Here is a 72089-nt window from a genome sequence, read left to right as displayed (position 1 = left end):
GGCCAAAACCAATCAATTTAGATGCAGTCAAGAGATACTATGCTTAGATTATTTACATTTCCTCATCTGATGTAATTGAACTATGCTTGAACCGATTCCCATCTAAGAGGGGATACGTAGGCAGCCTTATGGGTTTAGTCATATCATAATAAAATTTCCCTTTCCCCCAAGATTAGAAACTGGGGCAGAATTTTGAGGAAGACCCTCAAAATTCTAGAGCAAGTCTAGCTAACGCCAACATATGTCAGACAATCAATTGGGGCAGAATTTTGAGAAGGATTCTCAAAATTTCGAAGAAGGTTCAGCAAGGCCTATTACCCACAAACGGTCAAAGGATCGTCTACAAAATTATAACATAAGAGAGCTGCAATGCCTTTGAAATGTGTTACAGTCACTAGTTCATCTAAAAATCACTTGATATATCAATATGTTTCTAAAATGACACTATGTTTATCAATAATTGCATATTTTCGAAAACCCTATTTCTGGAACATTCAAGTGTTACCTAGGGAAACTTTAAAAGGCCTCCAGAACGAAGCAAAGCAAGGCCAGCAGACCAAAGCACGAACAAACCTCCCCATACGAAACTTACAAGTTTTCTTTGAGCGCGCAGGCATATGTGACGTAACGATAACATCCACAAATATATGCACGTAGCAAGATTACTATCAATCAAGCCATCAGACACCGAATGTATCTCCATCTAAGACATATGCTACTCTTATTTGCTTCCTGCTATTTGCATAGAACTAAGCGTTGTCCCACATATATGTATGAGGCTAATCCTTTCCTCCCTATCTGCATGAGGCTAATCCCTGCCTCTATAATTGCATGAGGATAATCCTTGCCTCCCCATTTGCATGAGGCTAATCTCGGCCTCCCCATTTGCATGAGGCTAATCCCTGCCTCCCTATCTGCATGAGGCTAATCCCTGCCTCCATACTTGCATGAGGCTAATCCTTGCCTCTCCATTTGCATGAGGTTAATCCCTGCCTCCCTATCTGCATGAGGCTAATTCTTGCCTCCCTATCTGCACGAGGCTAATCTCTGACTCCATACTTGCATGAGGCTAATCCTTGCCTCCCCATTTGCATGAGTCAAATCCTGACCTCCCTATTTGTATGAGGCTAATCCTTGCCTCCCTATCTGCATGAGGCTAATCCATGCCTCCATACTTGCATGAGGCTAATCCCTGCCTCCATATCTGCATAAGATTAATCCTTGCCTCCACACTTGCATGAGGCTAATCCTTGCCTCCCCATTTGCATGAGGCTAATCCTTGCCTCCCGTTATTTGCATGAGGCTAATCCTTGCCTCCTCATTTGCATGAGGCTAATACCTGCCTCCATATTTGCATGAGGCTAATCCTTGCCTCCATATCTTGCATGAGGCTAATCCCTGCCTTCATATTTGCATGAGGCTAATCCCTGCCTCCATATCTGCATGAGGCTAATCCTTGCATCCATACTTGTATGATGCTAATCCTTGCAACCCCATTTGCATGAGACCAATCCTTGCCTCTCATATTTGCCTGCCTCCTTACTTGCGTGAGGTTAATCTATTCTTCAATTCTTGCATGAGGCTAATCCATGCCTCCATATTTGCATGAGGCTAATCCTTGCCTCCATACCAGCATGAGGCTAATCCTTGCCTCCATACCTGCATGGGACTAAGCATTGTCCCTCTTTTCACAAATATTGCTTTACTTCTACTACTATTTATTTGCTTTTCAATAGGGCTAAACTCTGCCCTCCATTTCACAAGACTAAGCCTTGTCTTGTTAACATCATATTATCGCATATCATGGGCTGAAATAATATCGCCAATCTATCCAAAGGCATCATAGTCTAAAATGCATCATCCTCATAGCCGGAAGACACCATGTCATGGCCTGAGGATCCCTCAAATTTGCATTTCATTATTAAAAGGCATCATGGTTCGGAGGCACCATCTGCATGGCCCGAGAACACCATTTCATGGCCTGCAAATCCCTCACTAAACAATCCATGGCCCAGGACATCATGATCCAAGGACGTCATCCTTAACTGTCCAAAGACAACCTTCATGGTCCAAAGGGAATCTGCATCATGTTTAAATTTTTGCTTAAATACATGTCGGTAGCATCTTTTCATCTGCAGGTGAACAACAAGCAACCGCTATCCTAGAAGGAGTGACCTCGCTCCAGTTCTTTCAAACTATCTCAACTTAACTGCTCTTGCATCTCGTGTCCCTTCTTGCAATGATTTCATCGATATATTCTGCCAATGAATCCAAAACTACACATGGCCTGATTTCTATAAAACCAGGGATATATAGGCAGCTCAAACACCGGAGTCCGGCCTCTATCTTTTAAAATATCTCGTCCCATCAAAATTGGTCATCATTTCTTTATCCGAAAACTCTTTCATCCTTCCCGGATAAAGAGGGGCAGTTGTTGATACCTAATTTTTTCTCATATATTTTAATACATATATATACTTTTCAAATAGCACATATGCAGTTATAAGCATGCATAAATATTTTTTATAATTTTTCTATAATTAAAAGCTCCAAATAAATTTATTTCTTATCTTTTATTGATAAAATATCCAATAATTATCCTCCAAATTACTTTTGTAATGATTTAGTCATCTAAATTCTTTGTTTATGCCAGCATAGTGTTTAAATATTTTTAGTACATTTTTTGTAATTATATTTATATTTTTAGGCTAAATTGCACATCTTTGCAATAATAGCCAATACTAATGCATAATTACATTATTGATGCATAAAATAATCTTTTATATTTTTAAATATTAAATAACTTTTTAAAATCATTTTAGTACATGATAATATTTTTGGAACTCATTTATTATTTTTATAAAATACGTAGTTATTAAAAATGACTATTTAAAATCTTGCCTATTTGTATTTCAATTTTAGCCCTATTTCAACCCAATACCAGCCCAATTTCAATTTAAATTTACCCTACCCAAATCTTAATACCCGACCCGGCCCCAAAACCCTTTCAATCTCGGCCGTTTATCATAGAGATCAACGGCAACAAACAACCCTTATCTAAAATAAACCAAACGACCCCCCCCCCCCAAACCCTTTCATTTCACATCGTCTGCCGCCCTAAAATCCCTCTCCTCTCTCAAATGCTCTCAAACCTAACCCTAATCGAACCTCACTGTCACTCATCTATGGCTATCTATGGTGGTTTCTCACCACCCCCTGGGCCCCTAGTAGCCTCTCTCACGTTGGTATTGCCATTCCAGGGTCCTCAAGGGACCAGGGTTAGTTGGCTTGCATCTATGGCCCTTTTATTGCTTGTTTCAAGCTGTTCTATTGTGATTCCGAGTAAGATTGTCCTACATCGACTATGATCTATGGGTTTCTAAGCATGTTTCTTCACTTTTGTGTTGTTCTCCTCGAAACCCTAATTTCTTTCTTCTGAACCTCTTAGATTTGTACAGATCTGAGATGATTTAGACTTGTTTCATATTAGTTTTACAATAACCTTGTGATTCTTTACAAGAATCGTATGATTTTTGAGTGATTTTCAGAAATTTCTTTTTTTGAAAACATCTGGTAATCTTTAAGTGATTGATCTTTTACTTCTTACGTGTTTTGATTGATTTCCTAAGTTTTCTACAACCTTAACTCACTTGTACTGAAAGCCCTAATTTTTGACATTCTTCGTTTGGTTTCTGAGTACTGGTATATTAACTGTGTTCTTAATTTGGTTCTTGTGATTTCTCTTTTAGCCATTTGAATGTCTCGTGGATTTCTTACCTAATGTGCCTCTACTGAGTTTCTTAGTTCAACTTTTTACTGATTCTATATGTTTGTGTTCATTTCGACTATTCATTCTAACTTTTTACGTAATTTTCTCTTTGATTGAACCCTTAATTATTCTGAAGTCCTTATTTTCTGGCTTGATTTGAGCACTTTTCCTTAACGAAACTTTGATTCTTGAACAACTTACGTTAATTAATTTTTTTACTTGCCTTATTTGTTATTTTGTTGATTCTTACTGATTGTTTCCTTAATTGAAACCCATGTGCATTCACCCCTAATTACCTACTCTATATTTGATTTCCTTCCTTAAGTATATGTCCTGCTTTTACCATTGATTATCCCTTGATTAAAGGGAAGACTTACCGATTTTACATGTGATTGATTCCCTAAATTTCTCTAATTGTAACTTAATTGATCCCTTACCTTATTTTGCTAAGCTTTTGATTACTATATAAACTCCCTCTTATTCTCACTTCTAACGAACGAACATCAGTTCACAAAAGCACACTTACACTCCAAAGCTCTCTTTTTCTCCTCTGCTACTTGTGATATTCACTAGTCTAGCCGGCTGAAAGCCAAGGCTAGACATTGGAACTACATCTTCTTTAAACTCTGCACTCTTTTCTTTAACTGGTATGTCTCTAGTTAAATTTTGAAATCCAAACCCTATGTGTTTCATTCCTACACTAGTTCATCAGCTATGAATTCAACTTGTATTCCTGTTTACTTCTTTGCCTAGCATGTCTAAACTTTGCCCTGTTCAATGTATGATTAGCATATCTTCACTTTACCTAGTTATTTGATAATTAACCAGTATGTTTGTAAATATCTGTTCAATCCCCTAATTATGTGATCATGTTGGCTATTTGATGTATGTGATTGACCCTGCTGTATGTTTAATCATGTTCAAGACATGTCAGGCTTTCTGTATTGCAATTATGATCTACGCCTTAACTATTTACTGTCCATGACTAGCCTGCTAAGTCTCTAAGACCCTAAGTGTTTTATGCAGTTTATTGACAATATGCTTCCTCTATACCCTATCCATGTACCCCCAATGTGACTCTTATGTGCCCCAATCCCTTTATCCCCCATGTGAGATCTATTTGTTGAGTGTTTCTGAATCTGGATGTTTTATGAGCAATTGATTGTATGTTGTCTTCAAAAGAGTTTTGGTACTCTTCTCAAACTGTCTTTTACTACCAAACTATTTCCTGTTTCAGAAAACCTTTTCACTCCTAAAGTCATTTCTGTACTATTTTCAAAACCTTTTCAAAATTATGTTATGCAATTCCACTTACTCTTAGAATACTAGGTCCTGCCCCTCTGATATGTGTACTGCCTTGAGATCCTTGAGATCTCTCTGAACTCTGGCATGTCAAAGTTGGAATTTCCACACTACACCTAAATCGGTTATTATTTGAGAAAACATCTAGGTATGAGCACTGTCCGGAATCCTTGAGATCCTTAAGGAACTCTGACACACCTAGACACGAATTTGGCTATGGAACTTTGGGCATTTGAGGCTATTGGAGGCTTGGAAGTCATTTGGGCCTACTGCAGGCTCCCTATAGATTAATTTTCTATTTATGTAAATTTGTCATTTGATTCATTGGTCTGTAATAATTATTGTAAACAAATAGTGGGGTGATTAGTGAGAAAGGGAGGGTAGTTATATATATTGGGTAAATTGGGTAGATACCATGCCTATAGGGTCCATGTTGATTCAAATGTGTTTGTTATGTTTGTTATACTTCCACACAATTTGAATCCATGCTTATAGGATCTAAAAAGTGGCTTTAATAATAAAGATCATGCCTATGGGGTTAAAATCAGCTCTATAGATACCATGTCTACAGGGGTTTCACTTTGGTTAAATGAATGTTGTTTGTTTTACCTTATGCTTAATTAGAAGTCATGCCTATAAGACTTAAAACAGTTCAGTTTGTTCAATTCGTGTTTATATATTCTGAAGTGGTTTAATTAACTAAATCTGTCCGTTTCTTTAAAAGTTTTCAAACGTTGCCTCAATTAAACGCCACTAGAAAGCATGTCTATAGGATCTCAAGTTGTCTGTTTTTTCACTATTTTACTGCATTCCTAATCAATATAGATATCATGTTCTTATGACATCACTATTATGCGCTTAGGCAAGCCTATAGGGCAACTAAAAATCTTGCAACTATAAAAACTGCGCTTTGTTATTTAAGACTGCTCACATTCATAGGTCTAAAGTCAGTAGGCAAGCTTAATAGGTCTTTGACACTTTGTCTTAATTCAATGCTGTATAATCTCTACTCACCTAGATATCATGTTCTAGGGTTTTTCTCCTAAATACTTGAAACTATTGTTTGAGACGTGCACTTATTTGTCCTGTTTGTGGAGATAAATATGAGCCTTTAATTATTCCTTCTTTAAATGCAGTCCTAATTGTTTTTGATTGACACCTAGACTTTTCTCCTTTAAACACCTTAGGATAGTCTAGAACTACCTAAAACTAGATGTCTTAAATACCTCTAGGGCCATAAGGAAGGGACGGGTAGTGCACGCATAGGATATTTTTAAGGTTACTAGAACGCTTAAGGCTATTACCAAGGGGAGGGATATGGGTAGTAAGGATATGATGACTATGCGTTAATGTCACGTGTAGCCCCTCATCGAGGAGTGATTACCGGGCATTGTGTGAGGTGATCCTGTAGGCTAACCAACCTAGGACCCCTCTTTCCCAATTCCCGTTGTCTAAATTTTACTTTCCTTTATATATGTGCCACTTGTTCAAGTCTTTTACCTTTGTTTCATTACTTAAATCATACATGTGCTTTAAAATGTCAAAACATGCCTTTACTTGCAAGTATGTGTTAAAACTATTTATTTGTTAGAAGGACTAATTCACATAAGTATAAGTTCAGCCGGGACCCACCATTGTGGATCGAGAGGGGTGCCTAAAACCTTTCCCTCAAGGTTATTTTGAGCCCTTACCCTAAATCTCTGGCAATGCAAACTAGTCTAAGAGTTAAGCGCTCTAAGTTCCCTAACGCACCATAATCCGTTAGGTGGCGACTCTTCAAATACCCAAATCCCAAAAGAAAATGATTTATTACCCCATGAACGTCGAAACCCGGACTTCCCCGTCAAAAAAGGAAAAAAGAGGGTGCGATACCATGGATTTGTTGTTGGACTCCCAAGGACTCAGAGGAGGTTCGATGTAGTTTGAGTTATTATAGGTAGACTGACCAAGTCAGCGCATTTCATTTTTGTGGCAGTTACTTATTCTTCAGAGTGGTTGGCAGAGATTTATATCCGCGAGATCGTTCGTATTCACGGTATGCCAGTGTCTATCATTTCTAATCGAGGTATGCAGTTTACCTCGCATTTCCAAAGGGCAGTACAGCGTGAGTTCGGCACACAGGTTGAGCTAAGCATAGCATTTCATCCTCAGACGGACGGACAGTCCGAGCGCACTATTCAAATATTGGAGGATATGCTCCGCGCATGTGTTATTGACTTCGGAGGTTCATGGGATCAGTTCTTGCCACTAGCAAAGTTTGCCTACAACAACAACTATCAGTCGAGCATCCAGATGGCCCCCTATAAGGCATTATATGTAAAACAGTGTCGATCGCCAGTTGGATGGTTTGAGCCAGGGGAGCCTCGATTATTGGGTACAGATTTGGTACAGGATGCCTTGGATAAGGTTAAGATCATTCAGGATAGATTTCTTATAGCTCAGTCCAGGAAGAAGAGTTACGCCAACCGTAAGGTCCGTGATGTCACATTCATGGTCAGAGAGAGTGTTGCTCTGTGTGTCACCCATGAAGGGTGTAATGAGGTTTGGAAAGAAGGGAAAGTTGAGCCCTAGGTACATCGGGCCTTTTAAGATCCTTGTTCGAGTGGGAGAGATGGCCTACAGACTTGCGTTGCCACCAGGTTTATCAGCGGTACATCCAATGTTTTATGCGTCCATGATTCGGAAGTATCACGGCGATCCATCCCATGTGTTAGACTTCAGCACTATCCAACTAGATAAGGATTTGACCTACGAGGATGAGCCGGTAGCTATTCTAGACCGGCAGGTTTGACAGTTGAGATCAAAGAGTTATCCTTCAATTCGGGTGCAGTAAAGAGGTCAGTATGTTGAGGCAGCTACCTGGGAGTCTGAATCCAATATGCCGAGTAGTTATCCCCACCTTTTCACCAGCTCAGGTACTTTTCTATGTCCATTCGAGGACGAACTGTTGTTTTAGAGATGGAGAATGTGATGACCCAAAAGGTCATCTTATGCTTTAGAACTGATTCTGTGCTCTTAAGCCTTAAAAATCTCATTTTTATCCTCCTCGATTTGTGTGCAGTCCGGGCGTGTTTCTAGAAAACTTTTATGTTGAAAGTTGATAAAAATAAGAATTTTTGCCTTAAAAGTTGATTTTCGTTGACTTCGGTTAACGTTTTGAGTAAATAGACCTGGACCCATAATTGGACAGTCCCGGTGGGTCCGTGATGAAATATGGGATCTAGGCGCATGCCCGAAATCGAATTCCGAGGTCCCTAGCTCGAGTTATTAATTTTTGTTAAAAATCTAATAGTTTTAAAGAATTCATTTATGTTTGGCCTTGTTGATACCGGGTCCATATTTTTATTTTGAAGCCCATTACAGGTCCAATATAATATTTAAAACTTATCTATGAAATTTGATGAGAAACAGAGTTGGTTTGACGTGATTCGGACGTCCGATTGAGAAAATAGAAATTTTAAAGCTTTCTTGAAAATTTCATTCGAATTGGAGCTCAATTCGTAGTTCTAGGTGTTATTTCGGCAATTTGATCGCGCGAGCAAATTTGTATGATGTTTGAAAACTTTTGTGCATGTTTGGTTTGGAGTCCCGTAGGCTCGGGTGAGTTTCGGATAGGCTACAGAGTGAATTGAACTTAGGAATTTTTGCTGGTGTGCTTCAGGTCTGCAGACTTCGCATTTGCAAGGTCTGGCTAATAAATGCAAGCCTCACAATTGCAAAGAACACATCGCAATTACAAGCAGTTGGGTTGGGGGTGGACTTCACATTTGCGATCAACTCATGTCGCATTTACGAACAAACCTTCGCATTTGTGAAGGCAGCAGAACTGGGGGAAATTTCGCATTTGCGAAGTGTTTCTCACAATTGCGGGATTGCAAACCCTAGTCGCATTTGCGACATCTGCAGCTATGTAAAAGAGACTTAGACGGGGTTTTTCTCCCGTTCTTCAAATTTTCAAAACCTAAAACACAAGAGGCAATTTTCCAAAGACCATTTCTTCCCAAATGATAGGTAAGTGATTCTAAACTAGTTTATTTTAATCTTTCACTTTATTTTACAAGATTTCAACCTAGAATCTAAGGTTTTCATGGTGGAATTGGGGACTTTTGGGTAGAAACTTGGGATTTAGACCTCAAATTGAGGTCGGATTCCAAAACTAATTATATATCCGGGCTCGGGGGTGAATGATTAATCGAGTTTTGGTTTGAATTTCGGGTTTGGACCAAGCAGTCTCGAGTGTTGACTTTTTTTGAATTTTTCAAAAATGGCCTAAAATTGAATCCTTTACTATCGTGGGTAGTTCCTAAGGCTTAAATTGAATCGTTTGGTTGGTAATTTTCTATATTCTATTGGTTTGGAGGCTTGTGTGAAGGGAAAAGCGGTGGTTGAGCTTTGAGTTAGCCGTTAGAGCGAGGTAAGTGTCGTGGTTAACCTTGGCTTGAGGGATTAGGTCTTATTTGCCTATTTGTTACGTGTTTGAATGTTAGGTACAATGTATAGGTGAGGTGACGAGTATCTATGCGTTGTTTTCAAGTCATAGCATGCGAGTGGGTCCTATTCTTGAGATTATTTCTTTCTTTGATCATACTATCCGTCATTAGACTAGCTATTTGTTATGTTGAGTAATCTTATCTTGTTTACGGACCTTGGTATTGATTGAGTCTTGACTCAAAGTTGAGGTTGATGTAATGGAATCAAACGTTGAAGTAAAACTTGTTGTTATCATTTCTATCTCCCTATTACTATTGCTTCTTTTTTTGGTGAGGGAGAGTGTTAATGCACGAAGGGTGATGTCGTGCCATGTTTTGTGAGTGATAATGCATGGAGGGTGATGTTGTACCATATTTTGAGTGTTAATGCACGAAGGGTAATTTCGTGTCATGTTATGAGAGAGTTAATGCACGAAGTGTGATATCGTGCCATTTCTACTATTTTATAAGGCGAGATTGAGAGTAAAAGCACAAAGGGTGATGCCATGCGGTTTCCTTTACCACTTTTACTTGTTCTATCTATTTAAGGAATATTAATTGATCAAGTCTTTATCACTATTTGATTCCTTATATTGTGATCCCCACAGCATGTCCCTCTCCCAGTATTACCTTTCTTGTTTCTTTTACTACTATTATTGGTATATGTTTGGTTATACTGTACAGGTTCTTTATGGGTGTCTTGTCTTAGCCTCGTCACTACTTCGCTGAGGTTAGGCTTGAAACTTACCAGTACATGAGGTCGATTGTACTGATACTGCACTCTGTACTTCCTGTGTTGATTTTGGTGTCGTTCTGAGCTGATCTTGAGACTAGCTGCTGACTTCATTCCACAAAAGACCCAAGGTAGATCTGCCGACGTCCGCAGACCCTGGAGTCCCCTTCTAGCTGTTCCAGTTTACTGTTTCTTTAATTTCAAATAGTTGTACTTTCTTTCAACCAGTTACTTATAGTTAATCTTAGAAGAAGTTCGTGAATTGTGACACTAGATTCTAGGTAGTTGTGTATAAGTGTTAAGGTTATTATGGATTTCCGCACATTTATACCTTGCTATGGCTTAATTGTTGTTAATGATTGAATGGTTTAAGTATTTGGTTAATAATCTCTAATGTTGGCTTGACTAGCCAGTAAAGTATTAGGCGTTATCACGGCCCCGACGGTGGGAAATTTTGGATCGTGACAAGTTGTTATCAAAGTCATAGGTTGTCTAGGTCTCATAATTCGCGAACAGGCTTAGTAAAGTCTTAGGGACCGCTATAGAGACGTTTGTACTTATCAGCCGGGTGTTTCAGCACAGACCGAAGATGGATCGGTTATGTCTTATGAGGCTTTATGGAGATTGGATAGGTTTACCAAGCTTTTCCTGATTCACTTCAGCAGCGCATCTTCTGAGGATCCCCAGGACTATCTGGACAGTTGTCATGAGGTGTTACGGAACATGGGAATAGTGGAGACCAATGGGGTAGACTTTACTGCTTTTTATTTGTCAGGCTCCGCCAAGGAATGGTGGAGGAATTAAATGTTGGCCAAACTAACTGGGTTGCTGGCTCTGACTTGGGACCAGTTCTTTCAGCTATTTCTTGAGAAGTTCCTTTCTATCACTTAGAGAGAGGTCTATCGGAGGCAATTCGAGTATCTGTATCAGGTTCTATGACTATCACTTAGTACGAGACTCGATTTGTGGATCTGGCCAGCCATGTTATTCTTTTGTTTCCTACCGAGAGAGAGAGGGTGAGGAGGTTTATTGAGGGACTTGCTAAGCCTATCAGATTACAGATGGCTAAGGAGATTGGGAGTGAGATTTCTTTTCAGGCGGTAGCGAATGTTGCCAGGCGAGTCGAGTTGTACTAGCTCAGGGGAGTGGTTAGGGATTTGACAAAAGACCTCGTCATTCTGGTGGATTCAGTGGTGCCTCATCTAGAGGTAGGGGTACATTTGGTAAAGTCCATCCTCCCAAGCCGTTTCATTTAGCGCTCCAGGCTTCTCATGGTGCTTCAGGTGGTCGTGGCCCTCATATGCATTATTCCGATCAGCTAGCCTATAGTGCACCACCAGCTCCTATCAGTGCACCTCCACTCCAGAGTTTTCAGGTGGTTACTAGGGCTGACAGGGTCAGTTTCAGGGTCAACAATCACTACAACCGAGGTCTTGTTATACTTGTGGCGATCCGAGGCACATTGCTAGGTTTTGTCCTCGATCATCGAGCAGTTTTCAGCATTAGGGTTCTCGTGCCGTGTTCCAGCACAAGGTGCTTCATCGCTCGCTCAGCCAGCTAGAGGTATGGGTCAGACAGCTAGAGGTAGAGGTCGAGGCATTAGAGGTAGAGGTCAAGCCGCTAGAGGTGGAGGCCAGCTAGATAGGGCTCGTCCTCGAGATATAGTTCAAAGTGGTGGGGGCCAGCCTCGATGCTATGCTTTTCCTGCCAAGCTTGAGGCTGAGTCATCTAATGCGGTTATCACAGGTACGGTTTCAGTTTGCAGTAGGGATGCCTCAGTACTATTTAATCCAAGTTCTAGTTATTCGTATGTGTTATCCTATTTTGCTTCATATTTGGTTATGCCTCGTGATTCTTTGAGTGATCACTTGTATTTGTCCACCCCTGTGGGAGATGCAATTGTTGTAGATTGCGTTTATCGTTCGTGTGTGGTTACCATTGGGAGTCTTGAGACTCATGTAGATCTCCTACTTCTCGATATGGTCGATTTTGATGTCATTTTGGGGATGGATTGGTTGTTGCCTTATCATGTTATATTGGATTTTCATGCCAAGAAAGTGACCTTAGCCTTGCCGGGGTTGCCTCGATTAGAGTGGAGAGGGACTCCTGCTCATTCTACCAGTAGGGTTATCTCTTATATGAAGGCTTGGTGCATGGTCGAGAAGGGGTGTCTAGCTTATTTGGCTTATGTCCGAGATTCTAGTGTGGAGGTTCCTTCCATGGATTCTGTACCAGTTGTCCGAGAGTTTCCGGAGTTATTTCCTACAGATCTATCGAGGATGCTACCCGATAGGGATATTGACTTCTGTATTGACTTGGTTCCGAGCACTCAGTCCATTTCTATTCTGCCATACCATATGGCCCCGCCAGAGTTGAAGAAATTGAAAGAACAGTTGCAGTACTTGCTTGATAAGGGCTTCATTAAACCTAGTGTCTCGCCCTGGGGTGCACCCGTGTTGTTAGTGAAGAAGAAACATGGATCGATGAGGATGTGTATAGACTATCGATTGTTGAACAAAGTCACTATCAAGAACAAGTATCCATTGCCGAGGATTAATGACTTATTTGATCAGCTTCAGGGTGCCAAGTGATTTTCAAAGATCGATTTAAGGTCAGGATACCATCATTTGAGGATTAGGGCATTCGATGTCCCTAAGATAGTTTTTCGGACTCGATATGTGCATTATGTGTTTCTAGTGATGTCATTTGTCTTAACAAATGCCCTAGAAGCATTCATGGATTTGATGAACCGGGTGTACAAGCCTTACTTGGATTCCTTTGTGATTGTGTTCATTGATGATATCTTGATCTACTCCCGCAGCCGAGAGGAGCACGAGCAGCATCTTCGGATCGTACTTCAGACTTTGAGAGACAGTCAATTATATGCTAAGTTTTCAAAGTACGAGTTTTGATTGGACTCGGTCGCCTTCTTGGGGCATGTTGTATCAGCAGAGTGTATTCAGGTGGATCCTAAGAAGATTGAGGTCATTCAGAATTGGCCTAGGCCTACTTCAGCCACAGAGATTCATAGTTTCTTGGGATTGGCAGGTTATTACCATCGATTTGTAGAGGGGTTTTCATCTATAGTAGCCCCGTTGACCAGCTTGACCTAGCAGGGTGCCTCGTTCATATGGTCAGACGAGTGTGAGGCGAGCTTTCAGAAGCTCAAGACAGATTTGACTACGGTGCCGGTGTTGGTGTTGCCCACAGGTTCAGGGCCTTATACAATATATTGTGACACATCTCGTATTGGACTTGGTGCAGTATTGATGCAGGGTGGCAAGGTAATTTTATATTCTTCACGACAGTTGAAGGTTTATGAGAAGAATTATCATGTTCATAACTTAGAGCTGGCAGCCATTGTTCATGCGCTGAAGATTGGAGGTAGGGGTGGGCATCAGTGGTTCGGTTCGGTTATGAATATTATCGGTTTAGCATATCGGTTATCGATTTATCAAATTTCGATAACCGAACCAATAATATATTGATTATCGGTTATCGGTTATTTATCATTATCAATTCGATTATCGATTTATCCGATAAGATAACTCAATCTAGAGTTAAGCAAAAAAGAGAAGACAATTCACTGGAGTTAGGCAAAAAAGAGAAGAATTCATATATAGTATACTACCCATTTCTGCGTTATGTCCAGTGGACACAACTGGAATAATACTAATTCTTCAACAACAGTTGTCCAGATACATTAATAATAATACAAAGTAGTAGCAATTTCACCTTAAAATTAACAAGTCCAAACATATAGTACTAACAGTCCAAGATAAACTGGATGTTGTTTGTCAAATGCCTAACCTGAAAAAAGAAACCATAAAGCAAAACCTTGATCTGCGCATGGGCAATACTAACACAGAAATGAAAAACACCTAAAAGGCAAGAAAATATTGTCATGTTGTCAAAGCTCAACGTACTATACAGAAGAATAATGTTAAAAAATATACCCAAAATTGACGAAGATTGTCGATTGAGAATTGATAAGTGCGAAGAGAAATTGGTAGTAACCTAGTAGGTATAGGCTGCACAACGTGATCTCACAAAATTAAGAAACGAAAATAAATAAAATGAAGAATCATTAACAGTCAAAACTACAAATATGAATATGAATTTTGTTATAGAAATTAAAAACCTAATGTATAAGGTTGAAGACTTAAGCTAGGAGTAACTAGTAAGGTCTATGAAGAATGAAGATGAAGCAACTGAAGAGTGTGGCTGAGAAAGAATAGGAGAGAATGAACTGAAGCCCTACCATATGTATATACTTAAGGGTAAAGTCATAATTCTATTAATTTTTATTGGGTTATCGGTAAACCCATTAACAAAATCGGCAAATCGAGGCCCGAACCGATAACCCAATAGTGAAAAAATTCTAAACCGCTACCGAACCGTTAACTCAATAACCCGATACCGATAACCCAATAAATAATTAATGGTTCGGGTTATCGGTTTTACTCGATATATGCCTAGCCCTATTTGGAGGCACTATCTTTATGGCGTGTCGTGTGAGGTATTCATGAATCATCGGAGTTTGCAGTATTTGTTCAAGCAAAAGGAGCTCAATTTGAGGTAGAGGAGGTGGTTAGAGTTATTGAAAGACTATGATATCACCATCTTATATCATCCCGAGAAGGCCAATGTGGTGGCCGATACTTTGAGCAGGAAGTAAGCTAGTATGGGCAGCCTTGTGCACATTCCAGTCGGTGAGAGACCTCTTGCATTAGATGTTCAGGCCTTAGCCAATCAGTTCGTGAGTTTGGATGTTTCTAAGCCCAGTCGTGTTTTAGCTTGCACAGTCGCTCGGTCTTCTTAGTTTGAGCGCATCAGGGAGCGGTAGAATGATGACCCTCAATTACTTGTCCTTAGGGACACAGTTCGGAACCGTGATGCCAAGCAAGTTACAGTTGGAGATGATGGATTTTTGAGGATACAGGGTCATGTTTGTGTGCCAAATGTGGATGGACTTCGTGAGTCGATTCTAGAGGAGGCCCACAGTTCCCAGTATTCTATTCATCCGAGCGCTGCAAAGATGTATCAGGACTTGTGGCAGCATTATCAGTGGAGGAGGATGAAGAAGTATATAGTTGTATATATAGCTCGGTATCTAAATTATTAGCAAGTAAAGTACGAGCATTAGAGACCTGGTGGTGTGCTTCAGAAGATAGAGATTCCTGAGTGGAAGTGGGAGCGTATCACCATGGATTTCATTATTGGACTCCCACGGACTTAGAGGAGGTTCGATGCAGTTTGGGTTATTGTGGATAGATTGACCAAGTCAACGCATTTCGTTCCTATGGTAGTTACTTATTCTTCAGAATGGTTGGTAGAGATTTATATCCGCAAGATTGTTCGTCTTCACGGTGTGCCCGTGTCTATCATTTCTGATCGAGGTACATAGTTTACCTTGCATTTTTGAAGGGCAGTACAATGTGAGTTGGGCACACGGGTTGAGCTGAGCATAACATTTCATCCTCAGAAGGACGGACAGTTCGAGCGCACCATTCAGATATTGGAGGATTTGCTTCGTGCATGTGTTATTGACTTTGGAGGTTCGTGGGATCAGTTCTTGCCACTATCAAAGTTGGCCTACAACAACAACTATCAGTCGAGCATCCAGATGGCCCCCTATGAGGCATTATATGTAAAACAGTATTGATCGCCAGTTGGATGGTTTGAGCCAGGGGAGGCTCGATTATTCGGTACAGATTTGGTACAGGATGCCTTGGATAAGATTAAGATCATTGAGTCTTACAGCTTAGTCGAGGAAGAAGAGTTACGCCAACCGTAAGGTTCGTGATGTCGCATTCATGGTCAGAGAGAGTGTTGCTCCGTGTGTCACCCATGAAGGGTGTAATAAGGTTTGGAAAGAAGGGCAAGTTGAGCCCTAGGTACATCGGGCCTTTTGAGATCCTTGAGCGAGTGGGAGAAGTGGCCTACAGACTTGCGTTGCCACCAGGTTTATCAGCGGTACATCCATTGTTTCATGTGTCCATGCTTCGAAGTATCACAGTGATCCATCCCACGTATTAAACTTCAGCAGTGTCCAACTGGACAAGGACTTGACCTATGAGGAGGAGCCAGTAGCTATTCTAGACCGGCAGGTTCGACAGTTGAGATCAAAGAGTTATCCTTCAGTTCGAGTGCAGTTGAGAGGTCAGTATGTTGAGGCAGCTACCTGGGAGTCCGTTTCTGATATGCGGAGTAGATATCCCCACCTTTTCACCAGCTCACGTACTTTTCTATATCCGTTTGAGGATGAACGATTGTTTTAGAGGTGGAGAATGTGATAAACTAAAAGGTCATCTTATATTTTAGAACTCGATTCTGCGTTTAAGCCATAAAATCTCATTTTTATCTTCCTCGATTTGTGTGCGTAGTCCGGGCATGTTTCCGGAAAGCTTTTATGTTGAAAGTTGATGAAAATAAGAATTTTTGCCTTAAAAGTTAATTTTAGTTGACTTCGGTAAACGTTTTGAGTAATCAGACCCGGGCCCATGTTTGGACGGTCTCGGTGGGTCCGTGACAAAATATGGGATCTAGGCGTATGCCCGCAATCGATTTCCGAGGTCCCTAGCTCGAGTTATTAATTTTTGTTGAAAATTTAAAAGCCTAAAAATCTAATGGTTTTAAAGAATTGATTGATATTTGGCCTTGTTGATACCGGGTCCATATTTCGGTTTTGAAGCCTGGTACAGGTCTAATATAATATTTATAACTTATCTGTGAAATTTGGTGAGAAACGGAGTTGGGCTGACGTGATTAGGACATCCGGTTGAGAAAATAGAAATTTTAAAGTTTTCTTGAAAAATTTCATTCGATTTGGTGCTCAATTCGTAGTTCTAGGTGTTATTTCGGAAATTTGATTGCGCGATCAAGTCCGTATGATGTTTGAATACTTTTGTGCATATTTGGTTTGGAGTCCCGTAGGCTCGGGTCAGTTTCAGATAGGCTACAGAGTGAATTGAACTTAGGAATTTTTTCAGGTGTGCTTCAGGTCTGCAGACTTCGCATTTGCGAGGTCTAGCTCGCAAATGCGAGCCTTGCAATTGCGAAGAACTCATCGCAATTGCGAGCAGTTGGGCTGGGAGGTGGACTTCGTATTTGTGAAGTATTGGTCGCATTTGCGATCAACTCAGGCCACATTTACGAACAAACGTTCGCATTTGCAAAGACAGCAGAGTTGGGGGAAACTTCGCATTTGCGAAGTGTTTCTTGCAATTGCGGGGTTCACAATTGCAAACCCCTGGTCGCATTTGCAATATCTGCAACTATGTAAAAGAGACTTAGATGGGATATTTCTCTCATTCTTCAAATTTTCAAAACTTAAAACACAAGAGGCGATTTTCCAAAGACCATTTCTTCCCAAATCATAGGTAAGTGATTCTAAACTAGTTTATTTCAATCTTTCACTTCATTTTACAAGATTTCAACCTAGATTCTAAGGTTTTCATGGTGGAATTGGGGGTTTTTGGGTAGAAACTAGGGATTTCAAAATTTGGAAATTTAGACCTCAAATTGAGGTCAGATTCCAAAACCAATTAAATATCCGTACTCGGGGGTGAATGATTAATCGAGTTTTGGTCCAAATTTTGGGTTTGGGCCAAGCGAGCCTGTGTGTTGACTTTTTCAAAAGTTACCTAAATTGAATCCTTTCCTATCGTGGGTAGTTCCTAAGTCTTAAATTGAATCGTTTGGTTGGTAATTTGCTATATTCTATTGGTCTGGAGGCTTGTGTGAAGGTAAAAGCGGTGGTTGAGCTTTGAGTTGGTCGTTGGAGTGAGGTAAGTGTTGTGGTTAACTTTGGCTTGAGGGATTAGGTCTTATTTGCTTATTTGTTACATGTTTGAATGTTAGGTACAACGTATATGTGAGGTGACGAGTACCTATGCATTGTTGTCAATTTATAGCATGCGAGTGGGTCCTATTCTTGTGATTATTGCTTTCTTTGATCATATTTTCCTTGTTTAGACTATCTACGTGTTATGTTGAGCACTCCTTATTGTCACACCTCCTTTTTACTAACCCCGGAAGGGTATTAAGAGAGTTTTTTCCGATTTAAGTGACAATCGAAATGATATTATTTATTTAAAATCAGAGTCTCCACTTGGGATAATTTGTAAGGAATTTTGTTAACCCGGGAGAAGGTGTTAAGCATTCCCGAGTTCCGTGGTTTTAGCACGGTCACTTCGATCATACTTGGCTTATTATTGTTTAACTACTCATTTTAGAACCTATGTGATTTCACCTCTTTTAATTAAAAAATTATCCTAAATCAAGTCACACATACGTGTACTCATTTCGTTTGGCGCATCAACAATCATGTCACGCGAACGTGTCCACAATCAATAATGCTTAGTTATTATTAAGAGAGTTTGTCGAAGTTGCACGAACGCATATCCTGATTTTATTTTTTTAGATTGTAATCATGTCACGCGAACGTGTCCACAACCATGATGATAGATCAATTCACGCCTAAAGCATTTTCTACGAATATTCATTTTTAAAAACCATAATCATGTCACGCGAACGTGTACATAATCACGATAATAAATTCAAAACGCGCCTAAAGGTTTGCCTACCCATGACGTTCTTAGGCATGCTACTAGCGATTAAAGTGATAAAACAAGAGTAAAGAACAAAATAATCCAAAGCTCAAATTACTAAAAAATTTTCAATCTGCTTCTTAGATCCAATTCTTGTAACCCAATAATATTTTCTCTTTCAATGCAACCCCCACAACGTTTCAAACAATTCATCTTCTTTTAACAAAACAAATTCAAAACCTAATCTAACTACATTTTCAAGCCAGCAACGTCACTAAAGAACAATTCGATATCAATTATTGGAACACAGCAAACACAAGTAATTAAACCCAAATAACTAAATAAGTAAATCAAGCATGATAAAATCCATACAAGTATAGAGGAAATCTTCACAAATAACTAAAAACAATAACGTAAAGGAGGAAAAGGAAATGGACCTCAAAGGGTTTTCGGCAAACAGAAATTCGAACCTAATTTGGACCGTGATTGGAACCTCAACGAACAACCTCGATCTCGACCCGACCTCATCTCAACCACTCTTTTCTTAGCACGGTATTGCCTATCAAAATGCTTAACCCATGTGGGTTGGCATTGTTTCACATATTCCTCTCTTGTTTTCTTGCATTCGACTAAATATAAAAGCCCAGCTGTAGCAATTTCTGTTGGCTTTTTACTCGATTCTTTTTCCATGTATGAATAAAATGCATCTCTTGCCTTGTAACAAGATATTCAAGCTTGTGAGAGAACATCTGAATGGATTTTATCAGTGCTTTGTAATGCGTAAGCTTCTAACGCCATTGACACTAAAGAGAGAGCTAAACGAAAAGGCAAGACAGTGGAGTGGTGGTTGTGGTTTCGTTTTCCGGCGAGCTCACCGGGCAACGTCAAGGTGGTTGCTGGTTAAGGGTATGGTGGTGACGGAATTTCTAGGGTTCAGCTCCTAGGTTCAGTGGGTGGTCATTGAATAAGGGACGAAGAAGAAGTCGATGGGGGTCATAGAAAGTCAGTGATGGCTTGGAGACGAGGTGAAGAAACAGTCGCTGGAGATTTTTGATCTCTTAAGTTAGATCTTTTGGTTTTGTTTGTAGAATGAAAGGTCCAAAAATGGCTATATGTCTTAGGACTTAGGATCTGTGATTTTGTTGTTGAAGAAGATGGTCATGGAGGCTATCCTCAAACGTTGAAGAAGGTGAAGAACAGGAAGGGGGGCCTCTAAAACGGCGAATCTATTTTGTGTATATAGGTCTCTAGGTTCTTATTTTCTTTCCAGATTTTAGTCGTTAGTCTAGAGGTATAGTGTCTTGTTTGTTTGATAGGGTTTTTTAGGTTAGGGGGTATGGGCCTAGGAATTATGGGCTCGGAAATTATGGGCTAGGTCCGAAAATTAGGCTTAAAATGGGTTGTTTGAACCCAAATTTTATTCTTTCTCCGCGAACGAGACTAAAAATACGATCTCATTTATTAATTAATCCTACTTAAGTAAAATAACTATTAAAATAAGACTGACCACTAAAACAAAACTACTTTTGGTATTTTTCAAGATTAAAAATGACTACAAAATATTAATGAAACTATTTTTTGTAATTTTCATTTTCTTGGAATAAAATAAAGTAAAAGAGTCAAATTAGTTGAAATAGCGATATTAGGCCTAAATTAAATATTTACAAATATAAAAAATCTTGAGGAGGGTCAAAAATCACATATCTACAGTTGCCCCTCTTTGACTGGAAATACGAAGTATTTTCAGCCAAGAACAACTAGACAGGTTTTTTGACCCAACCCTTATTTAAAGAGAGCAAAAGCTAAAAGAAAGGAGAATGTGACCGAGCTCTGGTATCTGAGCTGCCTGCATATCCTTGGTTATAAAGGAAGGCCACGTATAGTTCAGAAGTGAGTGAGATGATGGAGTATACTAAGGTGAAGAGCCAATCGAGGTGTCGTTCCGTCGAGGTTCTGGTTTGGGGTCCTGTTATTACATCAAAATAAAAAATAAAAAAAAGGCTAACTAAGCCTGTCAACTATGAATTACAATATTCTTATTTATAAGTCTTCTAAAGCTTGATCTTGAGTCTTGAATGGTTCTTCATGCAGACTTTGGATTTGAACCTTGACGCTTGCTAGTTGCAGGTGCTAGTTTATTCTTCTTCAGCTTTTCGGATTAAAATCGGACATACCATGCTTGTGACTTCAGTCATGTCTGGAGAAGCTCACATCTTTCATCAACTTCTGCATTTGGATTCACTTCTTGCCTTTCTTATTTTTATTCTGGGTTGTGACTAACTTTTGTTGATCATCTTGGACTGTTGACTCGCATTCTTGCCGCGGACTTCTTTTGTTGCTGACTTGAATTGCATTCTGAAGTGAATTCCCTTATTCTCTAGGTAGGCGCCTAATTTCCAATACTCGAACTGTCTTCCTTCAAAACTTGGACTGCTTTCCCTTTGTTCTCCAGGTGGGCGCCTGATTACCAATCCTTGTACTGCTTTTCCCTCGAAACTTGACTCGTCTTCCCTTTGTTTTCCAGGTGGTCTCCTGATTTCCAACACTTGTACTGCTTTTCCCTCGAAACTTGACTCGTTTTCCCTTTGTTCTCTAAGTGGACTCCTGATTGCTGAACTTGAACCGTCTTCCTTTGAACATTGTTGTTTTCCCTTTGTTCTCTAGGTGGGCTCCTGATTTCCAATACTTGTACTGCTTTTCCCTCGAAACTTGACTCATTTTCCCTTTGTTCTCCAGGTGGGATCTTGATTGTTGAACTTGAACTGTCTTCCTTTGAACATTGTTGCTTCCCTTTGTTATCCAGGTGGGCTCCTGATTTCTAACATTTGAATTATCTTCCTTTCCTCCGAAACTTGAATTGTTTTCCCTTTGTTTTCCAGGTGGGCGCCTGATTGCTGAACTTGAACCGTCTTCCTTTGAACATTGCTGCTTTCCCTTTATTCTCCAGGTGGGTGCCTGATTGCCCAACTCGAACTAACTCCTCTGAAACTATTGCTTTCCCTTTGTTCTCCAGGTGGGTGCCTGATTGCCGAACTCGAACTGACTCCTCTGAAACTGCTGCTTTCCCTTTGTTCTCCAGGTGGATGCCTGATTTCCAATACTTGAATTGTCCTCCCTTTGTTCTCCAAGTGGGTGCCTGATTTCCAACTCGAACTGACTCCTCTGAAACTGCTACTTTCCGTTTGTTCTCTAGGTGGGTGCCTTATTGCCGAACTCGAATTGACTCCTATGAAACTGCTTTTCTTTGAACTGTCTTCCCTTATTCTCCAGGTAGGTGCCTGATTTCTAATACTTGCACTACTTTTCCTTGAAACTTGAACTGTTTTTCCTTTGTTTTCCAGGTGGGTGCCTGATTGCTGAACTTGAACCGTCTTCCTTTGAACATTGTTGCTTTCCCTTTGTTCTCTAGGTGGGCACTTGATTACCAATATTTGAATTATTTCCTTTCCTCCAAAACTTGAATTGTTTTCCCTTGGTTTTCCAGGTGGGTGCCTGATTGCTGAACTTGAATCGTCTTCCTTTGAACATTGTTGTTTTTCCTTTGTTCTCCAAGTGGGTGCCTGATTTCCAACACTTGTACTGTTTTTCCTCGAAACTTGACTTGTTTTCCCTTTGTTCTCCAGGTGGGCTCCTGATTGTTGTCTTCCTTTGAACATTGCTTCTTTCCCTTTGTTCTCCAGGTGGGTGCCTGATTACTAACATTTGCAGTGCTTTTCCTTGAGATTTGAATTGTTTCCCTTTGTTCTCCAGGTGGGCTCCTGATTGTTGTCCTCCTTTGAACATTGTTGTTTTCTCTTTGTTCTCCAGGTGGGTGCCTGATTACCAATATTTGCACTGCTTTTGCTTGAGATTTGAACGGTTTCCCTTTGTTCTCCAGGTGGGCTCCTGATTGCTGTCCTCCTTTGAACATTGTTGCTTTCCCTTTGCTCTCCAGGTGGGTGCCTAATTACCAACATTTGCACTGTTTTTCCTTGAGACTTGAATTGTTTCCCTTTGTTCTCCAGGTGGGCTCCTGATTGCTGCCTTCCTTTGAACATTGTTGCTTTCCCTTTGTTCTCCAGGTGGGTGCCTGATTACCAACATTTGCACTATTTCTCCTTGACTCAAACTGTTTCCCTTTGTTCTTCAGGTGGGCTCCTGATTATTGTCTCCCTTTGAACATTGCCGCTTTCCCTTTGTTCTCCAGGTGGGCGCCTGATTACCAACATTTGAACCGTCTTCCTTTCCTCTGAATTTTATATTGTTTTCGCTTTGTTTTCCAAGTGGGCGCCTGATTTCCAACACTTGAACTTCTTTTCCTTGAAACTTAAACTACTTCCTTTTGTTCTCCAGGTGGGCGTCTAATTTCCAACACTTGAACTGTTTTCTCTTGAACATTATTATTTTCCCTTTGTTCTCTAGGTGGGCGCCTGATTTCCAAAACTTTAACTGCTTTTCCTCAGAACTTGACCGGTTTTCCCTTGTTCTCCAGGTGGGCTCCTGATTCTTGAAACTTGAGCTGATTTCGCTTGTTCTCTAGGTGAGCGCCTGACTGCTGAACTCGCACTGTTTTCCTTTGAAACTTGAGATGTTCTCCCTTGTTCTCCAGGTGGGATCCTGATTGCTGAGCCTGAACTGCTTTCTCTTGAGACTGTTTTTCCTTTGAACTGTCTTCCCTTATTCTCCGGGTGGCCGCCTGATTGTTGAGCTTGACCCGCTTTCCTTTGAACTTGTGTCGTCTTCCCTTTGTTCTCCAGGTAGGTGCCTAATTTCAACAAAACAAACAAAAGAAAATAAAATTTTCTGCCCCAGTTTGATATTGGGAACATATGTGAGTTCTAACCAATTCTTGTTATCATAACAAATTCTAAACTAAATTCCTTTATCTTGAAAATTTCAAACCAAACCTCTTCTCAAAAGTGACAATTTAAATGCCAAATTATACTTCCCAAAACTAGATCTCTCGCCATACCTTATCATTTGCGAGGGTCTCAAAACTTACTAAATCCCGTTATCTAGGAGGGTACTAGAAACTTACTGTCGAGCCTGTCTGGCACCTGCTTTCCTCATGGAGGGTTTCTCCAAAACAAACAAAATTTCCTGCCCCTGTTTCAATCAAAGAAAACTTTGTGAGTTTAAACATGGTGGTTGGTTTGCGGCCTTGACTTTGAGGGCGATTGCTCCTTCAGTTCCCATGATAACTGTGATTTCAACTCGAAAGACCTTGCCTGTTTATTGACTGACCACTTTCTCTGTCACCCTTATCACGGAAAATACCTTTGATCCGTTCAAACACAATACCATTCATCTGTTGCATTGTGCTCATGCATTGACATATACTGAACCTTTGTGTTATACATGAATCCCAAAGCACATCAATTGACACCCACTCAGTGTGCATGTTGTTCTTTCCTAATTTAAACCACTGGCATTGGCCTTGAGGTCTATTGCTCCTTCACTTGCCATGATAACTTTAATTTCCGCTTAAAAGACCTTGCTTGTCACTGGTTAACCACTTTCTTTGTCAATCTTATCACAAAAAATACCTTTGATTTGTTCAACTAACACCCTCCATCTGTTGCATTATTCATGAATTGACATATACCAAACCTTTGTATTTCACATGAATCCCAATGCACGTTGATTGCTACCAACGCAGTGCACACACTGTTCTTTCCTGACTTATGCCACTTTGATGTGCTAGCCAGATCCCGTTTTGTGCAATTGGAAAGTTGGTCGCAAATTTTAAAGTCATTTCTTACTTGTTTTGCTCAAACAGACTCAGGAAGAGGAAGTAAATAGGACAAAAGGAACAGAGTAAAGGATAATGGAAAGAGATGATTCCTAATAAGAAAATTACAAAGTAGAAACTTATCAGATGTAGATACCAACTCTAATGACCATGACATGCACATTTTGATTAAGTGGCCTAATCTGTCAAGCAAGTCTGATGTTCAACTCTTGTTATACCCCTAAACCATGAAACTGGGCTTCAATGCTCCGATTATCCAATCTAATTCATGATCCTTATTTGACTTGTAGTGCCCGAAGGGTTTTCACCATCAAGCCTCTCTCATTTTGTTCTTTCTCTCAACTCACCATCGTCTTGTGGTGCCTGTGAAGGTTTTCACCAATAAGACTCTCTCATTTTATTCTTTTCTTCTTATTTCCTCTGATTCTGCAGATGACAAGGCATTAACCATGATAAAAATATCATATACCCTTGGCATGTCTAAAGGCAGCACTCTCAAAGATTATCCGGGAGGTCTTTTTGAACTGTAATGTGGCTTTTGGACAGGATTAGAAAGAAAGGATATCATAAAAGCTCAAAGTAACTATGACAACGAGGTTAATTTATTTACAACTTTTGGAATCCATTCTAAAAACTTTGCCCCAATTTCTAAAACATGGGAATTTGAATCTATTTTTCCCTCTCTTGTTTTTTGGAATTTCCCACTCTCGACTTTGTGGGATTATGAAATATTTTATTTGGTATGATCGAACCGTAAGGCTGCCTATGTATCTTGTGGTGACAAGAATCAGGTCAAAGATAGTTCACAAGACTACTTTTTGTTACTATTTTCCTTTTTCTTTTTTTCTCTTTTTTCCTTTTTTTATCTCTATTTTTCTCTTCTTCTTTTCTTTTTTTTTAATTTTCCTTTTGGAATGAACGTTCTAAAATAAACCTATGGGGACATGAACCCCTTTTTTCGTATGACTTTAACTTGATTCCAAAAGAGGGGAGGTCAAGAAAATTAGCACAGGCTCAAGAGGGGTACTGAGTGGTATAAAGTGTTTGGGTAGCTGAAAGAGAGTCTCTCAATCCCTGAAAATGCCAAGTACAACACATGCAACTTAAAATGAAAAAGGAAGAGCACACACAACATTTCTTTTACAATTTTGACATTGATATCACTGATATGCTTTTCACTTTTTTTTAGTGCCTTGTCAAGTACAGAACTCTCATTAGGTAATTTCTTCTTCACGATGGATATCCTCCGTCAATTCGGAGAAAACTTTCTTGATTTTATCTTGTAACTTGAGATGCACTTGAACCCAAAGTTGCTTGCTTCAAATTGTCTGGGATGCACCCTCCTGTAACAAATCCTATCATCCTCTCAACTTTCCAAATTATCTGCCCCAGTTTCACACAGATCGAGATTCAAATGATCTCAAAATGCCTTTACTTATTTCCCTCAAATGTCCCTATCATCTTCAAAATTGTTTTATTGCTTCATGATTAGGATAACTTTTAAGATCAGGCCTAGAATTATGTGTGCATGTCATGTCACTAGAGTCAGCAGGAAAAGAACTATAAAAGGAAAGGAGAACTAAACAAACACTGACTAGAAATAACAGAAAACAGAAAATTGCATTAGACAGACAACAAAAGGGTTTGAACAACAAAAAAAAAACTGGGGTTACAACCCTGGAACAATCATAGATAACACTAAATGAGTTACTACGACTAAAGAAACTAGGCAAAATAAAAGGATAGAAGGGTTTGAGTCACAAGACAATATCCGGATTACAACCCTGAAAATAACCCGGACAACAGAAATGATAACAAAATAAACCACCACAACTCCTCCCCGGGCTAACCAAGAATGGAGCGTCTATCCAATTACCAATCACGTCATCTTAGCCACTGAGTTCCATATCAATATTACCAAGACCATTACCGATTTCAATATCATTAACTTCACCAAGTGGCTCCTTGGATCCTTTGACCAACCCTTCGTCATTTCCAACCATCCCAACAATTTGTGCGTTGTCATGTACCTATAGAGGATTACCTGTGACATTTGGGGTATTACTGCCTTAGACCACAATTATTCCTTCTTGAATCATTCTTTCTATTTCCCTTTTCAAAGCACAACAATCTTCAATGTTATGCCCTTGGACACTAGAGTGGTACATGCACCGTATAGTAGGATCAAATCCTTTTGCATATGGGTCCGGAGTATAGCCGAGAAACAGCTCAATCAGGTCAGAATGTTTTAATTCTCTAACAATCTTATGTAGGACCCCCCGATTGGCGTGAAACTATTCTTTGCCTTTGTTCCCCTCTCTGCCCTTGTTTTCTAGGGTTGTTGGATGCTCGAAAATGCTGTGAAGGCGCACAAGAATTTTGGGATGCTGGTGCTCGCCCTAGGGAGTAACCTAGTGGTTGGACAAATGGCCGGATGTTGTTCGGAGGATAATACTGGGGTGGATTATATGGAGTTTGGGGATGTTCATGGGGTCGGTATTGCGGCTAAAAGCATTTAGCAAGAATTCCCCATAGATCATGTCGTTAGCGAGGCTAGCAACATCTTTTCTATCAATGGGAGGACTGTCCCGAGCAACCTGTTCGTTCCATCTAAACCAAAATTCCCTAAAACTTTCCTTGGGTTTCTTTTTCATCTGAGATAGGGAGGAGCGATCTGGGACAATGTCTATATTGTACTGAAAGTGTCGCACAAAATCTTGATCCATGTCATCCCATGTATAGCACTTACCGACATCTTGACGAGTATGCCATTCCAAAGTTTCCCTAGTCAGGCTCTCATTGAAATACGTCATCAGGAACTCATCTTTCCCGCCAACACTTCTCATTTCACTACAATAATCCCTCATATGGGCTACTGGATCTTCACGCCCATCATACAAATTAAACTTTGGCATCTTAAACCCTTTTAGCTTTCTGGATATCTCATCTTGCTCCACAGTCTTAGCAGGATTTGCAGTCTCACCGGGAGGCTCAAAATGAGGAGCGTAAGAGTATAGACCCGAGACCTTGAAAATTGGTTCTAGAGCATAGTGTTAGGCATTGGGGATTTTGAACACAGTCTTACTAGAGGATTGAGGAAAGGTAGCAGGTGGATGAGCTACAAAAACATGAGTGGTCAGAGGAGCAGGATATAAGGTGGTTATGGGGGTGGAGCGTGAAAAGGTTGTGGGGAGATATCCTGGACTTGTGACAGTGGCGGAATGGTGACAAGGCTTTCAGTGTAGTTAGTGGGAACTGATGGTGGAGGACGCCCACTAATCCAGGCTTGGTATATTTCGGCCATCTGTCCTTTCAACCTTAAGACCTCTTCTTTCAACTCAGATTCTGACTCAACAATTTCCTTAGACGGATCAATAACCCCTGTGTTCAAGTATTTGCTAGTCATGGCTACCTTGCTCTTTAACCTTTTGTTGTATGGATGAGTTACTTAAACCACAAACCAACCACCCTTCTGCTCAATGAAGATAACAAAAGGAACAAAATGGGGATATCCTGTTAGCATTAGGGCATTTAACATCTAAAAATATAACATTGTGTGCAATGCACCTAACAACAATTAACGGTTCTAGATTGACTTCTAGGGTCACAAGGTCACTTGGCATAATCCCAATTTTGTTCATTTCAATCTTCTCTTTTCTTTCTTGTCTAGCACTTCTTGACTTGCTCATTTTCCTTCCTTTTTCTTCTTCTTTTTTTCTAATTATCACTCTTTTCTTTCCTCTCATTTCTCACATCCCATAATTTCCTTTCTTTTTTTTTCTTTTTTTATTTTAATAAATAAAAAAATGATTCGATCGAACCTTATGTAGGTTTCCTACGTATCATGATGCCGCATGAAGCAGATCTTTGCGTAGTTCGGGATGATCGGGAATAAAGTAAACAAACTAACATTCTCTTTTTTTTACCTTAATGACTACGCTGATGAGAAAAGAAAAATAAAAGAAGCAAATCCCTCTCTTTTTTTTTGAAATTTATAGACTTAATGTTCTATAACCTATTCTAAACTCAAGCTTAACGAGCATATATATTATTATTTTTTGAAACAAATACTCTATGGAAAATTATTAAGGAAAAAATTCTAGAAGAGAAATATATTTTTAATTCTTTTTTTTAGGAAGGAAATCTAAGATATGAACCAAAGGAAAAAAATTGAATTTTCATTTGATATCCTGAAGAAAGCTTCCGAAACGAGAAATAAAAAAATATTTTTGGATTTCAGTTTTTGATTATCTAAAGGAGAATCTCTAAAGATAAACAAAAGGTAAAGTATGTTGTTTTTTTCCTTCTATGTACAATGTCCTAAAGTTCTAGTAAAAATAAAAAGATTTTTTTTAAATTCATTTTTCATTAATTTCCCAAAGAAGAACCTCAAAAGAAAATCTTTTTGGATTTTTGGAATTAATATCTTAAAGAAAACTTTTAAAGAGGTACTAAAAGAAAATTCTCTTCTTTTTTTTTTAATTTTTAATCTTAATGTACTAAAAGGAAATATAAAATAAACTTTTTATGTTGTGTTCTAAATATTATCTTCCTAAGGAAAACCACCTCAAAAGATTTTTTTTTTTAATTTCTAGAATTAGTATTCTAAAGAAAACTTCTAACGGAAATATAAAACGCAAAATCTCTTTTTTTTTGGATTTTTGATTTACTACACATCATGTTTTCAATACAAAATAGGAAATACAATAACAAAAGACTCGACATTACTGTACAAAACTAGAAGGTAAAAGACGAGATAAAAAGGAAAACAGACTCAAAACATAAAAAGAAAAATCTCCTTAAGCAACTCCTGAATGAGCGATCCTGACTGGATGATCCCAGAGCGTCGGTCATGCTAAAACTCTGGTAAGTAAATCCACACCTGTATGAGAAAATTAAGACCAAATGAAGTTAAAGACCTAGAACGCTATGTGAGACAATAACCCTTCCTGTTGGGCACATTCAAGACATGATTGAGGCTATTTTTGCAAAATGGCTTGTGTGGCCAAAAGGTGGCTAGAAGTGCAAAATTTGGCTAAGACTCCGCAAAGCCAAGAACCTAAGATTTACTAGGAAGACCGGACCCTATGTGGGTTGCCTACGTATCACGCCTCGAAAGACGAGAATCAGGTATGCGTAGTTCGGGCAGATTGGATACGGTCGAGAATTTAAAAAATAACTAATTTAGAGAAAACATATTTTTGTCTTCTTTTTTTTGAAAAATGACGTAATATGTAAACTCTTTCTGGATTTTCTTTTCCACCTTTTTTGATTTCTTGATTTTTGGAAAATGATGAAAAAGTGCAAAATCCTTTTTTTTGAATTTTTCATTTTGTTTTCCTTTTTCTTAACAAAAATGTGAAACAAAATATAACTGGGCCTTACTTGATTTATTCTCACACTTCACCCTCTCTTTTTTTCTTTATTTTTCTTTTTTCATCGCCCTCAATTATCATTGGTCCGCCAAATGATCCTTTTACCCTTGAAGAAATGCAACATGTAGCATATAGGATGCATCAAGATGGTCTGTTATTTTGGGTACACCTGTCCTAGACAGACCCAACCCCTGTGTTGAGTCTCCAAAGTTAAATGCACATGATGCAAGCAAACGTTCCTACTAGGGATCCGGCATGAGGCTGTGTTTTTCTAGGTTTAAATTCTGGGGTTGTGTTCTAGACATGGGTTACCCGAGCGGACAACTGGGGCCGAAGAGGGGGCAACGTACTGGGAGCACTAAAGTCTACCCGGCCTTGTTGTTGGCCCAGCCTCATTCTATTTGGTATAATTTCTACAGAAAAAGGGGGTCATGCAAACGTGTGCACCATTTTCAGAAGACTCAGAGGGGTGGCGTGAGAAGACAGTTATATACAATTCAAACAATATTAAAGCAGTAAACATATAGCATTTAGCACAAAAGGTTAACAGAATACAGCAATATGAACAATAAATAAAGCTAAGTAAAAATCTTATTAACAAGCTCGAATTCTTGAACCTTGAACCAGAAGTTCTGGGTTCTTGTCCCCGGCAAAGTCGCCAGAGCTGTCACACCTCCTTTTTACTAACCCATGAAGGGTATTAAGGGAGTTTTTTCCAATTTAAGTGGCAATCGAAACAGGATTATTTATTTAAAATCAAAGTCTCCACTTGGGATAATTTATGGTATCCCAAGTCACCGGTTTAAAATCCTGAATCGAGGAAGTTTGACTCTATTTACGGTCTGTGAACACAGAAATTCGGGTAAGGAATTCTGTTAACTCGAGAGAAGGTGTTAGACATTCCCGAGTTTCGTGGTTTTAGCACGGTCGCATCTATCATACTTGGATTATTATTGTTTAACTACTCATTTTAGAACCTATGTGCTTTCACCTCTTTTAATTAAAAATTATCCTAAATCGAGTCACGCGTACGTGTACTCATTTCGTTTGGCGCGTCAACAATTATGTCACGCGAACGTGTCCACAATCGATAATGCTTAGTTATTATTAAGAGAGTTTGTCGAAGTTGCACGAACGCATACCCTTATTTCATATTTTTTAGATCGTAATCATATCACTTGAACGTGTCCACAACCACGATGATAGATCAATTCGCGCCTAAAGCATTTTCTACTTTTAAAAACTGTAACCATGTCACACGAATGTGTACATAATCACGATAATAAATTCAAAACACGCCTAAAGGTTTGCCTACCATGACGTTCTTAGGCATGCTACTAGCGATTAAAGTGATAAAACAAGAGTAAAGAACAAAATAATCCAAAGCTCAAATTACTTAAAAAAATCCAATTTGCTTCTTAGATCCAAATCTTGTAACCCAATAATATTTGCTCTTTCAATCCAACCCACACAACGTTTCAAACAATTCGTCTTCTTTTAACAAAACAAATTCAGAACCTAATCTAACTACATTTCAAGCCAGCAACGTCACCAAAGAACAATTCGATATCAATTATTGGAACACAGCAAACACGAGTAATTAAACCCAAATAACTAAATTAGTAAATCAAGCATGATAAATCCATACAAGTATAGAGGAAATCTTCACAAATAACTAAAAACAATAACGTAAAGGAGGAAAAGGAAATGGACCTCAAAAGGTTTTCAGCAAACAGAAATTTGGACCTAATTTGGACCGTGATTGGAACCTCAACGAACAACCGCGATCTCAACCCGGCCGCATCTCAACCACTCTCTTCTTAGCACGGTATTGCCTATGAAAATGCTTAACCCAGGTGGGTTGGCATTGTTTCACATATTCCTCTATTGTTTTCTTGCATTCAACTAGATATAAAAGCCCAAGTGTAGCAATTTCTATAGGTTTTTTACTCGATTCTTTTTCCAAATGCATCTCTTGCCTTGTAACAAGATATTCGAGCTTGTGAGAGAACATATGAATGGATGTTATCAGTTCTTTGTGATGTGTAAGCTTCTAACACCATTGACACTAAAGAGGGAGCTAAACGAAAAGGCAAGACAGTGGAGTGGTGGTTGTTGGTTCGTTTTCCGGTGAGCTCGCCGGGCAGCGTCAAGGTGGTTGCTGGTTAAGGGTGTGGTAGTGACGGAATTTCTAAGGTTCAGATCCTAGGTTCAGTGGGTGATCGTTGAAGAAGGGACGAAGAAGAAGTCGATGGGGGTCATAGAAAGTCAGTGATGGCTTGGAGACGAGGTGAAAGAAACAGTCGCTGGAGATTTTTGATCTCTTAACATAAAGTCTTTTGATTTTGTTTGTAGAATGAAAGGTCCAAAAATGGACGTGTGTCTTAGGACTTAGGATCTGTGATTTTGTTGTTGAAGAAGATAATCATGGCTACTATCCTCAAATGTTGAAGAAGGTGAAGACAGGAAGGGGGGCCTCTAAAACGGTGGAACTCTTTTGTGTATATAGGTCTCTAGGTTCTGATTTCTTTCCAAATTTTAGGCGTTAGTCTAGAGGTCTAGGGTCTTGTTTGTTTTATAGGGTTTTTTAGGTTAGGGCGTATGGGCCTAGGAATTATGGGCTAGGGAATTATGGGCTAGGTCCGAAAATTAGGCTTAAAAATGGGTTGTTTGAACCCAAATTTTATTCTTTCTCCGTGAACGAGACTAAAAATACGATCTCATTTATTAATTAATCCTACTTAAGTAAAATAACTATAAAAATAAGACTGGCCGTTAAAATGAAACTATTTTTGGTATATTTCAAGATTAAAAATGACTACAAAACATTAATGAAATTATTTTTTTGTAATTTTCATTTTCTTGTAATAAAATAAAGTAAAAGAGTAAAAATTTGTTAAACTAGCGATATTAGGCCTAAATTAAATATTTACATGCTAAAGTATAAAAAATCTTGGGGAGAGTCAAAAATCACATGTCTACACTTATCATGTTTACGGACCTTGGTATTGATTGAGTATTGACTCAAAGTTGAGGGTGATGTTATGGAATCAAACGTTGAAGTAAAACTTTTTGTTGTCATTTCTATCTCCCTATTACTATTGCTTCTTGTTTTGGTGGGGGAGAGTGTTAATGCACGAAGGGTGATGTCGTGCCATATTTTGTGAGTGATAATGCACGAAATTGTGAGTGTTAATGCACGAAGGGTGATGTCGTGCTATGTTTTGAGAGAGTTAATGCACGAAGGGTGATGCCATGCCGTTTCTACTATTTTATATGGCGAGATTGAGAGTAAAAGCACGAAGGGTGATGCCGTGCACTTTCCTTTACCACTTTTGCTTGTTCTATCTGTTTATGGCATATTAATTGATCAAGTCGTTATCACTGTTTGATTCCTTATATTATGATCCCCACAACATGTGCCCCTCCCAATATTGCTTGTCTTGTTCTTCCTTTACTACTATTATTGGTATATGTATAGTTATACTGCACAAGTTGTTTATGGGTGTCTTGTCTTAGCCTCGTCACTACTTCGTCGAGGTTAGGCTCGACATTTACCAGTACATGGGGTCGGTTGTACTGATACTGCACTTTGCTCTTCCTGTGTAGATTTTGGTGTCGGTCTGAGCTGATCTTGTAACTAGCTACTGACTTCATTCCACAGGAGATCCAAGGTAGATCTGCCGGCATCCGCATACCCTAGAGTCCCCTTCTAGCTGTTCCAGCTTACCTTTTCTTTAATTTCAAACATTTGTACTTTCTTTCAGCCAGTTACTTGTAGTTAATCTTAGAAGTTCGTGAATTGTAACACCAAATTTTGGGTAGTTGTGTATAAGTGTTAAGGTTATTATGGATTTCCGCACTTTTATACCTTGCTATGGCTTAATTGTTGTTAATCATTGAATGGTTTAAGTTTTTGGCTTAATAATCTTTAATGTTGGCTTGCCTAGCCAGTGAAGTGTTAGGCGCCATCATGGCTCCGACTGTGGGAAATTTTGGGTCGTGACAATGGGCTTATCGAACAACGGCAAAAACAAGTACGGGTGAGACACCTTTTTCACTTGTATATGGTGCGGAGGCTTTGATTCAGGTAGAGATAGGTGAACCAAGTACGAGATATGCATATACTACCGAGGAAACAAATAAGGAGGAAATGCGAGTAAACTTGGATCTATTAGAATAAAGGAGAGACGCAGAGATCGAATGGCGGCTCAAAAATAGATAGTTGAACGGTATTACAACAGGAAAGCTAATTTGAGATAATTCAAGATTGATGACTTCGTCTTCAAAAAAGTGTTGCGATCAACAAAAGTAGCCAACACAGGAAAGTTGAATCCAAATTGGAAAGGCCCTTATAGGATTCGAAGCATCATGGGAAAAGGAGTATACGAGTTGGAAACCATGGATGGTAAGGTGCTACCATCAAATTAGAATGCAGTCCATCTAAAGAAGTATTACTTCTAGACAAGGGAAATACCCAGGGTCAGGTTTCATGCAGTTCAATTTTATTTTTGTTCTTTTGAATGTTACTAATCATTTTAGATAATAGGCAAAAAGTTATCTCGTACTAAATGATGATATTAAACCGAAAGGCATGCGGAATACTGAAATATTCCTGGTCATGTTTGCAACCTTTCTAATAGAAAAAGGGTTAAACAGTCATCATCTAAGTAATTATCTTTGAGTCATGTTTATATTTTTCTTTTTCAGAGAATGGACCACAAGGAAGGAGTAACCCAGTGTTCGAGATTTCATACTTAAAAGCTCCAAACACTGGGGAGACTATACATATAGAAGGAAGCAGGAGGACCAAAAAAGGCATAGTTCAGTTCAGCTAGAATCAAAAAACCTTGAGGAAACCTTGAATTTTCCAAAGGAGTACGAACTCGCAAAAAGGATGCAAGATAAGATATTCAAGATACTCCATATTCCTACAAGTTCTAGGTTATGTCCAAAAATTGTCACGGGATAATAGACCCAATTTTGTATTTTAAAATCTGCTACAATGAAAGCAGTTATGAAAGCGTTACACGAACAGTTATGAAAATAATGTACGAAATTTATTTGAAAGTTAAAAATATAAAACTTCTTCAAATTATTTATTTTCATGTATACTTCATATTTCGTATATTTGCACTAATATGAAGATGAGGCGTCATCTTCACCAGTGTCGTTAACATAAAAGGACCCTCATTTATAATTAAAAACCATGTTTATCAAAATCACGGATTGCAAAGGCATTTTTAAATGCAAGAAAAAGCTCGAATAAGCGAAAGAGCATAATATGAGGCAAAGACAATCAAAACATTTATATATAACCTTGAAAAACAAGGATGTTCATTTGTCATTAAACCCCAAAAAAGCAAACATGGGTAGCCAAAAATAAACTTTCCAAAAGAGTTGTTAAAACTAGGGGAAAAACAGCATAAAAGCTAACAAAAAGTAGGAAAAAGGTAAAAGCTAAGGAGTATCATCAGCGGGAACATCATCAACAAGAGAAGAAGGATTAGCTTGAGAAGAAGAGGCTGGAACATCAGCCCTACCGGGAACAAGTCCATCTCCATCACCCTTGAAACCTTCATCTTCGAGTGAGGAAAAGATTTGACGTTGCTGAGTTTTATCAATCACTTCTTCAGCTCTAGCGATTTTAGTATTGAGTCAAAACCCTTATGGTTGGATTTAATTAGAGTCTCAAGGCGAGTGTTCAAGAAAGCCCAACTAACATCCAGTGATAACTTATCCTCGAGGGCCTCATAATCCTTCTCCTATTGATCAATCTCAGCTCTCAGCCCTTCTTTTTTTGCTTCTGATGCTTCATAAGCTGTCTTCAAAGGAGCGAGAGAACTTTTCAAGAACTGAATCTTATCAGTAGAGGTGCGGAGGTCTTCTTAAGCTTGGGTAAGTGTTTGAACCAAATCACCCGCGTAAACCTCTATTTGATTAAGGAGTTCTTTCAAACCCCTTATTTCTTCAGTAGCCTAAGAAAGTTATTCAGCGAAAGAGGATTCCAGCCTATCCTTATCTTTCTCAACCTGGCTGGAAGAAGCTTTTTCGACTGCTAACTCAGCGGAAGGTATTCTCATTTGTCGTTCCAAGGCACTTTTCTCTTCTGCAAGAACATCCTTCTCCAATTGAAGACCTTCGAATTGCTCTTTGCAATTATCAGCCTCGGTACGCAGGTCAATAATTTATTGAGCAGCCTGAGAAACTCTTTTCATGAGCTCTGTGCCAATCAAATTAATCTGCAAAAGAGGAAGAAAGAGTTATGAATAAAGAAAGAGATAAAGGAGCGTAATTAAACTAGCACCTTCAAAGATGAATGAACAATGTCATTCATTAAGGTCAGACAGTTATGGCTTTCTAGCTTTCTCTTCTCCATGGGGCCTAATAGTAGCTTCAACCATACGTCAACTTGGCCATATTTTCTCAATAAGTTTCCACCTTCAGGGACCTCAATTACAACTCTTCGCATCTCTCTTCTGCTGCCAGAAGGTTCGGCTTCCATGTGAGAAGTAGACACTGGAGTAACATCAGGTAAAGGCATAGGAGGATTGATGGTAAATGGAACTGGAAGGGAGGCAAGAGGCAATTCATCCACAACAGGCCCGAAATTTTCTTCACCCTCAAAGTCATAGGCAAACTATCTATCAACAGGACTAGACGGAGGAATAGAAGTAACTTCATCAGAAATAACTAAAGGGGTACTTTCTGGCTCATCTGTGAGTTTGAAAAATAGAACTGGATGGAAGGATATGAGAAGCAGGGGTGTCACTTCATGACTGATGCAGCCGCAGAGAAACCCTAAAAGGCGCTGAGAACCTGCAGATCCATTCGTGAGAAGCTATGTGTCATGGGCATTAAATAGATGTGGCATACATCGCATCAATTTATAAGAGATATGATGATACTCAAAACGGCAATTAGGAATTCCCGCCATAAAAACTCATCACTTCCCGAATATTCAATTGAGTACATCCAGAAAGTGAGGGGACTATCTGTATTGGTAGGAAAAAAAATATGACACGTGGAACATCAATAAGCTGACGAGGCATTTGCATAGAATGTCAATATAGAGACAAGTGTCATTCTCAATTAATTGAAAGAGAGAACGAAAGGTACAGGAGAAACACCCACGGGATGACGTGGAAAAAAGAACCGGACCTAATAGTAGTCGAAAAGTAAACGAGAACGAAATGAATGAAAACTAAAAGAAGGGAAGGTGCATGAAGCATAAGTAAATAACGAAGGGAAATCAGAGCAGTTACAAAGAATCTTTCGGTATAAATGTGCCAGTAATGGGTATATATGGTAACAGGCAATCAATATAATAAATGTCATTAATAAACCCAAATTAAGTGTGGGAATCGTTATGATTATAAGTTCCTATATAAGGACGAAAATCTCATTTGTAAGGACAGGTTACGATTATTACTGAAATACATACTACTTTCTTTGCTTACTCTATAAGTTCTAAGTCTTGATTTCGAATATTGATTGACAGTTCACTCCCTAACTTTTCTTTGTTATTCATTTCTACTTTACAATCTATTCTTCCTAAAATTGCTAGAAAAATGAAGCAAATCTTGGTTATCAGTAACACGTTTTCTTCTAAATATTACCTTTGACCAAGAAAACTATTTTTGGTTAAACAATGACAATATTCCGGAGTGATTCATCAGGAAGGTCCAATATATTCAGAAAGTGTCATCCCAGCATCACCGAACTCTGAAATATCTAGGATATATTTCATCGTATCGATCGCATCCAACAACCACGATCTTTTTCCCTCAACTTGCGGGAGAGGTGTTTGGGTTCACGTGAACCCCATACTTCTCTACCTAAACTATTGACAATAATGTTATATCTCTTTAAAATTACTAAAAATATATGTATGCTCACCCAAGCTCAAAGACTCGTATGGTATAATAATTATTGGTGAACCATACAACTAAAATTTGTGGTTCAAATCTTATTTCAAACTACCTTGTTTTCAACACAGATTTTATATATATAATTACCAAAAATTTAAAAATATATATAATTTTGAACCTATATTTCCAAAAGTGTTATGGTTTATGGTAAGAGATTAAAGTTAAATCCGTCAAATATAAATCTATATCCAAGTTTTCACAATACCATATTCATTCTCTTAAAATCTTGAATCTGCCTCTGATTGAAGCATCCCATAAATATCCTCCCCTTTCCACCATTGTAATAGATGCATAATTATTAACTGACGTACCACAATAACAACCCAGTGAAATTTCATTAGTGGGATCTTGGGAGGGTAATGTGTACGCAGACCTTACCTCTACCCCCAGAGGATAGAGAGGCTATTTTCGAAAGACCCTCGACTTAAGAAGACAAAAAGAAAACGAAAACAGGCAATATATCAGTACCATCAATAGAAACCATAGAACAAAGAACAGCATCACCAGAACCAGAAAATAAGTGAAAAGCAAAACAATAACCAGTAGATAAAGCACAGCACTAAGAGGAACGAAAGAGTAGTGTGAACTCAACATTAACCACTAACAGTCAAAGACCAAGTCCTAACAGACTAGCCTCACTTTGGAGCGTCGTAGAGATATTCCCAACTACCTGCTAGCCTACAACCTTAATGCTCGATCTCCACAACTTCTTGTCTAGGGTCATGTCCTCGGTAATCTGAAGTCTCACTATGTCCTGCCTGATCACCTCTCCCCAATACTTCTTAGGCCGCCCTCTACCTCTCCTCAAGCCCACCAAAGTCAGCCGCTCACACCTCCTCACTGACGCATTTGAATTTCTCCTTTGAACGTGCTCGAACCATCTGAGTCTTGCTTCCCGCGGCTTGTCATCAATATAAAGAAATAGTTGATGACGAAGTGATGATCATTAAGTGACGTATATAAAGCCTTAATAAAAAAAATCTTATAAATCTAATTGTTAAACTATTCATTCGTTTGTCTTTTCAAGACAACAACCCAAGAGCGGTCGTGGCATTTGCGAAAGGACACAGTTACGACTTTAGCAGCTTCTCTGCACTATAAAGATTTTAAAACAAAGATACCAACCACCAAGTAAGGGTGATGGTGAATTTTTTGGTGAGGAATTATTTATTTTTTTATAGTGGTCTTATTCGACCAAAATTTTAACTAATAGAATCAAGTAAGTTTCAAATACCAGATAATTAAGCATCAGCATGACCCTCACTCAAAGTTTATTTTAATTAGTTGAGCCATTTTCTTTATAAACTTAGTTGAATCAAGTAACTACAGTTAGCGAGGTATAATCTTGTTGAATTAAGCATGGCAGTTTAGCAGTTGTTTTCCTTCCTTTTAGGTTGATCCAATCAAAAGAATTCTATTCAGTTTATCAGTTTTACCGGCTATGAAAGCACTCAATCTAAAGCAAATAATACATCTAAAGAATTGTTGTTCATGCATTCGTGTACAAACCAATGCAAACGAAGTAACATAAATATTCCGATAATTATTTATTTCCATCAGCCAGCGAGAAGTTTGGAATAAAATTAGTGTTTCTTCCATTAATCATCGGCATCAAGACAGTCTATACATCATAGAAAGATTTGGGTGAATAATGAAATAGTTAACATTACCTATTTTAAACTTTACCACGGAAATATAAAATCTTTTCAAGTAGATGATATATAAAAGCAACAAGAGTGATAATATTATATTTGATTTTACCTAACAATTATGTTTTTAAAACTACAATAACCAATAAATAAAAGTTTTAAAATTACTGTATGTATATACGTATAAACTATTGTCCACGTGAAGTCCCGTGTGATACACGGTTAGGAGCTAGCTCGGCGTGCAACATCATGTTGGCCCTACAATTTCCCATTTTTCTTCTTATACTAGTACTTCTTTTCAGCTTTTATATTATTTTCTTTTTAAATATGTTTTTGAGGGTTATGTATGTCGCTTCTCAAAGTTATTTTATAGATATAAGATCTTAAAGCTAAGTGGGGACTTTCGAGGGGTTCAGCCGCCACCACAACCGTCTTTTTTCTCTAGATTTTCTAATCAACATCACAAGACAATAAAATGTTAAAATAAATTATTATGTCAAACTTTGGTATAGAAGAGTATAATATAATAATTTAAAGTATAAAACGTTAGGTAGTTTGTTATATTATATTCAATTTCAATAACATAGAGAAATTAGTTAAGCTGATATTTTGCCAAGTTTGATTAGCGTACTCTTTCCGTTTTCATTTATGTGAATCTATTTGATAGTTTAAGAAGAAAAAAAAATTAAAACTTTTATAAATATACCATAATATTTGTTTGATTATAAATTTTTTGATATTTGTGATGTAAAATATTGTCATACCATTTATGTAAATGTGAAAGCTTTTCGTTCAAGATAAAATTGCAATCCTAAAATTAAGAGTTTTCCTATTAGGAAAGGGTTCATCCATCTTGAAATTGAGTAAAAATTAGAAAATAGATTGACATAAATAGTGTAATATTTATACCAGTTCAAATTACTTGACAGAGCAATTTTTTATTTACAGGAAAACATGTTAAGAAGAGCAGAAAGAGAAAATCAACTTTTATTGAGAGCATGGAGTAAAATATAATGTGCAGGGATTGGAATTGCAATGGTAATCTTACTCGCCTATACCACAAGCATAATATCACAAAATACCTTGTTTTTTTTCTTTTGTCTCCTTCACTACTACTGAAACAGTTTGGTTTTTCAGATGATATTTATGAAACACCCGTTAAGACACGGGAAGAAGAGAAATTTTGCCATAGATCCTATAATACCTCACACTAAAAACAAGGGTAGTTAAGTAACTTACAAAAAAAAAATAAAGAGGACCAAGTAATAAAAGAAAAGGATTAGAAAAAATATAGATGTGTCATATCCAACAAAAGTAGCGTAACTGAAACACCAAAAGGGGATTTTGAGTCCTTAGTCTTATAGAATTTTAAAACAATAAATTTAAGATTGGGGCAAACTTTGAGAGTTGGAAAAATATCTATCAGAAGGGAATTCCATCCTAAGGAGGACACGACCAAAATCTTCTGCAGAAATTGAAGCATTTTTCTTTCATACCAAAAAAAAAATCGTGAAGTTTTGTTTTTGCCTCAAAGGTCATATATCAGCTGTAGATCTTTCTGGCATTCACATATTTCATCGGGTATTACTTGAACACCAAATTTGAATTTTTCAGTAGATATTTTTTTTAACTTCACCTCAGATATTGTAGGATTTCATTAGATATTGTAAGTTACCAGCGACTAGAATACGAGAATAGCCATGAATAATAATCAGATACTTATTATTGAATAGATTAATGGTGAACTAGTAGAGCTGGATCAGAATTTTTCCCTATAATTTGGATATAACAGTTTTAAAAAAAATGTTAATTCTCTCAATTGTATTCATATAGAACCATGAAGGAGAGATAAAGATGTTAACTTACTATTTACTATTTCCTACAAGTTTTCAGGATACTTAGAAAAGTTGTAGAAAGGCTTTGAGGATAGAACATGAATTTTGATAGATAATTATTGGGAGAATTGGATTATGGAGTTGATGGGTGGAAACACTGGACTTATAATGATTCATAGATTGCAAACGAATTGAGCATTTAGATCGATAAGAAGTCAAGCTTTGAATAGTTGGCATTGAGGTGAGTAGTAATCTTACCTCAATTTGTGTTTTCATAACTTGCATGGTTTATATATGATTTTGAAAAAAATAAATGTGTTACCAATGCTTTGAAATTGCATGTGGGACAAGTCCTTTTACTTGATATGGTACTGAATAGTTTACTCGAGATGTTTACAATTATTTAAAATGTCCTCACTATTACTAGACATGTTCTATTGTTACTTGAGACACGCTTACCGTTACCGAAATAAAATTTCAAGAGTTGATAAGAAATTATATGCCCTTTATTATTTTGAAAATATTTTTGTACGAGTATTTACTGTTTACAAGAAAGAGTATAAATGGGAGGAGACTTTGAAGGATCCCGTAGCTAACGGTGGGTTCGTTAGACCTGGTGCACCTTGTATTTACCGATTACCGAGTACAATTATAGCCTTCGCTAGTGGGAAGGTAGAACTAGCATACACTTACAATTTTTCCCTCGAGTAGGGACCTATAGTTATATTTGACTTCTTTTATGAAGGGGTCCACACAGTGATACAGATACATGATCCTTTCTTGGAAACCTCCCAAACATAAGGAATTGATATGATACAGTGCTTACCGAGTTTATTACCAAATTGTTAAATTGATTTCTGTTACAGAAAATACATAATGAGACTGATTATTCTTACCGTTTTGAAAGGGCATTTTATTTTTATGATAATTTCTAAATTTTATTATACCAGCATGTATTTCTGACTTGTCCCGATAAAAAACAATTGTGGTTAAGTGTTATTACTCACTGAGCTAGCGACTCACTCCCTCGCTATTTTTTTTACAGAGACAGTAGTTGACGCTAGAGAGGATTTTGTTAATTAGAGTATACGAGTTGACAGTTCCTGGTGAGCCCCGCACTTTTTCGCTTGGGCGAAGAGTTTATTTATTTATTATCGTCCTTCCTTATGAACTCTTAGAGTTGCTCCATAGTCATTTTTATTAGCGTCATGAGTATTCATTCGTTATATTGGACTAGTTACTACTATTGCACTTCTTTCCGTATTTTTGAAATGGGTTTGGTATTATTATGGTTATAAGGTTGGTAATGATGGTGAAAACTCGTTTTTGGTTAGTTGATGAAGATTATGAATGATTTAGGTGCATATTGGTTGGTTGTGTTGGTAATTTCTAAGACAGGTTTATTTTTGGATAGTCCTAAAACAGGGGAAACTCTGTCCGATTTTGTGTAGATTACCGATGAGGCTTACTTGGGAGCACTTGTTCCTAAGCGCCGGTCATGATCCTAAATTGGGTCGTGACAGAGTTGGTATCAGAGTCCTAGGTTATTCTTGTGACTAATGGAGCACACGTCAATAGTAGAATCTCAATTATGGTTATGTAGCCGGTCATTCCCATAATCGTGATTCTGCGAGGGCGTGATAGGATGTGTCTTGTCTTTCTTTCTTATTCCTCCGTACGTGTGTGGCGATTAGGGTTAGATAACTGAATCAATCATTACTTATCTTATTCGTGTATGGCTCAGACCAATTACCCTATAATAGAATTTGGCTAGAGGTTCAAACTTCAAAGACGTCAAATTTCGCCAATGGACATGCAACCATCTCCAAGCAAAGAAATGCTACATAAGTAGTATACAACACCAGTGAAAGGTTCATTGTGCCGTATGAGGTGCTTTCTGGTAAGATGCGTAATAGGGTTTATTTCGAAAATTTATACTAGTCTACCACTACAACGACAGAGGAGTACTATAAAAAAAAAGGTACTTACCTCCTTGAATTAAAAAAATTGAAATCTTTATGGATATAATGGATAAACGTAAGAATAATGAGCAAAAAAAATAGGGGCTCTAAAGTCCTCATGGACCTAGAAGATTATAGGAAACAACAAAATATTCTTAATAAAGTTCCTAAAGTTGAAACAACTAAGTTTACTATTTCTGATAGTTCAAAGGATCCTTAAAGGTTTTAGTAAAATACTTACCATGTTATGAGCTATAGGATATTTCATGAAAAGGTCTATGGAACATGCAACTTTTAGACAAGAGAATATGGCGAATACATGAAATGCTAGTGTACTTTTATAGACACCAACAAGAGCAACACAACTTATTTGGGAATAATTTCACTAAAGGACTTATGAATCACTTCCTTCTTGACAGTTTGTGACGTGAACTTGCCTGCCAGATCATTTAAGAAATTGATTTAGACGTTGGGTATACTTACATATAACACCAAACTTTCTCAGCTGGATACGCAAACAACATCTTAAGTTTAGAGGCTTGTTGAGAGGTTGGTTAACCGTTTAAACAAGATAGTAACTACACATATGAAGACTTAAACCTATTCTGTAGCAGTTGCACTTACTAGAAAGTTGAAAATATGGACATGATAGGCATACAAGAACTCACATAAGAAGATCAAGATTAGAATATCTTTTAGTATGGATTTTAATATGAGTCGAAGATTTAAAAATCAAGAATGTTTTGAGATATTAAGTGATCTTTGTCGGGTCGCCACATCTGTGAAAAATTTATAAGACATTTGTTTAAAACTTTTAAGATTCAAGTTAAGAGAAGGAAACCCTAGCTAACTAAGTTGTACTTGATATGATTGACTCTAACATACTAATATGTATGGATTAATTATCTTCTTACCAGGCTACCCTCGATTATTATGGAAAGATTATTAAGTTTGTTGAACTTTAAAAGTTAGTTTTGCCCAAAAAAGGGGATTATAGGTTTTAGAGATGAGTAAATTATATATTTTGAAGACTTACCGGATACAGGTTTTATTATATCGAGTGTTGCACCATAGGGTACACCCATATTGATTGGGAAAAAAAGGGACAAGTCTTTAAAAATGTGTGTCAACTACAGATAATTAAATAAGATAACAATACACAAGAAATATCCATTGTCTTGTATAGATAACTTGTTGGTTAGTTACAAGGAGCCTCCCACTTTTAAAAGGTTGATCTCCAGTCTAGTTATTATAAGCTTAAAATAATAAAGGAAGATATTTCGATATCAATCTCTAGAAATCAGTACAGATATTATGAGTTACTTATAATGCCTTTTGGACTGGCAAATTCTCCAGTCGCTTTTATAAGATATAATGAATATGGTGTTCGAGTTGTTTCTAGAAAAAAAAAGTAATGCAGTTTTTATTTAAGACTATTGCTATAGAGATCTGTAGTTACTTGTCTTGGCAGACTACTATTAGAATTTGGTATAGGATATTTACAAAATAGCAGCATCACTAACCTAGTTAACACAACAACTAAAAAAATGCAAAGTTCCCAGGGACAAAGGAATGTTAGCAAAGCTTCAGGAACCCAAAACATGTTTAACAACTACCCTAGTATTAGCCTTACCAATTGATTTTGGAGGACTCGCGATATTTTTTTTGATGCTTTAAGGATGAATTAGGATGTGTTCTTATGCATATAATCGTGTTATATCTTACGCTTCGAGACAATTCAAGAAGCATGACCTACATTATCTTACTCATGACTTAGAGTTAGTCGCAGTGGTTTTGGTTTTGGCTTGAAGGTTTGGAGGCATTACTTATATTGCAAAATTGTGAGATTTATACTGACCACAAGAGATTAAAGAATATTTTTCACTAAATCTAAATCTTCAACCGTTTTGGTAGATGAAACCACCCAATGACTATGATTGTTTTAATTGGTATCGTTATGGAAAGACCAATATGGTGGTTGATGCATTGAGCAGAAAAAAACCTATGAGCAATTTGACACATATAGTTTTGTCAAAAGGACTTTTGGCTTAAAATATGTAGAGACTAAATGGTACTTATATCAAGTTTAGTATGGAGAATTAAGAGATATTATTGGCTTGTGATAAATCCAAGTCTTCACTAGTGAAGAACATAAAGTTCACTCAATATAAAAATGAGCGATTATGTAAATATCGAGATGAGACCGTAGCTAGTAAAAGCAAGAACATGACTATTGATAGTAATGGTATTCTTCGACTAAGCAGCAGGTTATGTGTACCAAATATAGATGGATTAAGACAAGTTATTCTTGAGGAGTTCACAACTCTAGATACACTGTACATTTAGGGTCCAATAAGATGTACCATAACTAGAAGAAAATTGTATTTGGGACAAATGAAAGAGGAAAGGTTTTTTTTTCTTGTTTCTAACTATTTGACTTGCTAGCATGTCAAGGCAAGAATTTGCGACTTGTAAGACCACTACTACAACTCGAGTTCCAAAGTGAAAATGAAATAGAATTTTATGAACTTTGTGACAGACACCTCAAACAATTAGAGGTTATGATTATATCTGGGAAATTATAAATTGGCTTATATAATAGTCACACTTCTTGCTAGTCAAAACTTCTTACAATGAGTTGAAATATGCATAGATACATAAATGAAAAATTATCCGAGTCCATAGGTTCTATTATTCACCATTCCTTATAGAGAATCAAAATTTAGCGCACGCCTTGAATATCTTTTCAAGAAGCATTGGGTACACGAGTAGATCTTAATACTGTATTTTATCAACGGACAGACGGGAAGTCTAAACGTACTATAAAGATCTTGGAGGATATGTTGAGAACATGTATTCTTGAATTTGGAGGTAACTGGGATGCTTATCTACCTTTAGCTGAACTTTCCTACACAAATAATTTTCAGTCTAGTATTCAGATGGCACGGTACGAAGCATTGTATGGTAGGAGATGTCGTTCTCCTATTAGATGGTTTGAAGCTTGTGAGACTAACTAATTGGGACCTGACTTAGTACATAAAGCTATTGACAAGGTCTAATTAATCAAGAAAAAATTACTCACAGCACAAAGCAGACAAAAACATTAAGCTGATAAGAGAAGAAGAGACTTAGTGTTCACAATAGGGGACATTGTATTCTTACGGGTTTCTCCTATGAAGGGTGTGATGCGATTCGAGAAAAGAGATAAGTTGAGCTCGAGATTTATAGGTCCTTACGAGATACTTGACCAAGTAGGAGTTGTGGCACATTGTTTGGCACTTCCTCCCGAGTTATCTTTTATACATTCAGTGTTTCATGCCTCTATGCTCAGAAAATGTATATCGGACATCTCTCAAGTGATTGAAGCACCAACTATACCGTTTGATAAGAAATTATCTTACAAGGAGGAGCCGATAGCTATTGTTGATAGACAAATGAGAAAGCTACGATTAAAAAAATTGTGTTCGTGAAAGTCTTATGGAGAAACCATACAGTTGAAGAAGCTACATGGGAAGTCGAAGATGCTATGCGAGTCGAGTATACTTATTTATTTCAGTCTACGAGTACGTACATGAGCTAAATTTGGGGACCGAATTTCATAAGGTGGGAAGAATATAATACCTCACACTAAAAACAAGGGTAGTTAAGTAACTTACAAATAAATAAATTAATAAATAAATAAAGAGGGCCAAGTAATAAAAGAAAAGGATTAGAAAAAATATAGATGGATCATATCCAACAAAAGTAGCGTAACTGGAACACCAAAAGGGGATTTTGAGTCCTTAGTCTTATAGAATTTTAAAACAATAAATTTAAGATTGGGGCAAACTTTGAGAGTTGGAAAAATATCTATCAGAAGGGAATTCCATCCTAAGGAGGACACGACCAAAATCTTCTGCAGAAATTGAAGCATTTTTCTTTCATACCAAAAAAAAACCGTGAAGTTTTGTTTTTGCCTCAAAGGTCATATATCAGTTGTAGATCTTTCTAGCGTTCACATATTTCATCGGGTATTACTTGAACACCAAATTTGAATTTTTCAGTAGATATTTTTTTTAACTTCACCTCAGATATTGTAGATTTTTCATTAGATATTGTAAGTTACCAGCGACTAGAATACAAGAATAGCCATGAATAATAATCAAATACTTCTTATTGAATTGATTAATGGTGAACTAGTCGAGCTGGATCAGAACTTTTCCCTATAATTTAGATATAACAGTTTTAAAAAAAATGTTAATTCTCTCAATTGTATTCATATAGAACCATGAAGGAGAGATAAAGATGTTAACTTACTGTTTACTATTTCCTACAAGTTTTCAGGATACTTAGAAAAGTTGTAGAAAGGCTTTGAGGATAGAACATGAATTTTGATAGATAATTATTGGGAGAATTGGATTATGGAGTTGATGGGTGGAAACACTGGACTTATAATGATTCATAGATTGCAAACGAATTGAGCATTTGGATCGATAAGAAGTCAAGCTTTGAATAGTTGGCATTGAGGTGAGTTGTAATCTTACCTCAATTTTATTTTCATAACTTGCATGGTTTATATATGATTTTGAAAAAAATAAATGTGTTACCAATGCTTTGAAATTGCATGTGGGACAAGTCCTTTTACTTGATATGGTACTGAATAGTTTACTCGAGATGTTTACGATTATTTAAAATGTTCTCACTGTTACTAGACATGTTCTACTGTTACTTGAGACACGCTTACCGTTACCGAAATAAAATTTCAAGAGTTGATAAGAAATTATATTCCCTTTAATATTTTGAAAATATGTTTGTACGAGTATTAACTGTTTACAAGAAAGAGTATCAATGGAAGGAGACTTTGAAGGATCCCGTAGCTAACGGCGGGTTCGTTAGACCTAGTGCACCTTGTATTTACCGATTACCGAGTACAGTTATAGCCTTCGCTAGTGGGAAGGTAGAACTAGCATACAGTTACAGTTTTTCCCTCGAGTAGGGACCTACAGTTATATTTGACTCCTTTTACGAAGGGGTCCACACAGTGATACAGATACATGATCCTTTCTTGGAAACCTCCCAAACATAAGGAATTGATATGATACAGTGCTTACCGAGTTTATTACCGAATTGTTAAATTGATTTCTGTTACAGGAAATACATAATGAAACTGATTATTCTTACCGTTTTGAAAGGGCATTTTATTTTTATGATAATTTCTAAATTTTATTGTACCAGCATGTATTTCTGACTTGTCCCGATAAAAAAACGATTGTGGTTAAGTATTATTACTCACTGAGCTAGCGACTCACTCCCCCGCTATTTTATTTTACAGAGACAGCAGTTGACGCGAGCGAGGATTTTGTTAATTAGAGTATACGAGTTGACAGTTCCTGGTGAGCCCCGCACTTTTTCGCTTGGGCGAAGAGTTTATTTATTTATTATCGTCCTTCCTTATGAACTCTTAGAGTTGCTCCATAGTCATTTTTATTAGCGTCATGAGTATTCATTCGTTATATTGGACTAGTTACTACTATTGCACTTCTTTCCGTATTTTTGAAATGGGTTTGGTATTATTATGGTTATAAGGTTGGTAATGATGGTGAAAACTCGTTTTTGGTTAGTTGATGAAGATTATGAATGATTTAGGTGCATATTGGTTGGTTGTGTTCGTAATTTCTAAGACAGGTTTATTTTTGGATAGTCTTAAAACAGGGGAAATTCTGTCCGATTTTGTGTAGATTACCGACGAGGCTTACTTGGGAGCAATTGTTCCTAAGCGCCGGTCATGATCCTAAATTGGGTTGTGACAAAGTTGGTATTAGAGTCCTAGGTTATTCTTGTGACTAATGGAGCACACGTCAGTAGTAGAATCTCAATTATGGTTATGTAGCCGGTCATTCCCATAATCGTGATTCTGCGAGGGCGTGATAGGATGTGTCTTGTCTTTCTTTCTTATTCCTTCGTACGTGTGTGGTGATTAGGGCCAGATAACTGAATCTATCATTACTTATCCTATTCGGGTATGGCTCAGACCAATTACCCTATAATAGAATTTGGCTAGAGGTTCAAATTTCAAAGACGTCAAATTTCGCCAATGGACATGCAACCATCTCCAAGCAAAGAAATGCTACATAAGTAGTATACAAGACCAGTGAAAGGTTCATTGTGCCGTATGAGGTGCTTTCTGGTAAGATGCGTATAGGGTTTATTTCGAAAATTTATACTAGTCTACCACTACAACGATAGAGGAGTACTATAAAAAAGGTACTTACCTCCATGAATTAAAAAAATTGAAATCTTTATGGATATAATGGATAAACGTAAGAATAATGAGCAAAAAAAATAGGGGCTCTAAAGTCCTCATGGACCTAGAAGATTATATGAAACAACAAAATATTCTTAATAAAGTTCCTAAAGTTGAAACAACTAAGTTTGCTATTTCTGATAGTTCAAAGGATCCTTAAAGGTTTTAGTAAAATACTTACCATGTTATGAGCTATAGGATATTTCATGAAAAGGTCTATGGAACATGCAACTTTTAGACAAGAGAATATGGCGAATACATGAAATGCTAGTGTACTCTTATAGACACCAACAAGAGCAACACAACTTATTTGGGAATAATTTCACTAAAGGACTTATGAATCACTTCCTTCTTGACAGTTTGTGACGTGAACTTGCTTGCCAGATCATTTAAGAAATTAATTTAGACATTGGGTATACTTACATATAACACCAAACTTTCTTAGCTGGATACGCAAACAACATCTTAAGTTTAGAGGCTTGTTGAAAGGTTGGTTAACCGTTTAAACAAGATAGTAACTACATATATGAAGACTTAAACCTATTCTGTAGCAGTTGCACTTACTAGAAAGTTGAAAATATGGACATGATAGGCGTGCAAGAACTCACATAAGAAGATCAAGATTAGAATATCTTTTAGTATGGATTTTAATATGAGTCGAAGATTTAAAAATCAAGAATGTTTTGAGATATTAAGCGATCCTTGTCGGGTTGCCACATCTGTGAAAAATTTATAAGACATGTGTTTAAAACTTTTAAGATTCAAGTTAAGAGAAGGAAACCCTAGCTAACTAAGTTGTACTTGATATGATTGACTCTAACATACTAATATGTATGGATTAATTATCTTCTTACCAGGCTACCCTCGATTATTATGGAAAGATTATTAAATTTGTTGAACTTTAAAAGTTAGTTTTGCCCAAAAAAAAAGGATTATAGGTTTTAGAGATGAGTAAATTATATATTTTGAAGACTTACCGGATACAGGTTTTATTATATCGAGTGTTGCACCATAGGGTACACCCATATTGATTGGAAAAAAAAGGGACAAGTCTTTAAAAATGTGCGTCAACTACAGATAATTAAATAAGATAACAATACACAAGAAATATCCATTGTCTTGTATAGATAACTTGTTGGTTAGTTACAAGGAGCCTCCCACTTTTAAAAGGTTGATCTCCAGTCTAGTTATTATAAGCTTAAAATAATAAGGAAGATATTTCGATATCAATCTCTAGAAATCAGTACAGATATTATGAGTTACTTATAATGCCTTTTGGACTGGCAAATTCTCTAGTCGCTTTTATAAGATATAATGAATATGGTGTTCGAGTTGTTTCTAGAAAAAAAAGTACTGCAGTTTTTATTTAAGACTATTACTATAGAGATCTGTAGTTACTTGTCTTGGCAGACTACTATTAGAATTTGGTATAGGATATTTACAAAATAACAGCATCACTAACCTAGTTAACACAACAACAACAAAAATGCAAAGTTCCCAGGGACAAAGGAATGTGAGCAAAGCTTCAGGAACCCAAAACATGTTTAACAACTACCCTAGTATTAGCCTTACCAATAGATTTTGGAGGACTCACGATATTTTTTTTGATGATTTAAGGATGAATTAGGATGTGTTCTTATGCATATAATCGTGTTATATCTTACGCTTCGAGACAATTCAAGAAGCATGACCTACATTATCTTACTCATGACTTAGAGTTAGTCGCAGTGGTTTTGGTTTTGGCTTGAAGGTTTGGAGGCATTACTTATATTGCAAAATTGTGAGATTTATACTGACCACAAGAGATTAAAGAATATTTTTCACTAAATCTAAATCTTCAACCGTTTTGGTAGATGAAACCACCCAATGACTATGATTGTTTTAATTGGTATCGTTATGGAAAGACCAATATGGTGGTTGATGTATTGAGCAGAAAAAAAACTATGAGCAATTTGACACATATAGTTTTGTCAAAAGGACTTTTGGCTTAAAATATGTAGAGACTAAATGGTACTTGTATCAAGTTTAGTATGGAGAATTAAGATATTATTGGCTTGTGATAAAGCCAAGTCTTCACTAGTGGAAAACATAAAGTTCACTCAATATAAAAATGAGCGATTATGTAAATATCGAGATGAGACCCTAGCTAGTAAAAGCAAGAACATGACTATTGATAGTGATGGTATTCTTCGACTAAGCAGCAGGTTATGTGTACCAAATATAGATGGATTAAGACAAGTTATTCTTGAGGAGTTCACAACTCTAGATACACTGTACATTTAGGGTCCAATAAGATGTACCATAACTAGAAGAAAATTGTATTTGGGAGAAATGAAAGAGGAAAGGTTTTTTTATCTTGTTTCTAACTATTTGACTTGCTAGCATGTCAAGGCAAGAATTTGCGACTTGTAAGACCTCTACTACAACTCGAGTTCCAAAGTGAAAATGAAATAGAATTTTATGAACTTTGTGACAGACACCTCAAACAATTAGAGGTTATGATTATATCTGGGAAATTATAAATTGGCTTATATAATAGTCACACTTCTTGCTAGTCAAAACTTCTTACAATGAGTTGAAATATGCATAGATACATAAATGAAATATTATCCGAGTCCATAGGTTCTATTATTCACCATTCCTTATAGAGAATCAAAATTTAGCGCATGCCTTGAATATCTTTTCAAGAAGCATTGGGTACACGAGTAGATCTTAATACTGTATTTTATCAACGGACAGACGGGAAGTCTAAACGTACTATAAAGATCTTGGAGGATATGTTGATAACATGTATTCTTGAATTTGGAGGTAACTGGGATGCTTATCTACCTTTAGCTGAACTTTCCTACACAAATAATTTTCAGTCTAGTATTCAGATGGCACGGTACGAAGCATTGTATGGTAGGAGATGTCGTTCTCCTATTAGATGGTTTGAAGCTGGTGAGACTAACTAATTAGGACCCGACTTAGTACATGAAGCTATTGACAAGGTTTAATTAATCAAGAAAAAAATAACTCACAGCACAAAGCAGACAAAAAATATTAAGCTGATAAGAGAAGAAGAGACTTAGCATTCACAATAGGGGACATAGTATTCTTACGGGTTTCTCCTATGAAGGGTGTGATGCGATTCGAGAAAAGAGATAAGTTGAGCTCGAGATTTATAGGTCCTTACGAGATACTTGACCAAGTAGGAGTTGTGGCACATTGTTTGGCACTTCCTCCCGAGTTATCTTTTATACATCCAGTGTTTCATGCCTCTATGCTCAGAAAATGTATATCGGACATCTCTCAAGTGATTGAAGCAACCAACTATACCGCTTGATAAGAAATTATATTACAAGGAGGAGCAGATAGCTATTGTTGATAGACAAATGAGAAAGCTACGATTAAAAAAAATTGTGTTCGTGAAAGTCTTATGGAGAAACCATACAGTTGAAGAAGCTACATGGGAAGTTGAAGATGCTATGCGAGTCGAGTATACTTATTTATTTCAGTCTACGAGTACGTACATGAGCTAAATTTGGGGACCGAATTTCATAAGGTGGGAAGAATATAATACCTCACACTAAAAACAAGGATAGTTAAGTAACTTACAAATAAATAAATAAATAAATAAATAAAGAGGACCAAGTAATAAAAGAAAAGGATTAGAAAAAATATAGATGGGTCATATCCAACAAAAGTAGCGTAACTGGAACACCAAAAGGGGATTTTGAGTCCTTAGTCTTATAGAATTTTAAAACAATAAATTTAAGATTGGGGAAAACTTTGAGAGTTGGAAAAATATCTATCAGAAGGGAATTCCATCCTAAGGAGGACACGACCAAAATCTTCTGCAGAAATTGAAGCATTTTTCTTTCATACCAAAAAAAACCGTGAAGTTTTGTTTTTGCCTCAAAGGTCATATATCAGCTGTAGATCTTTCTAGCGTTCACATATTTCATCGGGTATTACTTGAACACCAAATTTGAATTTTTCAGTAGATATTATTTTTAACTTCACCTCAGATATTGTAGGATTTCATTAGATATTGTAAGTTACCAGCAACTAGAATACAAGAATAGCCATGAATAATAATCAGATACTTCTTATTGAATAGATTAATGGTGAACTAGTCGAGCTGGATCAGAATTTTTCCCTATAATTTAGATATAATAGTTTTAAAAAAAATGTTAGTTCTCTCAATTATATTCATATAGAACCATGAAGGAGAGATAAAGATGTTAACTTATTGTTTACTATTTCCTACAAGTTTTCAGGATACTTAGAAAAGTTGCAGAAAGGCTTTGAGGATAGAACATGAATTTTGATAGATAATTATTGGGAGAATTGGATTATGGAGTTGATGGGTGGAAACACTGGACTTATAATGATTCATAGATTGCAAACGAATTGAGCATTTGGATCGATAAGAAGTCAAGCTTTGAATAGTTGGCATTGAGGTGAGTAGTAATCTTACCTCAATTTGTATTTTCATAACTTGCATGCTTTATATATGATTTTGAAAAAATAAATGTGTTACCAGTGCTTTGAAATTGCATGTGGGACAAGTCCTTTTACTTGATATGGTACTGAATAGTTTACTCGAGATGTTTACAATTATTTAAAATGTTCTCACTGTTACTAGACATGTTCTACTGTTCCTTGGGACACGCTTACCGTTACCGAAATAAAATTTCAAGAGTTGATAAGAAATTATATGCCCTTTATTATTTTGAAAATATTTTTGTACGAGTATTTACTGTTTACAAGAAAGAGTATAAATGGGAGGAGACTTTGAAGGATCCCGTAGCTAACGGTGGGTTCGTTAGACCTGGTGCACCTTGTATTTACCGATTACCGAGTACAGTTATAGCCCTCGCTAGTGGGAAGGTAAAACTAGCATACAGTTACAGTTTTTCCCTCGAGTAGGGACCTACAGTTATATTTGACTCCTTTTACGAAGGGGTCCACACAGTGATATAGATACATGATCCTTTCTTGGAAACCTCCCAAACATAAGGAATTGATATGATACAGTGCTTACCGAGTTTATTACCGAATTGTTAAATTGATTTCTGTTATAGGAAATACATAATGAGACTGATTATTCTTACCGTTTTGAAAGAGCATTTTATTTTTATGATAATTTCTGAATTTTATTATACCAGCATGTATTTCTGACTTGTCCCGATAAAAAATGGTTGTGGTTAAGTGTTAGTACTCACTGAGCTAGCGACTCACTCCCCCGCTATTTTTTTTTACAGAGACAGCAGTTGACGCGAGCGAGGATTTTGTTAATTAGAGTATAAGAATTGATAGTTCCTGGTGAGCCCCGCACTTTTTCGCTTGGGCGAAGAGTTTATTTATTTATTATCGTCCTTCCTTATGAACTCTTAGAGTTGCTTCATAGTCATTTTTATTAGCATCATGAGTATTCATTCGTTATATTGGACTAGTTACTACTATTGCACTTCTTTCCGTATTTTTGAAATTGGTTTGGTATTATTATGGTTATGAGGTTGGTAATGATGGTGAAAACTCGTTTTTGGTTAGTTGACGAAGATTATGAATGATTTACGTGCATATTGGTTGGTTGTGTTGGTAATTTCTAAAACAGGATTATTTTTGGATAGTCCTAAAACAGGGAAAACTCTGTCCGATTTTGTGTAGATTACCGACGAGGTTTACTTGGGAGCACTTGTTCCTAAGCGCCGATCATGATCCTAAATTGGGCCGTGACAGATCCACGCCAAATGAGTGTTGAACTTTACTTCTCTTTGCCACCTCCATCTCGATTTAGGTACTAAAGTTACTAATATTTAAATATTCAGAAACTATACCTGAAGTACTTAGAAATTAAAATAACAAAACCTAAAACATTTAAAGGGACAAGATAAAAGCTATCAGCACAATTGCAAGTTCCAAACAAATTTAAGCCTATGATGGGTGGTGTGACGCTCCAACTTTTATAGTTATCTTTCGTTAAATTAAAAACATAAAAAGGTCAACAGGGCAACTTTGATGTAGAAATTACACAGCTTAGTTTGGATTTCATTTCTGTGCAGATATAATATAATAAAATGATGACCTCTGAACAGCCTCATGGTGAAGAATGGATGCAAGAGACAAACGAGGATCTTGATTACAGGTTATAAGAAGTGCTTTGTCAAGTGATTAAAGCAGCTCTCGCTCCAGTCTCACAGGAGTATGCTAATTTTGGAAAATGAACAAAATGGGTTCCCCTGGATCAACAAAAACATAATTCTACCAAGGTATATAGGACTCAAAACCATAAGCAAATATATATATTTTTTACACCCTCCCTCCCCAAGAACTGCCTTACGGATAGAAAAAATAGAGACCTCTCTACCTGGCAGTTGTGCAAGTAGAGATGGTTTGCCCCTTCATCATCTCGACACCAGTCAGTACTACTATGATTGACATCAACCAACTGTAATGTGGACTTATGACAAATTATAAAGGTCCTACTGCCAAATGTTAGAATACTTTTGAAGGCTGCTGCAATCATTTTCCGTTACTTCATGGCCCCAATTTCAACCATTCTTTGACTTGCTTTCCTGCTCTGAGATAGCCAAAAAGGAGGTGAGACAGGGAGAATATCTCAATACTAGAGCCAATAGTCCCCCACATCCACTCCTACTGTTGTGATGCTATCGCCAAGAAAAATTTAACCGAAAGACCTGCCTCCACCATGACCAGCTTAAGCAGCGTAACTCTTACAAAGATTCAGAATTAGTAGAGCTTATGGTGCAGCGATGATTGATAAAGTCCTCGGGCAAAACAACCCTTTTCAGTTTGGCAACTGAAAGCCATTCAAACACCTGACCCGGCATTTACAATGAAATTTATATAAAAGAATGAGATAACTCATGCAATTATTATTTATTAGCAGTATCATGATTGTCCTCATGTTCGGCCATAACAAAATTGTTGGAATGGTCATCCTCTTCTCTCCTCTCCATAAAAGAGATCTCGTTGTGATTGCTTCTATCTGAGCCTCCATTATTTTTCCGCTTCCTAGTCATAATTTTGGGAATGAGGCGTGTTACCTCATTGGTCTCTGTTTCTTCATCGTCATGATTGAGCCGTTCAAATCGAACAGCACTGACCTTTCTGGCATTTCCTGCTAATATCTGCACCACAATTGACAAGATCAGCTGCCAACTAAGTATCTGCCTACTATGAAATTCTTCAGTCTGCTAAGTTCATGGAAAACGACAGCAGCTTGGATTTAAGAAGGTAGTTGAAGCTCAGTGTCAATCCATTCATGGTAATTCAAATCAAGCCATACAACGGTTCAAGTCCACAGCCATACTATTGGAATTCTTACCTGGTTCAACATGTTTTTTTTTTGTGACCGAGAAATCCGTCTAAGGCCGATCCTTTGGACCAACCGCAGCCTTCGAAACTCGGTGGATAATGGGCCCGCCCCTCTACCCTTCTCCACTTAAATACCAGGTTTTGTTTTGCATGGTGTGGGGGCTTGAACCTGTGACCTAAGACACAAATCCACCACCCTCTGCCACTTGAGCTAGGCTCTTGGTTTTTTTTTATTAATAGCACATTTTATAGCATCATTTTTAGCATGTTTATCAGGTTCCTATGCTTAATACCTAAATATTTCAAAAAATTTAGGTCCCACTAAATCAGGGATTCATTTAATTCTTTTATCCTTTTTTCAAAGTCATCTTTCGTCTCTCATCTCTTATTAAAGTTCTCTCTCATCTAGAGCAATCCTCTCCCCTTTTCTATTGTGATTTTTATAAAGGTATAATGAACTGTTTCATTGGCCTCGTTGTTCTTATAAGTATAGATATGTTATAATCAAGGTCTAATATTCATGCATTGTTCTTATAACTATATACATGCTATGTTCTTGCATTGTTAGTATAATTATATACCTGTTATATTTCAGGTATAATATTTTCTAGGAAATTAACTGTTCAATTCACCACATTAAATAGCTAAATAAGAAAAAGCTGACAAAAGATAACAAGGAAAAGCAAATAACAATTTAAAATTTGGTCACACTTAGGGCTTTGGTATATGGGTGAGCATCGCATGATAAGTGGATTAGAGGCACGTCACAGGTTTGAGTTATGCCGAAAACAAAAGCCTGGTATTTAAGTAGAGAAAGATAGGGGGCCCGTTATCCACCAAGTTTTGAACCGTTTGCCACTGGCCCTCGAAGATTTCTCGATTATCCAGAAAAAGAACAAATAAAAAACTTCTACACAAGAAGCAACTTCTTTTTTCTGAAAGAAATATTTGAAAGCAACTTAGCATAAGTTTATCCTATTCATTTCACCAACCTAAAGCTCAATCAGTTACTGTATAACAGATGAAAACATATGAAATCTATTGCATCTGCCCGCATATAAAGATTAGAAAGCAGTTAGTGATGTCAGGTAACAAAGCAGCCATAGCTATTTCCAAGAAAGAAAATCACAGTTAACTATAAAAGCAGCAACAACTTGGTTATTTTCAACTCGACCAGAAAAACGTGAGGATTTAGAAAATAAACACACAATCTGAAGTTCAAAAAGAGGCACATTATCAGATCCTCTCTATGCACACAACCCCCTCTTTGCACAGGAACTATTATTTATTTTTCTAAAGAAAACACAGTTCTGTTGATATGCTATTGATCTAACTCTGATATCTAATCCAATTTGTACGGCTGGAAGTACTCATTTGTAGTACATTTACTAGCTCCAATTAGATAACTACCACATAGAAGAGCTCGTATGTAATGGTGTGGAATACACACAAAAATCTGCTTTTTTACAGGAAAAAAGAAAAGGCATACCTCAAGCTTAAACATTTGGTTCTTCTCAGTTTGGTCAGCTCGATCAGATTCTGTGTCATTATAATTGTTGTCCTCATCTTCATTTCCCCTTTCCAGTATAACCTTAATCCTCTCACCTGTCCTTGGGATATATCCAAATGCTTCGCAGACAAAGCCAGAGACTGTCTCATACTGATGGTCCTGGTGCCAATTAAAATAAAGATGTCAAATTAGTGGGAAAAATCTAGAATGATTAGCAATAGTTGAAGCTGTTTTCCCCTACCAAAATCATGCTAACAAGCAGACATAATAGTTATTTGCAGAACCGGAAACTTGGCAGCTACAGCTAGAAAATTAAAACAAGCAGTAAGATGTAATTATCAGGTAGAAAATTTAGCTCTTAGAAGAGTAGTATACCTCTGGCATTTTAATATTGAGATCTTCAGAGAGCTGGTCAATAGAGGTGTTTGCATCAACATCATATATTCCCTCAGCCCGCATGACGATATAGCCAGTTTTTTTCTGGATTTCCTCCTGTCACGCGACAAGAAAAGATAATACATAAACAGATAACTTCCACTGTACTAATGAGTAATGATACTCTAGAATACAGAGATCACTTCACCTATCATAACAACACCTAAATATCACCGCTAGTACAGTATGGAGGTTACAAACCATTTAATTTTCAAATATATTTATCGTTTGGACATATTTAAAAGAGCTGCAGTAATTTCAGCTCTGAGTTGAAGAGGGCATCCGTCAGAGATATCTGAGGACCTACAAACAACTAGCAGCTCAAAGAAGTGGACAGAGGGACCCATAAGTCTTACTTTTGAATCATTTTCATCGAAGATTTCACCAACAATTTCCTCGACCACATCTTCAAGGGTTACGATCTGTTTCATGAAATAAGAAATTTCAATAAAATTAATGAAGCGTCACAACCAAGAAAAAGACGGGATGAGAAAGAATACTTACTCCAATAGTTCCTCCATATTCATTTAGAACAACAGCCATGTGTACCTTTCTGATTCGGAACTCTCTTAGAAGGTTCCACACAGACATAGAATCTGCATTGTTACAAGATTATTGTTTACCTCCTTGGGTAACTTCATGTGTTGGAACGAAAACAAGAGAGCAGTGTATACCTTTTATAAGCATAAAGCATGAAAAGTTTTAAGAATGGGATATGTGTCATAATAATGATACTCGCTGAAAGCAGCAGGTTAAATAAGGAGTATTATATCTCAGCAGCGTAAGGATCTAAATACTGCCTTCAGGAAAGTGGACAGACCTTCAGTAGCGTTAATTATACTAAAAAATATTTATATCTGTTTGATAATATAGTTATGGTAAACCAGTGTAGTCAAAGGCGAAAAGCTCTAAAAAGCGCTCTACGTCTATTTGGGCTTTAAGCGCAAAGTGCACTTAAAGTGTGAGTTTTAGTTAAAAAAAGGCGCAATGAAGGAAAAAAATAAAAATTTATATGTAATTCAAGAACAAAGCAACAAATTCTTTCACAATGTTTCCGTTAGCAGCTAACAAACTTATTTCCGATTATATTTGTTGTTTAATGCCGCTTGATTCAAGCGAGAACTCATGGGCAATGAGACGCACGCCTTAGTGCCTTGCCTTACACTAAAGCGCAACTTAGGCAAGGTGAAGCGCCCTTCTTGAGCTTTTCTGAGCTTCAGGGTTTAAGCGCGCCTTAAATGAGCCTTTGACAACAGTGTGGTAAACAGAGACATTAAGTCTCAAATATATGCAGCTGTACGTAAAAGCCCTACTGATAACAGCATCTTGTATCAGTATATAAATTATTGATTTTGCAGACATGGTTTAGGTGAAATCGACAAAATAGTTAACAGGGGATCTCTCATTCAAACAGCAATCAGGAACAAATGAATATTACCAGGAACAAAGTATGCAGGTTTATGAGCCATGTCTCCCACGACAGAACTTTCCAGCAAGTCTCCCTTCAAAACCAAACAGAATGTAATTCTGCATACTATGAGATTTATGTGTACAATTAGAAATGATACCACTACTATTCGGAAAGACGACTAGTTGAGGTTGTAGATAGTAGACCTTTTGTACATAATCTAGGAGATCCATGGCATATGCAATGCCAACAATATTATCTATACGTTGCTCAAAAACAGGCACCCTGAAAATCATAGATAAACTCTTTTAGCACCTTTTGAAGGAAATTTGTTTTCTATGCAGAAAAAAAGCGATAACACGTCTAACAGACCTGGAGTACTGATGTGTCACCCAAAAACTATGGAAATCAACTAAAGTTGCACTGGCATCGATTGCAACTACATCAACAAGAGGTGTCATTACCTCTCTGACATGGGTATCTTTTATCTCCAGCACGTTTTCAATCATATCCTGCAAGAGAACAGAGGTAATAATATTCACATCTGCGAAATTCTGAAAAGTTGCATTTTAAGAAATTGAGAATTAATTCAAAAAAACAAAAGGAGAGATGATAAAACTGATAGTATTGCAAAATACTACAGGTTGAAACTAACTGATAAGTCAGTTACTCAGAGCCACCTACTTATGCATGGAAATCAACAAGTTCAAGGATATCCCAACAAATATATTCAAGCATCCTCTACTTAGTCCTCCACGAAACACACCTTGTACGCATTTAACAAGCTGCATTAGTTATGAACCATGACTAAATGAGGATGTTTGGGAATTACAAGGGTGGAACTTCAATTTTAGTAAACTTCTAAATGACTGGGAAATAGAGGGAGTTGCCGAATTTTATAAACACGTGGAACTGTTTCAAGGCACTACTGGTTCTGATGATGCTTTGACATGGAAGGGGAACTGCAAAAGGATCTTCACTGTCAGTTCAGCTTACTCTGTATTTTTAGAAAATGAGAATCAGGATAGCAACTGGCCTTGGAAATTGGATTGTGGTATTACCTTTGCTATAGTCAAGTAGAATCCAATAGCCCACTTATTTTTGCACTGTGGTGTCACTGGTCTGCTATGGCAACTTTTCCTGAACATGGTTGGACTCGAACGGGTTATGCCTAGTTCTAACAACTGATCTATTGAGGTGCTGGAGTAATGTTGGGGGATGTGTGAGACCAAGAGAAATGGTGGAAGATAATCCGAACTTGTATATGGTGGACCTTATGGAAAGAAAGGAATGCCATGTGTTTTGAAGGAAGAGGCAGCTCAATTCAGAAAGATCAAGATGAACTGCTTACTATTATTTCATTTTTGGTGTAAAGAAAGCTATGTATATGATGCTGACTCTTTACTAGATTCTATCCTTGTAAGATGAACAAGGATATATATAGCAACTTGATACAGGGGGTATGTACGAGACACACCTGTGTCAAGTTGAAGTGTCTAATCACTGGGTAAGGTTGAAGTGTCAAACTGATAGTTGGGGCCAAGTTTGAGTGTCTGTCTATGTATTTTGCCTTTCATATAATATAAGCTACAATTTTTCACATAGCTTAGTAACTCTTTCATCATTGTTCATTCATATACTTCCTTAAATTTATAGAAGTAGAATAAAATGGTACACCTATTAGTTGATCCATTCACTTCCAAAATATGTAACCATCAATCTCCGGTATTAACATGAAAGATAAACACAAGATACAAAGAGCTTGCGAAAATGGAGCTCGTCCAAATAGACATGATAATGCACCTCAAGATGCTGCATTTAGTACAATGGCCACATACTTGAGGGCTACTCTCACGGACAACTAATTCAATGTGAACTAGACAACCTTAATATTAGTAGAATGTGCTTCTCTGGTTCATATTTGGTAATAATTGAGTAGCCACGAATAACAACAGAAACCCAGAAAACACATTAACTCACCTGCTCTTCCTCCTCAATTGCGCCACTTAACTCTGCCCCTCTCAGCATCAACTTCAATTCATCTTCAGTGACGTATGGTTCACTAGAATACCAAAATAGTTACAAAAAGATTTCACACAACTTGAAGTCACAAACTCACATACAAAAATAAACATGCATTCTAACATGCACAAGACTAAGCTACATGCTCTCTATCGAAGTGAAAAGAATGCTGGTGGAGAGATAACAGAGGCATCTCTCACTATTATTTTGAATTCCAGCATACTTCTCAAGATCTTTCTTTTTGTATGACGATGTACTTCTCCAGATCTTTTTGGTTAATTAAATAGACCATGGGTCTAACTCAATTCCAAAAACTAGTTCATGAGATAAGGATTGCACAAAACCGTAAAAAGAGACTATAGCCTGTATCCCCAATATGAGTCTCCAACACCTCGCATGTCCTGCGCTGGAAATCTGGAACGTGGACAACACTACACGGATCATTGGGAAAACCTTCTAACATGGAGCGATTTAGCTAGATACCATGTTACGACAATGAATTTTGGGTCTAACTCAACTCCAAAAGATAATTCATGAGTTGAGAATTGCCCAAGACCATATCAAGAGACTACCTCCCACCAGTACAGGTATTGGGTAACTCTCGCAACCAAAGTTTAGAGAGATTTGAAAATCATCAAGCGTTTTTTGTCTTACCCGGAATTTGAATCCCGGTCTCCAAGGTTTTTACCCACTTCATTTACCGTGAGACCACGCCCTCGGGTGCAATGTGAGATTCTAACACTTCCCATCTATTTTATCCTAACCAGACTTTTCTACAAGTTATCATGGACAAAAGACTAAGAATCTATTAAAAACTATATGCAGAAAGAACCTAATGCTTTTGCACCTAAGGGTGTGGCCTAGCGATTAATGAAGTGGGTTAGAACCAGGAAGTCTTAGGTTCAATTCCCAGCGAAGACAAAAAGCACTAGGCGATCTTCCCATCTGTCTAAGACTTGGTGGATAGAGTTACCTAGTACCTATTGCTGGTGGGAGGTAGCAGGTATCCCGTGGAAATAGTTGAGATACACGCAAGCTGGCCTGGACACTACGGTTATCACCCCAAAAAAAAAACTAATGCTTTGCATGTATCTCTCTATAACAATGTATTTTTCCAATACAAAACAGCATATAGTCACACGCTATGATTGAGAACAGGCATGTATGACAAGGATAATCTTTACTAAATAATATGCGTGTGTGAACTTGCCATGTTCATCTCATCTTTCTCCCAAAAAAAAAAGAGTGTGTTCATTCTCAAAATAATAATAAATAAGAGCATGTTCTGTAAATACAGCTCACAGATGGTAACAAAAGATGAACAATCTGTAAGGCGGAGCTCGTGATAACAGCAAGACTTGATTTACAGTCATCATACCTTCTTCCTTTCAAGCCGAGGAGTTTTAGCATTCCCATTGATAGATATGTCACAACTCTTCCAACTGGATATAGTATCAAGGAAAGCCATGCCACTGGCCTAACCTAGAAGCAGTTCAAATCAGATTCCATCTAAGATTTTCGAGGCATCATCAGTATATTATCTGAATCCATTAATCACTTTTTCCAGCCAAGACATCAACTTACCACAAACCTAGCAACCTCCGTAGCATTGTGAACAGCTATGCTTTTTGGAGTAATTTCCGTTAGGAGAAGGATTAAAACCTTGCAGAATAGACAGAAAAAGGTGGTAGTTTAGCAACACTAGCAGAATATTGTATTGGCATCTGCACTGAGTAAAAGTTTACAAGCAGCAAAAGCGGTCTTCATTCACTTTTCTATATTTTCAAACAAAGGGAAGAAGGACTGAGGCATCCTCAGCAATAGAGGTTTTTCAAAGGAGCAACTCATTTTTCGTTTGTTAAGTCAGCTTACAAAATCACACTCTTCAAATTAGGCTTAGCCCCTGTCCTCCAAACTATTTTTAAGCATAGGCTTTTGGCCTTAGCAAATAAGGAAAATATATGACTAAGGAAAAGGCCAATATCAAGAACAAAGTAGACGGAACATGACATACCGTCATAACTCCAGTTGCCGCACTCACACCAGCTTCACCAAATACTGCAGTTGCAGCCTCAGTAACTAATGCAGTAGCTCCAATATTGACAACGCTGAGCACACATATGAAATCTAAAATAAGAAATAATCTTCATTTTCAAGTCGAGGAACACAGTATAAGTCATGATTACAACATCAAATGAACAGTACGTTGTTCCAATGAGTATAGTTGTAAGGAATCGAGTAACATCACTCCTCAACATTTTGAAGACTCCCTCACTGTCAGATTCTTTTTCAGCCAACTCCCGTACCTAACATTTAAAAGCAGAAACAATTAATTGCATTAATTGGCGAGTAAAATGATGTGCAAATGATGAACGAGAGTTTCTTTCTTTTTAATGCTAGAGAAGAAAGAAAAAGCAGCAGGATAGTGACCTGGAGAAGCAAAAGGAAGCTTCACGCTAAATTCATCAGCAAAAGTTGATTCACATATAAGTAAAAAGAACTTTGGTAAGGAATAAAATGATAGGGTCCATGCCAAATTTGATTTCGTGAAATACAACACAACAATGAACACATTCTAATATTACAGATTTGTAACTATCTCAACCTAAAAGTTTTACCTTTCTCAGCACCTTGAATCTTACAAAGAACAAGGTGAGGTTTTCCTCATGACTTTGTCTAAAAGTACGGCCATGTTAGAGTACGTAAAAGACATGCAATAGAGAATGATAATTTTATTTTGTTTTTTCTATCATATGTGAGGAAGATACCAAACAAAGTTAGAAGCAAGTTCTAAAGCACGGTTGTAAGACGAACAATATTATGTAAGTGTGGATGTATGGCATCCAAGGTTACCATATCCACAAGATGAATTTCGTACAAGATTAGACAATGTTAGGAATGATATCTGCTAGAGACATTGATATCCTTAATCTTACCATTAAGCTTCTTTTTTAAATCGGTAAAAGTAATTTAATTCAGCAAATGTGCACTAAGAAGGTGCACAAAACATGCACAAAGCGAAAACTCAGTTCACCCACAAGCCTTATAAACACTAAAATTTGCTTTAAAACGGCAACTTAAGCACCATGATCTCTCAGCTATAGTGAAGTCCATTATACTCCCGACACTCCAATTTATATGCTCCACAAATTTGGGACGTCCTAAAATACTTAACACTATTTCTAGAGCTTTTGAAAACAAAAAGAACAAGGTAGTTAATCCTAAGCACAAAAGCTTACTTTTGCTTAGTTTTTATTGCAACAGGACTACGGCAGATGATTTAGAATCGAATGTCTTCGTTTGACTTTATCAGTTCTTCAAATTCACCGTAAAGTTCTTTTTTATGTACTTTTTCCCAGCATTCCCTTGGTGCTGGATTGCATCAATAAAGTGCTTCATTACCTTTAAAAAAAACCTTCAACCCTCCACCTACTGGTGGCTTGAGTCACCAAGGGAAAGTGGAAAAAAGGTCAGAAATGATTCCTGGACCAAGGGGGTGGTTTGAGGGAGTGGGGTTTACCATATTAAAAAATGCTAAACCATAATAAATACTATTCTGTGGGTTTTAAATACAGCAACAAAAATATTCAATTACTTATTACTTCCTCCGTTGCATTTTATATTATGGTGTTTTACTGACACGAAGTTTAAGAAAGATACCTTTGTCACATACCAAAAGTACCATTAGAACTTGTGGTCCTTTTTTTGGGACAAGCGAAAGGTTAACCATTAGAAGTTAGAACTTGTGGTCTTGAACATGACATTAAGGGTCAAATAGGAGGTTTAAGAGCTTCCAAATATAGAAAGATATAGTTCTTTTGGAACGGAATAAAAAAAGGAGAATGACAAATGAATTGGAACAGAGGGAGTAAACATTAATAAAATTATTTTACTTTATCGAAAATTGCAGTTTTTTATTTTACTCTTGGATGATTAACTGTGTTTTAATTTATTTTCGTTCCCTTTTTCTTTTCTTTTTTTTTTGGGGGGGGGGGGGTGTTTAAGATCGGAAGAGGGAAGATAAAGGGGAAGGGAAAAGTTTGGTGAGAATTAAACCTATATAATTCAATGTATGACATTTTAGAAGTTGCTTGAAATGTGCAACTCATTACAAGCTTCTAATTGGCTCACTGGTCAAATTATACATATTGATCACTAAGCCCTAAGGTCCAGTCGTACCCAGAAATCAGAATACATAAAACAAAAGTAGGAGACCTGAAGATTTGGCAATAGTTAAGTCCACCTGAAAACTAATCAAAGGTTAATTTTACTCTTCTATGCACTTATAATCTCAAAAATCAAACAACAGCAAATGTGAGCATAACCCCTCTTGATCATTTTCTAAATTACTTCTTTTCATATTACATTTGCCCACCTTATCCACAATCCTTTCACACTAATTCACATTTTTACCAACTAGTGACAAAGTGTTATTTTAATTTTTAAGGAAAATTTTCTTAGCGCGCTATTTTGATGTGCACAACGTGCAAGCCTTCTTTCATACATCAAAACTGGCATTTTTTACTTTTTTTAATCAGTCAAAAGTTTCGTTAACAATGTACCAAGAAGGTGCCGTGTACGTCTAGACTGTTTTAGCATATTTTCTCAAATTTTGTTATTCATCCGCACTAGCTCTCTCTATTCTTTTTAAACTAGCCTGCTTCATTACGACCGCAGCACCATATAAACTTATACAGCTTAAAGGACTCGCACTAAATTGATGAAATGAAACAACTGACAAGTAGAGAAGCATCAGCATTTACTCATTACGCTTGAGAATTCAGCATACAGCATTAATACAAAAGCTTTATATTTTTTTCTTTATTTCTAAATGGGATTTGTATAATGATGATATGAGTTGAGCTTAAATGAATATTGAAGATTCATATAGTTGACCCCAACTTGTTTGGGACTGAACCTATGACCTAAAGCAACTTTTGAACCCCGTTACGACTACGTTCAAACTTTTCTTCATTTAAAGGGATTCAACAGCTTATATATAACCCAAAAAAATCATTTTTACCTTATTTGCACAGTAATATTATTCGATGAAGGGGATTCAGTTCAACCCCCTTCTCTCTACTTAATTCCACCACGGATTGAAATAGGAGAGAAGCATCAGCATTTACTCATTACACTTGCGAATTCAGCATAGGAGGATAAACTCAAAAGCTTTATATAACTTTTCGCTTGATATTAAGATAGGGGTAAGGTCTGTATACACACTACCCTCCCTAGACCCCACTCATGGGATTTCACTGGGTTATTGTTGTTATTGTATTAGCAGAAAACTAAGCATGCAAATGCACCACGGAACATATTTACAATTAAGACAATGCATATAAAGAGGAAGCAAAAGAAGGTACCTTCCAAGGCCAAAGTGTAGTGATTGAGGTCTCAGCCATTGAGAAAAAAGCTGAAAGACTAAGAAGCGCCGCAAGAACCAACCCTTGCTCTTTAAAAACCCTGAGAAGCTGCAAAACTGTAGGCCAAGAACTCCTCAACAGAACCAAACTCTGCTCTATAACCCCATTATATCCCCCATTTAAAACCCCTTCAACAGCAAGAACTCTTCTGCACCCAATTACAACAACCCCACATATCACAGCAGCCAAAACCAATCCTTTTTTGAGCAACAACTCTAAAAACTGTATTCTTAAACATGACCCAGAAGAATCTTGGGCATTCTGAAAAACACCATTTCCTTTAACTGACAGACAAATCCTAGAATTAAAATTACACCTGGAATTTTGAAAATTTGAGGGAACCCCACAAGAGTAACGGAGGTTGTTATGGGCGGAGAGTTTAATGGATAATTTTAATTGACGAGTATAAATGCTTGGATATGAACGTTTTTTGTAAGTGGTGGTGATGAATGAGGATGGATTAAAGAGTGAGACTTGGTGGACTGCTGCATCCATGGAATTTTCTTGTGCAGAATTCAAATACTAAAAGAAAGCAAGAGGAATTGTGGGTATTTGGAGAACTGGGCTTTGTTTTTCGAGTTTGAAGAGATGAAGAAATTGGGGAGAGCTCATCGCGTTCTTGGGTCACGAGAGCTCACCTGCTTCCAACTTTTTTGTTTCTTTTAAGCTAAGCTCGTCGAATCAACAAGCATACATACGACGCTAACTAAGCAACTTGCAGGTGTGAAATGACAGATTTGACATCATATTGCCCGTAATCTTTCCTCACACCCTGCGGTCTGTGAATTTTCATTTTATGTTTTGGTTTCAAAGCTTGACTAATCAGAGTTCACACGCGCTATTGCTGCTAGGGTAAAAAGTCACCGGATGATTAGAATTGATCGTAATTATTAGGATAGTAATTATATAGTATTATAATTACGATGATCTGTTTGTTTATCATAATATAATTATATTGTAATTACAAGTGTATTATTTGATTGCACAAGTATAATTACACAGTTAAATTAAATTAAATTTTAAATATAAAATTAATTATTAAAAATTAAAAGTTAAGATTTAACAAATATATGCCTTTATAAATAATATTAAATTTGACATTTAAGATAGATATTATTTATTGAAAATATATTAATTACTAATCATATATTTGTAACTAATAAGTACATATTTGTAAGAACATCATGGACTGCATGCTTGATAAAATGATTAATATTTATAAATATAACGCCACAGCATTACTCAAATATTTTACGAAAAATAATCTATTAACTTTAACTAAAAAATAAATGGCATACAATCTGAATTAATAAGTGAATACTACTAAAGCAAATAAATTGGAAGCGAAAATATAACATAAAATTCAAAATCCAAAAAAAAATAACATAATACTCTTATGTAAAATTACAACATAACCTAAAATAATTTTCAACATAGTTTAAGTAAATATAATTCAAAAGAAAAGGAAAATATAAGTCTATTACCTCATTCAACAATGAGATTCTACTTTAATCACATCATTCATTATATGCTAAGTTTATTAATGATTCATTACTTCTAATATTAGGAGGAGGAGTTTCAAAACTAGAATAATAGCACAATTATGCTAAATGAAGAAAATAAAAATAAAATGAAAAAATATGAGCAACTACATAGAATCACAAAGAATAAAGGTTGAAAAATAAAAATATTCTTTAATATTAAAAGTAAACTATTATTTTAACATAATTAAGTTTGCACATGACCTTATCCTATAATAAAGCTTAACTTCAATGACATCACTCATTATAAGTCAAGTTTGTGGATGACTTATTCTTTCTAAGATTACAGGGTATAACTTTTTAGAAAAATTAGAATAATTACATAGTTAAATGTAATAAAAAATAAATAAAAATAATTAAGAAAGAAACAAAATATGTGAAATTATATAGAAACACGTGAAGTGAAGGTTGAAAAATGAGAAATAAGAAAGCACGAAGGCCTTTAGCAAAATGTCGTTCGCCTTTTTTACCCTTTAAAAATAATTTTTCACATTGGATAAAATCGTAATTAAATTGCTATCCTAATATTTAGGAATTTGAAATCTACTAAAATTTTGATTATTAAATTCTTTCCTTATTTGAAGTCATAATTATTATCAAGTCTCTGCCTTTTTTATTTTGTTAGAAATAATTTAATCACTATTAGACTTCAACTTAAATAAAATAAAACTCTAGCTTTGTCCAAATCCAAATTAAACGTAAATTTTACATCTTTTTAGTCCGATTCTACCAAATTTATTGGCTATTCTGGTAAGCAAAAACGTAAAGAAGTTTTAAACACATTAGGAATCTTAGAAAAGTTTTTATTTTCAAGTTTTTCCTTTTCTTTATTTTGTTATAAGCAATTTAATCATTATTTGACTCAAACTCAAGTAACAGGTAAACTTTGCACTCCATTTAGTTCTTCCGAATTTTAAACAATTATATTTTCTAATTCTTTGTTTCTAATGGACAAAATTGTAATTTAATATTTTTATTAGTTAAAACTTTTAAAATTAACTAAAGTTTGGTTAATAAATTTTTCGTTATTTGAATTGTGTTGAAAGTCTTAATATTGTATTTAGAAATTCAAAATCAAGTATAATAAACATTGTTGTATAAAGTTCGCATTCATATATGATTCAAAATGGTATATGCAGAATTTAGTCATGCAATTTTAAACTTGTATTTGATATTCAACGTTTTGATAATGAACTAAGACAAAATATCGAATATATCAATTTTCAATTTAAAACAAGGAGTTAACTCTTTAATTTCAAGAATTTTTTTTTTTTGAGAACTTATGTTTTTCCCAATATCTAGGAGATCAAAATCTAATAAATTTTGTAACATTAAATTCTTCCTTTTTAAACTATATATAAAAAGTCCTATTATATTATATCTATTGCGCAAAATCTTTTCCTTATTTTATGTAACACAATAATTTTATAAAGACAAATAATATCAAAAAAAAAAAACCATGGTAAGATAAGAAGTAAAGAGTAGCTATTACTTGGTGTAGGTTTGAATTATTTTTTGATAAAAATGTATAACTGTTATAAATATATTATATTATGGATGTTCATTTAATACTCCGTTGTAAATAAGCTTCCTGAAGAAGCTTATCCATATGGGACTCCACCGTAAATATGTTTATCTATTTAGTACTATATTGGAAATAAGCTTCCTGAAGAAGCTTATCACTTCGGTACCCGGTTATGGATAAACATTACCCCCAGTATAAGTTTATCCATACCGGGTATAATAGGCTTATCTTTTCAGTACCCAGTTATGGATAAACATTACCCCCGGTAAAAGATTATCCATACCGGGTATAATAAGCTTATCCATTCAGTACTCCGTTATGGATAAATATTGCTCTCAGTAGAAGATTATCCATATCTGGTATAGCAGCAGCTTACACAGCAGCTTGTAGCAGCTTACACAGCAGCTTGTAGTAGCAGCTTCCTTTCTTCTATAAATAGAAGAGATCTCAGTTCATTATGTACATCAGTTTGAATTCGAATAATATATCAGTTTCTCTCTATACTTGTCTTTACTTTATAGTCTTTATTTCATAACACGTTATCAGCACGAAGCTCTACCATCTCGAGCAAATATTTTGAAAGTATCTAAGGTAAGAACTTTCTTTTCCTAAATAATGTCAAATCTTTCTAAACTTGAATTTGTAGCCCTGGATATATCGGGCAAAAGCTACATGTCTTTGGTACTTGATGCTGAAATTCATCTTGATGCGATGGGTCTGGCAGACACCATCAAGGATAAAAACCAGGCATCAAACCAAGACCGTGCCAAAGCAATGATATTCCTACGCCATCACCTTGATGAGGGCCTGAAAATGGAATATCTCACTATTAAAGATCCAGTCATACTGTGGAATAATTTGAAAGATAGATATGACCACCTGAAGATGGTCGTTCTTCCACAGGCACGTTATGATTGGACTCATCTAAGGCTACAAGATTTTAAATCTATCAGTGAGTATAATTCTGCTATGTTCAGAATTATTTCCCAATTAAAATTATGTGGTGATAATATTACTGATCATGATATGTTGGAGAAAACTTTCACCACTTTTCATGCCTCGAATATGCTCCTGCAGCAGCAATATCGAGAGATGGGATTTAAAAAGTATTCTGAACTTATCTCACATCTTCTTATAGCAGAGCAACATAATGGGCTATTAATGAAAAATCATGAAAGCCGACCTATTGGTTCTTGTCCATTCCCTGAAGTGAATGAGACGAACTTCCACCAAGCTAAACGTGGAAGAGGTCGTGGCCCCAGTCGTGGTCATGGCCGTGGTCGGGGAAGAAACCCCAATCATGGTA

At 36.9% G+C, this 72089-nt stretch overlaps 1 protein-coding gene across 1 annotated transcript; it reads right to left on the bottom strand.

Moving 5' to 3' along the window:
- Window positions 1-55720: 55720 nt before the first annotated feature.
- On the bottom strand, window positions 55721-68392 carry LOC107829558 (putative DUF21 domain-containing protein At3g13070, chloroplastic). Its single transcript, XM_016657006.2, has 14 exons — window positions 67658-68392; window positions 64497-64597; window positions 64306-64399; window positions 63876-63953; window positions 63670-63773; window positions 62250-62331; window positions 60642-60781; window positions 60476-60554; window positions 60300-60363; window positions 59366-59457; window positions 59218-59283; window positions 58802-58918; window positions 58406-58585; window positions 55721-56729 (listed from the first exon to the last, which is right to left on the bottom strand). Exons 1-14 carry the CDS (start codon window positions 68210-68212, stop codon window positions 56475-56477), a joined length of 2007 nt encoding a protein of 668 aa, XP_016512492.1. The 5' UTR covers window positions 68213-68392; the 3' UTR covers window positions 55721-56474.
- Between the last annotated feature and the right edge of the window lie 3697 nt (window positions 68393-72089).

This window comes from Nicotiana tabacum, chromosome 10 (assembly GCF_000715075.1).
Source record: "Nicotiana tabacum cultivar K326 chromosome 10, ASM71507v2, whole genome shotgun sequence".
NCBI classification, from domain to species: Eukaryota; Viridiplantae; Streptophyta; class Magnoliopsida; order Solanales; family Solanaceae; genus Nicotiana; species Nicotiana tabacum.
Note: the sequence above shows the minus strand (reverse complement) of the source record. Positions and strands in the feature narration are given on the sequence as shown.

Bases quoted from the DNA above. Each gene is read 5' to 3' on its own strand.
- LOC107829558 (XM_016657006.2), bottom strand. From the start codon at position 68,212: ATGGATGCAGCAGTCCACCAAGTCTCACTCTTTAATCCATCCTCATTC. The intron at 63,954-64,305 runs GTATGTCATGTT...CTATTCTGCAAG, and splicing joins CGGCAACTGGAGTTATGACG to GTTTTAATCCTTCTCCTAAC. The intron at 60,555-60,641 runs GTCTGTTAGACG...TATGATTTTCAG, and splicing joins GTGACACATCAGTACTCCAG to GGTGCCTGTTTTTGAGCAAC.